Below are 60,948 nucleotides of genomic sequence, written 5' to 3'. Positions count from 1 at the left end.
AGTACCACCTCAGTTTGTTTGAATTATTTCCAAAAGACTTCAGCATACAAGAAAGAAATGTAGTGCTAGTTATTACACATGCACTTTTTCAGAACAGCTGCAGTAGAGACAAATGGTTTTCACGTGGCCAATACATGTTACTTCAGCACTGACAAGTCACTGTGTTTCATTTAAATTTGAAGTAATTAAGGGCAGCTAATACTGACTGAAGTGTTATATCTTTTTTTTAGATTATTATCCTTTTTGTAACGAAATAGGTTTACAGAGTAGTCGTATTATTAAAAGTCTTCATAAAGCAAATAATTGTTTTGGTCTTCATCTCAAAAATGAGTAGAGTCAACAAATTGCCGTGTGCTCTTTGTAGTAGTTGCATAGAGATTGTGCTGCTTGTATATGGTCAGAGATTGATAAAGATATGCGGTTACCTGTGAGTTACCCATGGATAGCAGTGTAAAGCACCTAGCTTGCCTTCTTACCACAAAACCTGAATGTCTTGTAATTTTTGATGGTTTTATTCCCACAGCGTCCTGTCCTATAATAACAAGAAATGCTTCTTAAACCTGTTGAAATCAATGGGACATGGATGCTGAACTGGATCCTCTAAATACCATGAGTGTTCAGTGAAAGGCACAACCCCAGGTTAGGTACTTATACAGACACCTGAAGAGCTGATCCTGACTCACAACGGGGTTTGAAACAGTCACTTCCAAGTGATTTTTTTTCAAACCTGAATATTGCTGGTGTAATAAACGTTGTAAATGCAGAAGTATAGAAAATTCGTATTTTCTGTGTGAAATCTCAAATTTTCTGGAACTCTTATGCTTAGTTTTGCATGTTATTTCTAACAAAACTTCTTGCTGACACTGCAGGAAAAGGTATTCTCTTTTCCTTTGATATTCTTCACATTTATTATGCGTTTTTCTGTTGCACCTAGGTTTGGAATAAATGAAATACATGTAGCTCGCTAATTTTTGCTTCACATATAATTTTTACTAGTGTAGCAAATTTTGGAAGAATTTCTATTGCTATTCCACATTCACACATCTGAAAGACCTGTCAATAAGCCTTATATTTTCTAACCTTTGATTTGCCGCATATACGTGTGTACATGAAAAAAAATGGTCACCAGCAGTGAAATCCAACATAAATAAAGCCCGAGACTATTCATTATTTTGTTTCATCAGTTTATCTAGGATTGTCACGTGGTGGGGAGGAACCACAGGCTGAGACAAGTCTTTGTACTTTCCCAAGTCCATCATGCTCATTCACAAACAGGTCTTGATTGTTCTGTAGGGAAGAAAAGGATGAGATGGGTATCTTTCTGAAAGTTATGATGGCATTTATTTAGCGTGCTCTTTCTGCCCTATGGCTGAACTCAAAGCCTGAAGGATCAGCCGTTTGTTGTTCTGAATGTTGTAGCTAGTCAGTTCTACCAGCTTGTCAAAGTCCTCCTCTGTGTAGGTAAAGCTGTTTAAGCTGTATGGGGAAAAAATGCTGGAAACATCCACGTTGCCCTGTGCCATCTCAGCAGGGCTGCGTTCCACACCTGACAAATAAAGAGAGGTAATCAATGGAGTATAGGTGTGGTCCCACTTCCCAGATGGGGCACGACATTGCTCCTCACTACCAGGACACCCACAATTCTCTCCCATGGGAGCCACAGTAGGAGAGGGAGGGGACCACGCTAGGCCATGGCTCCCATCCCAAAAGCACACATCCAAAGGTCTGCCAGGAGGTGGGAGGACCATATCTGTCCCACAGCTTACCAGGCTCTTTGTATTTTCTGAAGGTGTCATTCACTAGCGGGAAAAACACCACGATCGGTGCCTCTGGGGTTTCTGTGTCTTCGAAGATGTAGCACTCCTTTAGATTTTTCTTTTCTTCTTCACTCAAGTGGATTTTGGGAAATGGGATTCCCTGCTTTAGGAAGTACTTGGAGGCTTCTTCCAAAGGCTGCATTCAGACAGAAAAAAAAAAAAAAAAGAAAAAGTCAGAAATTCTGCCACCACCCCAACACTTCCGCATGCACAACATATTCATCAGAGCCCTTCACAAGGATCCCGGAGCAGCATTTGCTGTCAGTATTTCTTCTGCGCTTTGTTTCTTGCTGAGAAGCTAAGTACTAGTTATTAACAGGAAAATGGTTCAAGACACAGCCTCCAGCTTGCAGTCCTGATTGTTGTCCTACCTCCTCCTCCACATCAGCTTTATCTGCAAGATAAAGAAGACGTTCATGGCTGCAGACAAGGGTGGCCTAGCCACTTAGGACATGGAAACATGCCCCTGACGAGAAAACCCTGAAACAAGCAGAATGAACAGGGATCTGAAATGGTAGAGTTTTTACATACGGATTCAGAAAAATAGAAATATTTTGTGACTTGCTGTGAAATATTTAAAACCCCAAACTGTCCTAGATGCCTTAAGATGGTTGTGAAAAGTGATGTAGGCATGTGGGAGCAAACATCATCTTGACAGAGGTGTTAATTTAATCCCTCAAGTGTGTAAATCATTTTTGAAAACTTTTGGAAAAAAAAAAAAAAAAAAGGATTTTTGATTCTGCTTGGCAGGTGCGAAAATTTTAGTCTCCAAGATCTTCTGTCTTACCCACATCTAGTAACAGGAATTGTAGACCAGGCCATTAGCTGGTATTTGAAAGAGCAGACACGGTGCCAAAGGACAATTCTTATCCACAATTTAAAATTAAAAAAAATATATAATCCAACTACTCTTCTAAAATTACTGGACAAATTGCTTCTAATTCAACTGCATGTGGATATCTTTAGATGACTATCACAAGACAAATGAAACGAGTTCATCACTTGTGGTACTAGTTCCAGAGAAACACAAAAACACTCCTTGCAGAGTACAGCTTCAATAGCCATGTTGAGATCCCAGGAGCACACGGGTCTAGGAGATAGCATTTACGTACCAGAGGGTTAATTAAAAGAAAAGATTTAGAAAACAGATTCTACTTCTGCTTTCCTTAGGGGATTTGCCATGGCATACCAGGATCACTGAGAGACCTAGCCATCTACTAATGGGAGCTGTACACCAAGAATCCTTTTCTCCCAGGATTCTTCTACATAAATTGTTCTGACTCCTTAGGAGCTAGAGAGGGCTAAAAGACAGCAGTCATTATCAAGGAGAACAGAGCGGTCATCGCACCGATGTCTGTGATCCAGAAGAATAGTTTAAGTGTAGGACAACATCCACTTTCCTCTCCGGCCTCATGAGTGGTGGGTAGCTGATGTCGATGTATCCTGCTGTGTCTGCCAGGCACATGAACTCTGCTGTTTCTCTCAGCTGGTTGGGGAAATTATCAAGTACAGTATCTAAAAGGAAACATTTGTTACGATGAGTGATTCACTGAAGAACTAAAATGTCTGTTTGGCTAATAAGGAGGGAAAAAAATGCCTCTTGTCTCCCCATTACTTTTGTTTTCCAAGACCCTGCCACGCTACAGAAGCTCAGCCTTGACACAGAAAAGAAAGATTTGTCCAAGGTAGAATGAGAGAGCTCCTTCACTTCTCATACTGCTCTCCTTCCATCCCCGATGAGCACTAGTTGCCCTTCCCTGGAATCAGGGGTCTTCTTGAAGCTGGTTTGACAGGACAAAGTATAACTAGTTATCTTGAAATTTTTGTTTCCAAAGTGAGGAATAAAGCCTGTTCATCCTCTACCTTCTCTTCACTGATGAAAACACCAACCATCTAAGCAGACGAAAAGCAATATTCAGGGCTGTTTACCTTTCCATATACAGAAGCTTTTGCTCTGAAGATATTCATTGTGCATCTGGAACCCACTCAGGAAGTTGTAGAACTTTGAAACCATCACGCGCTCAGTTAGGACCTGCCGAATGATGCCCATGATGCCACATTCAGGGGTAATTAAGTAAGTGTCCAACTCATGGCTCCTGTCTGGTGGGGAAGCGTCATCTCCTTCTGAAGGGTAGAGGAGATGAACAAGTTGTTGTTTTGATACAGTTCTTTGCAATACTTAAAATGCAGAAAGGCATCTAATATTAGCTAGAGAAAAGAAGATCCTAATAAGACATGGCAACATACAATCAAATCCACGTCAGAATAGGAACAAGAAGAAAACCGTTCTTCAGTAAAGCATATTGCACGAAAAACAGAGTGGCAACAAACTTTCTAAAGCTGGAAAAAGTGATCTACTGCTTGACAGAAGTCCTAAGTGTGAATGTCAGGGTAGGCTGAGAATTTTGGTGAAGAAATCTGGACCAGTTTCTTTCAATGTTAGTCCAAATCAGCTTTGGAAAAAAAAAAAATATGCTGTCAGGAGATTTAGACACCCAGAAAAGAGCAGAGAAAAAAGGTTGCGCTAAATGGCACCTCATGAGACTGGGAAAGAGAGGCAATGACTTTCAATCACAAACATTTATTGAGCTCAGGGTTCTGCAACACTTCCACGGAGAAAGTGATGAAAAGCCCATTGCTAACCACATTAGAACAGAGGAAGGACAGCCAACGCCTCTAAGCAGATCACAGGTTTATGAGAAGATCGAAGAAAATTTAAATGGATTTCCACGTAATTGATATATCCAAGTCTTCAACAAGAACATGTGTAAAGTACCATCTGCCAAGGCAGACAGAGAACACAGCACTGAGATGTTTGTTACAATGTGTAGGCTCACTGGAAAGACCCTGGTAAAGATGGTCTGTTAAAAACCTTTAGTGGTTTTGTATTTGGTGTCAAATCATCCCTTGAATAAGTTCAGTCCAAGGGGGACTAATGGAAACGGGTTTCTTCTCTCATAGCAACATTAATTAGCGCTTACTGGCAACATGACACCTCAAGAAAAAAAAAAAAAAAAAAAGCTGTGCAGCATTGGCCTCAGTTTTAAGATTTAAAAAGCTTTCACAAAGATTTCACACTATTCACCTCTGAATGCAACATTCATTTAAAGATTCATAAAACAACAGGTAAAGTAGAAACAGAAATGTTAACCAACCAACATCAACGGTCCTGTGTTGAGTACACCTCAGTGAGAACCTTTCTGTAGGATCTGATGAATGCCAGGCATCCAAGAGGTTGTAGGAAAAGACATTGCTCCACAGGCCTGTGCAGTGGTATAGAACAGGGAAACTGCTTTGGAAACATTTTCGTGGAAAATATCACTTTAAAAAAGCAATCTTTCAGCTTTGCAAAGGCTGTTGGAAACCTTGGGAGGTTTCCAAACTCTCACCAGAAGCTGTATGAAGTTCTTTTGGGGCAACTCACACTCTCCTCAAAGAGGAACCTAAATAGTTTTAAACGTTGTGCCAGGCCTTCAGCCACCATAATTCATTCTCACATAGATCTATTGCCGATACACTGCAAACCAACATTTTCTGTCCTATAAGGAACTGTCGTCAGAGAGTAAAACAATACAATTTCCCATAAAATAAGAGACTAGTCTACAAAGTATGGCATATACAACCATATACTCAGTTAAAGGTTTGGAGGCTGCTCCTGAACAGCCAAGATTCAAGAGCACAATTTGGGATAGTTTGCAGACTAGTCCTCTAAAACAAGACGTCTTCACTGGTCCTTGTAAGATTTCTCTTGTCACAAGTTCTTTTGAGATTCCCCTCCCACTCCTCGTTAGTCTCATACTCACAATCCTTCCTCCACTTTTGCCCTCCCACTTAAAAGAACATTTAAAATTGTCTCCCCAGTGCAGAAATCTCCGAAAACCTCTTGGATCTTGAAAAGTATTTCTTCCTCCACAGCTCTGCGACAAGCCCTAAGAGGAACTCTGCCAGAGAAGGCAGTGCTGAGCTTTGCCTTGAAAATCCCTACCAGTGAAAGTTTTGCAAAAGGCGTGCGTCACAAAGGATGCAATACTTTGAATTGCACAGTACAATAATTATTCATTCCATAAATTAGTAACAGAAATACAATTCCCTTTTAAACCTGGCTTGTTTGCAGAGTGCGACAAGATCAAAGGTCTCCCACTTCACAGCAAGTCCCCATAAGAATGGGACTCGCTTGAGAAATGTTCGAAATTCATAGTTAAGAAATCAGGTAGGGGCGTTCTGGCTCTACACTAAGCTGGCAACCAGAGTTCATCCACAGATAATTACTGGACGGGTTCCACCAATACAACCTCATCTCCCTGCCACTTGAGAAGCCTCTGTCCAGGCCCGCTGTGAGAAGGCAACTCCTCTCATTTCTCCTGCCCTCACCTGGTGCCTTCTCAATTCTTCCAGCTCCCGAAGCCCCAGGAGTTACATGTTGCCCATGCATCTCAATATCTTCCAGAGACTGTTGTCCTCCAAGAACTTGGACATAATTACATGGCACTGTTTGTCTAACCTCTTGCACAGAATTTTCACTGTACCTGTATTTGCTGAAGGAAGAACTATGAGGAGAGATTGTATCTTTTACTAGGCTGACAGAGTTGAAAATAGCAGACAAGATTTCATGCACCCTAGCCTTTCTTCTGAAAACCTGAGGGTCTCATATCACCATAAACTCATCCAACCTTTCCAGCTCTAGCCATTGCTGTTATAAAAGGCCTTACCTCTCCCTGCAAATGACACCTTGCTTTTATCCTTACACTATCACACTGTAACTGATAGTACATCTTAATCGCAACCCAAGAGGGCATTACATGTTGTATCACTAGATGGCAACATTTCTTTAACTCTCCACTTTATCCTTTCTAAAGATACATCCACAGCTGTGGGGTCACTAGCCTAATTCAGGTGCTAGGGTTGAGAACACAGAGCTCAGCCTAGACCGGATGTGTTGGCTGTGCTTGCTACCTGGCCACCTCGCGTATGAACACACTACACCACCGTCATTGCAAAACTGCGACAACGGAGGCACGACATCCTCAGAAGGCAGCTACGTAGTCCCACTGAGCTCTGTAATCTGGTTGTCAGCACCAGAAAGCTTATTAGAAGAATAGAAGAAAATGGAAAGTATGAGGCGATCTCTTCTCCAGTGTACTCTCCAGCATCTCAAGGTTCTGGATTTCGTACTTCCAGTGCTGGTGGCTGCATCTGTACTACTGTGTTTCAGAGCCACCAGTGGAACTGCCTTCCACGAATTTTCCTCCTCTTTTCAGACCTATTTATTGTCCTGGATCCTGTGTTATCTCCTGAGGTTTTTTTTTTCCCTCAGATACCTCTTTTCTTAACTCATGACATCACTAAAAGCTCCAAGCGTAGCCATTAAAGCTCTGAGATATAGTGTCTGTGTGGTTAAGCACAACTTCCTGTTCCTCATACCCAAGTTATTTTCTCACAATTGAACCAATACGTTTCTGGACTCCTCCTGCATCGCACATCAATGTGCACAACTTCTCTGCACACCAGATAAGAAATACCGTATGGTGTCGCTGATTGTGTGGGGTTTTCCAGTTCATAAGTAAACCCTTTCTTACTGGCATCCTTGGTGTGCTGTTGTGTGTTGTACTTGCTTACATGTAACACATCTGTTGCTCAGGGTTTAAGAGCAGATTGGACTCTTCCGCAGACAACTTCATCACAGAGAACCGGCATACAAAGGGGTGTGGCAAAGAGTTCTAGCATTATGCAAAATTAAAATAAGAATTGCATAAAGACTGCAAAGCTGTCTTTCATGCATTACTGGCAGCTACCCACTTTGCTGAAATAAGGATGACAAAACTCACTGATTCAATCATGCTAGCAAAATTACAAAGGATTTAGAATACTATTAAACTTGCAAAAATATCACTAACTGTTCAGAAAACTATTCAGAATTGTCATCTTTTATAAAAAAACTCAGCAACAAAATTACTTTTTATTATAAAATCATGCCATCCATAGACAAATTTGGAGTTAAGATTCCAGTTTCAAAATACAAATGTTTTCCACATGGAACTCTGCTGCTGATCAGTTCAAAACAAGCCTAGCCTCTTTAAGCAGCCCTGAAACTTCAGGCATGAGAGTCATCAGTCAAGACAAAAGCAACAGTGACTACTGTTGTTTGACATTCCCTCTAAGTACTTTTTAGCCCGTCTCCAGTATCTGAGGGATACAGCCAGAGGTGCGGAAAACATGTTGTATGCTTTGCTTCAGTCCTGCATGTTTCAGGACACTGGCTGCAATACGCAAGGTCTGTATTATATTAAAAATAAAGTATAATTTATAAAGTACAATGCAATTCAAATTTTCACAACGGAGCACATCACCTTTCATGAAACAGATGCGGGATTCAGGGAGCTTCTTCATCAGGCGACCCATGAAGAACTTGCTGCCAAAATCCTCTGCACGAATGAAGGCGCCGTATTTTAAGAACCCGACCTCATAAGGAGTGAACTCCACCCACTCTGCAGAGGCACAAAATGAACTTTTAAATCTCAATCCTGTCCCTACCTCCTTGCAAGAAGGGCTCTGAAATGGCAAGGAAGCAGCTGCAGGACAAACCCTATCAGCAGGGTGATCACAGACTGGCCTTCCTCGGGGTAACGAGTTACAGTCAACTGTTTTCACCCGCTCGGTAACATTTCCTGCGCTTGTTCATTCAGAACAGTCCAATGAGCCTCTCCAGATAGGACATAAGCGAAGTTTATACCAAAAGGGATCAGCCTAAATTACCTCACATGTGGGGCTAAGTCTGTGACTTATGAGTACTTTGGCTGTCCTTAAGCACCTCGCCCAGATTTCTCATGCCCCATAGAAGATAGGTTTCTCCCAGAGCCTAGGCGCAAAGCCTGGAAATGACAGAGGAAGTTAAGGAGGAAAAGGAACTGTTTATGAATGCTATGGTTCTGCAGTGCGAGGGGTTGCAGGATGTGTGGTAACTGATAATGCAGATCATTTGAACAACGACCAAGTCCAGATACAGCTCAGTTTTGCCATCACCTTTGAATTCTGGAAGGCTGTAGTCTTCTTTGATGTTGAGGACCATGTAGATAGGTAAGGGATTCAGACCCTGACTCAATGCCTGTCGCTCATCTGAGAGTTTGTGGTTGTTTTTCTGTGGATTGGGAGAAACAAAGAGCCAAACCAAGGGACCTTGGCACAGTGTATGCACTTGCAAGATTACAGCAAAATAAATGCGGTTTTCATCTTCATTTTCTTATTCTTGCCACTTGTGTCCAGACTTTTTTTTAACAGGAAGTGGTCTAAACATTTACACATAAGCTTATTTAATTACAGGTAAGCTGTGGGACACTTTGTAGTACAACGGTCTCTCGTTCGTCCTGGTAAAAGCATCCATTTTACGCAGATTATTTAAGTTTTCACAGGGAGGAACAGAGCAAAGGAAACCCAGAGCAAGACTCGAATGCTTATACTGGTACAAAGAGACATAGGTTTTCTGCTCTACAGAATACCCTTAGGGCTGCTAATTATGTGCGGAGGGATATGTGGGGACAAATGCCCTCTGTTAGTCAGCAGAAATTGTCTGCTGGATAATGCTGGCATGCTCTCAGGCTACTATTTGTCCCTGGATGTTCATTTCCATACAATAAAATTCAGTAGCTGTTCAGCAAAACACCGACACTCTACCCCATCGCTTAATGCTTTTTCCAGCAGAAGCCCCCAAAAATCAATGCTAGATATCTGGTATCCCTCTTGCTTCCGCAGTTTTAGCTCCTTGTCATAGTACTTCAAGCTTTCCAAGGAAAAGCAGCTTAGCTTGCACTTGGTCATATGTCTGCGAACTTCACCAATCGGTCTGGATAGATCCTTGTGTGACCAGTCAGCACTCTGATACAAATGTGACAAGGCCCTGAGGAAAAGAAAGGAAGCGTGTTGTCATATGCTCAAGACTTTCACTTTTTAGACTTGGATTTAAGGACCACATCAAATTATCTACCTGAGGTTCATTAAAATCATCTTTTGGGCTCAGTTTACTGTTGGAGAGAAAAGATTTTTTTTTTTTGATTTAGAGGACCCGCCCACAAATCACTAGAGAAACCTGAGGATTTGCAAAAAGCCGGCCATGCTATGTAGGTTTATGCGCAAGGGTCACTCACTAGGAAAGATCCTAGAGGTGAAACAAAGGGTCAAGGAAAATGGTGTTCCTCGTAAGCAGTGCCTAGGCCATATGCTGCCTCAGACAGTGTGTTCCTAATGCAGCGATAAAAAAGCTTGAGACTGACGTAGTACACCTTGCTCTACCAAAATGAAGAGAGTAAATCTCTCACACAGCAGGATATAGAGGTGACAAATGATGTCTTCCTTCAGGATCTCCCTACCATGTTGAACCAGATGACCCAGTGATGTATGAAACAGCATCTAAGAGATCCAGCTTCTGAAGACCCAATAGGTTGCCCAACAGAGATGTCAGTGCCCTGGTGCCACCTCCTGTTGTCATGACTGCTACAACTGGTACCTGTTTAAATATCGACACAGCAATGGTAAGCAACAACTTAGTTTACTAGCACATGTGATCAAAGCAGAGTGGATTGCAACGTTTCCGTCCCACAAGAAATTCCAACATTTCCCCAAGCAGGGCAGAAAAAAGATGAAAACCTGGTGTTTTCATCTTTATATGAAAATCTATATATATTATTATAAAATATATATATTATCTATATATATATCTATATATACTATTACAAAATAATAATAATGACAGATTTGGTAATTAGATAATTTTGACTTTTTTTGAGCAAAATGAATCAATTTTGGTTCTAAATTGGTTTATGCTGATTTACCAAAACAGCTGAAAACTTGCTGTTTCAAGGCATGTCAATATTAGGCTGCATTTTCCTTAGCATAACATCATCTCATGAGAGCTCTATTTTGAGAACAAGCAGACATCATCCTCTCTTGTAAGTATAATGACTAGATTACGTTTCCTAAAAACTACGTAGAATATATAATTGCACTGATGAACCACAAAGCCTAATTGCATGGAACTCTAAACTGTGTTACAGGAAATTCCTCCAAGAGACCCACTGAGAGAACAGGAGCCAAATGATATTTCCCATACACATTTCCAGGCAATTGCTTCAAGGAAATAATCAGCAGTGACATGATTCAAATCAAACATTTCAGGTCAAAGCAAAGTATTCTGATTTGGGTTCACCTGACTATGATAAAACATTCTTTTACTGGAAAATCTGAAATCAGCAGTTAGAAGTACTTCCCCTAAAAAATTCTCATACTTAAGAAATTGTTTTGGTTTTGTTTTGGTTTTTTTTTTGCACTGAAACTAGTGTGCTAATGAGAAACAATATACTGATGTGATCAGTTTGTGAGCAGGGACATCATTCATAACATCCAAAGCCGTTCTGTCATACAATGTTTAATTTGTCTTTGGTCCAGCTGTGCTAGACAAAGGGAAAAATACAGGTTAAAAAAAAAAACAAACAACCCCTCTCAAAATGAAAACTTCTTAATTGCCGAAGTGCCTGATCACAGATGATGTTCCTTCCCTAAAGCACCAACTATCCCCATGCCAGCATGGACATGAACAAATGCAAACCCTGACTCAGTCAGACAGATAAGAGGAAAAATGTTGAATTCCTTTTTGCTGTTAAGAGTGACAGTACAGCTGAGACGATGAGCACCAGACGAGAGAGTCTGTGATAAGAAACATTCTCATCAGTCAGTGTTATGTATCGCTTTAACTGTTCAGTTTTCTTCCTCCAAAATCTGATAATACAAAATACCTTATGGGGGTCTTGGTAACTGAATGGTCAGCTAAGGGACTATGACTATCCAGGTCTATAATTCACAGATGCAAAAGAAATAAGGCAGGGGAAAAAATGCTGATTTGTGGCATTCTGTTTTCTGAGCAAATGTGTAGCAAGTGGGTTTGATACTACCCACGCTCTCGCATCGTTTCATCTAAACATTTCTTGATGCTTTACACGGGCCACCGAATAAATCAGGGCTGGTTGCGGAACAATATACAAATGGCTACAAGCATAACACCTTCCTGGACACAGCACAGTCCAGTCCCTATGGTGCTCTCCATACCTCATGGTCTTGTAGGTCTCGCTTTAAATGAAGTGCTTTTTTCAGAGCAGAAGCCACAAATTTCCTCCGTTTCTGTAGGAATTTTTTCTCCTCCAAACACAGATCGAACTCCAAGCGAACATCTAAGTTTCTTGACCTCAAACAAAGCCCAGAGACAAATAGGATGTGCATGACCACTTAGAATTAAGGTTTGGACCTATGCTTATAAGTTGCAAACTCTACTATTAGGCTTGGAAAAACCTGCTACTGTGGCCCTACACAAGCACATCACAGCTGGTATAGACAAGGTAGAGAAAAGGCCAAGAAAGTTAAAAAGTTTTGTAAAAATCTTACAGGGAAAAAAAGGACAAAGAAATATTGTTTATTGCTGCACTGATTTTCAAGAAGTGTCTAACATAAATACTGCAATCCATATACAGATACTATAAACAGTGCGATATTTAGGATTTGTTGCCTGAAGACCTCCAGGTTTTATAAATCAAATACTCTGGATTCTTCGCAAGTAAGGAAAGTGGAGTATCAACACACATTTTTTTTAAAGTTATAGCTCCATGGATTTTGCAGCCAGAAAAGATTATTCTCCCCATCCAAACTGAACCTCCTGCATAGTAGCATAACAGGAAATTTCACCCAGCACGTTGACAACGTTCACTTTCTGGACATGGGTGACTAATGTGGGATAAATAGGGGTAAATATAATCATTGACTAAATACTTTCTTCCTTAGTTACAGGAAAAGGTAAGAAAGCAAAAAAGATGGACAGCATTTTTTTTTTTTTTACAACCACAAACCCAAAGACAGAATTTCTTACCAACTATTTGATGTCACATGTAAATTGATTGTTTCATCCTAGAAAAAAAAAAACCACAATATAAGGGCTGGAGATGATTTTGTTTGTCCTTTCTTTTCCTTTCAGTCGGCTTTGAAGACCTTCACTTTTTCTAAGAGCCATGTTGGAGCCACAAAGCCATAACAATCAGAAAATCCATCTAACTTTTAAAACTCCTCCAAGACCACTATGTTTTCTTTCGGTTGTTTTATACTGAAGATACAAAGAGCAGTATACAGTAAAAAACCAGCACCAGCTCTACCAGTGTGGCCCGTTACATTTTCTCTGACCTGCATTAGTCCCCCAGCTGGTCACAGAAATTCCCCCTGTCAAATGTTTGGCAGTGCTTTTTGGTTCCGCTCGGGTCATATGAAAATGTACAGGCTCATAACACTCTCTGTTAGGAATGTAAGGGCACAAGCAGTTATATATCTAAACTCCTACCTCACACTGATCTAAATAACTCATGCCCATTGATCTTCTGCGCATAACTTCACATTTATTCTAAAAGTTGGTATAAATCACCTTTGCTACTGCTACTTTCTCCTTGAAGGGAAGTGAATCCAGAGGAATAGTAAGGGATGCATGGCAGTCTTTTTTATCTTCACCTGAGGTACACTGAAAAATAAATTATAATGTAGAAAAATATTTAGTGTATACACCACAAAAAAGCCCTGTCATCAGCTTATTTTTTTCAGATGGGGGGGCACTGTCAAGCAGTTTCCAAGTTGACTTCTAATATTTAGTGATTAGGGGGTATAGTGCTCTTTCAGAGCAGAAGATCGCAAAAGACGTTTTCTTTTAATGACAAGTAGGAATTCTTTCCATTTGCCTCAGGCAAGTATGAAAAAAATCATTCATTTACTGTGCTTACTCAAGCTAATGATCACACACCGAATGGAAATGAGGCTTCTTGTCTGTTAGAGCCACGTGCAGCTCTGACAGGCTGTACTTGATGTAATGGAAGTCCAGGGGCTCTGCAGGTTGCCAGGAAGAGCCCACTGACAGGATCTGGGTCTCTTCATAGGATCCCTTCACTGAAAACAAGAAGTCTTTTTCTAAAAAAAAAAAAAAGATGAAAAGCATACAAAGACGTTAATGACTATGATCTCAGCAAGAGAACATTAAATGGTCATTCGGAAGTTGTCATTTTCATATACAAAACATTCAACAATACTTAAAAGCTCCCAGACTCTATTTATCAACCAGTATAGGAAGAAGAAGGAGAGGGAAAAAAAAAAAAAAAAAAAAAAAAAAAAAAAAGCTTCTAGAACAGCAGTAGACTTGTTATCACTGTAATCATTCACGCTAATTTCAAAGTCCAGTTTTTATAGTTAGTTAGCAAAGGTACACAACAATTGCTGGATCTACGATCCTAACAATCCAGTTCCTGTGTTCAAATTGCAAGAACAAAGTAGGAAAATTACCGGAGAAGAAAATGACAAAAAAATGATAAATTTTCAGTTTACCATAAAATAATATTTATTGTTTTCAGTTTAAAGTCTAACCTGAAGGTTCTTTCTTCATCCGTCGATTGTCCACCAGGACTTCCAAGCAGGAAATTTCACGAGACTGGAGCAGGAATGGACAATGAGAGAATTAAGTGTACAAAACATGCCATAGCTGAGTGACTTCGCTGCTACCTGTCTCTGGTCACCTGGGTCCCTGGGATCTGTAAAACTGTCCACCTGTGTTTGTTAGGCCGATAAGATGAAGCCCTTGGCACTCTGAAGATGTGCCAGGTTTCAGCTGAAAGAAAAACAGCCGTGGTGCTGCGGTCCCTCCATGGGGACAGGGCTGGGAAGGGAGGGGAAATAACAAGGGAGGGAATAAGAGTGTGCTGAGGCCTCCTGAGGGTAGCCTGATGGGTCTGGCCAAACCACAGGGCTGCCCTTGAAGTCCTGCTTTGGTGAAGTTGGACAGCCAAGTGCTACCTCCTCTAAAGAGTGATTTAGGGGCAGTCGAGAAAGTAACTGCCCTGTCATCCTATGCAGGTAGGGAAAATAGGATGGCTGTGAGAGGGTCCCAAGAGAAGTCCCCAGAAGGAATGGCATAGAGCCACTAAGTCAAGGAAAGAGCCCTTCGGGCTTCATCAAGAGGCTTACTATTAGCTGGTGGTGGTGGGCAGGCCTCTGGGTATCCCTGAAGTCTATGTTCACTCCTTTCCTAATACATCCTCCCACAGCAAGCAGCACAACAGGATGGCTGCCAGTCTCCAAGCCCCCTATCTCCCTCGCCTTCAGCCCTGCCTGCAGGGAGGTGTTGGGGCACCTGCCAGATTCACCACTGCCATCAGTAGCACGAAAACACACGTAGAAGCAAAAATAGTTTAAAATTACCACAAATACACCGTTAGTGACAAGCTTTTCAGGAGGGACTGGTCTGAAACAGAGGGGGGGAAAAAAAAAGTGTAATCAGCACTAATATGACCTAAATACGTCCTTAAATGAACACCAAGGAATAACACTTTCCGTAAAGGTTGCCTTGTCCAGTGTAGTCTCAAATAGGTCACTGATTTTTAATTTTGGAAGATGCCTGCAATGTGTCTTCCTTATTTTTTTTTAATGCTAATGGTATACAATAGTAGTAACAAGCACAGTGGCTGCAGTTCTTATTATTCTTCTCTGTCTTCAACGATAAAATAGTATCCAGGATGATTCTTGGTAGATAAGGAATACAGTGTTTTAGCCAATATGCAACTAACTTGGGAAACTCCAGTTTTACTCACATGCTCTCTGATGCAAACTCAACCTCCAGTGTCTCTTGTGTCTGTAAAAGATTAATTCATTATAAGCCTTTGAATTCGGTTTCTTTCTTCACTAGCTACCGTTGTGATTACTCTGGCTCTTGAAAGAGCTCTTAAAATCAAATTTCCCTCCTGCTCTAGGGTATGCTCAGATTGGTGAAAGTGACTGAACTGGATTTTGGAAAGTATTCTCCCTCTTTTGTTGACGATCAGTTCCCAGGCTGACTGCACTTGTCCGTTCAGTGGTGAGGCAGAGCAAAATGGTCACATAGACAAGCCCCACTCCTAAACCTGCAGTAACTGTTGGCTTAAAACTTTCTAAAGCCTTGTTTTTTCCTGGGTGTAATGGGTCTGCCTGAGATGCAGCCCTCACCGTGCTGTGCAGTGGTAGCTAGATAACACACCAGTGTTTTGGCTACTGCTGAGCCGGGCTCACACAGCACCAAGGCTGCTTCCCCAACATTTCCCCAGTAGGCTGGGGGTGGGTAAAAACTTGGGAGGGGATATAGCCAGGACAGCTGACCCAGACTGTCCAAAGGGATATTCCATACCACACGACGTCTGCTCAGCAATATAAGCTGGGGAAAACAGAAAGGGGGGGGACACACACACATTCGTTTCGCGTTTGTCGTCCAGAGCAACCGCTACGCTTACCGGAGCCCTACTTCCCATCAAGTGGCTGGACATCGCCTGCTGATGGGAAGTAGAGAATAAGATCTTTTGCTTTGCTTTTGCTTCCGCACGCAGCTTTTTCTTCATTAAACTGTGTTTATCTGACCCAAGTGCCTGTTGTTATATTTTTGTCTCCCCGTCCAGCTGAGGGGGTGAGAGTGATAGAGCGGCTTTGGGGGGGTACCTGACATCTGGCCAGGGCCAAACCACCACACTGGGTAACATTATCAGAAGATTGATACTGTTGAATAGCAGAAGGCATTTTCAAGTCTTCTGATTGAAAGGACTCTTATAACATGGACAATACATTGACCAGTCACCACACGAGTTAATATAGACTGCCTGCCAACATCACCATAGAACTGAATACTGGTACATATCCTATAAAAACAAAGTCAGTGAAAGAGCAAATCTATAAAAGTATCTAGATCGGACACCCAAATTCCATGTTGAAATCATCAAGTTTAGTCACACTGAAATAATGAGACAGTTACAGTAATTGGCCAGCAACAGGTTTTAGCACCTCAGCATGGATCTTTGTGTTATATTTAGGCAGGCATAAAAGAATTACAGGGCAGGGTATCAGTTTTTAAATGAACACTCCAACAGCTGTGCCAAAGTATGCCCAAACTCACAAGTACTGGTCCCAGGAAAAGACATTCTAACAGATACATTTCGTGCAACAGTGCTGAAGTATTTTTGTCTCAAAAAAACCCTATTTGGAAAACAGAGTCAAGAAAGAAAAAAAACCCACCAAACTCTGGTGTCAGAAAACCCCCTGCTAGGGGGTTTGAGGAGCTAGTAAAAACCTTCAGGATTATGCCCAAGGTAGGAAAGTAAACTTCGTCTGCTTTATTGAACAAGGTTTGGAAGGTATTTTTACAGGATACATGTGCAAACTAGTAGGAAATAAACCTTCCCACCTACAATTGGTTTTTAAGAAGTTATGTAGGAGGTAATACCAAAAAATGTATTTCCTTCCTATGCCTAAGGCAGTTTTATTGCTCACCTTTGGATTTAGCTGAAAAGTCAAGCAAACAATTTCTCCAAGCTGGATTTTAGCAACATCAAAGAGGACAGTGAAGAGGAGATCGTCTTTAGTGATGGTGTTTTCATCATAGACTTTCAGCTCAAGAATATTCTGTGAACAGAGGTACAGGATTAGGAACATCTCTATTTTGAGATCTTGCGGAGGAACAAGATGATGCGTTCAGCGTGTTAAGGAAGACAGAGAAAGGATGGAGGGAGGTGAGAGAGCATGCACAACACTTTCATCCACACAGAGCTGAAGAAAGATACTCTGAACCTAACATAGTTGGGTTTGTTTTCCCCTGCCGAGTAATTTAAATGACAAAGGCTAGTAGAAACATTGAATATGTAGCTCCCATATTAGAAAATATGTTTGACCTCTAATTTGGTTTGAGGTTACCACTTTTGCCTGAGTTGTCAGGACTTGCTGGCTAAGGGGTATCTCTGACTGCACCACTGGGATGCTATGTGGGAAGTAGCCAGGGCTTTCTGGGCAGTTCACCGTTTCTATCTGCTCCTGACAGAGGATACGAGGGCAGCATCTCTGGGAGCCAAGAGCTGAGCAGAGTCGACCCTCGGCAGTGCTGCATGTCATCAACTCCAGGCAGGGTGGCTCTCCTGGAGCCAGGAGAATGCTACCCACAGCACCAACCCGGGAAGTCCTTCCTCATCGACTCTGCTTTGTCAAACCTTCATCGAAACAGACGCCTTTCAGTAAACACTCCCATTCCTGATGGGAACCAGCCCAACATACCCAAGCAAGTTTTTCTCTTCCACAGTGACAGTGTATATTATATATTTTGCTGAGCTCTGGCTCCCATGATTTGGGAAGATGGATACCTCAATGATACATAAGATCAGCTGAGGAGAAAATAACCAGACCAGCAGACTCTGGCTCTGCTCAGATGGCAATGAGCTGAGCAGTATGCAGAGAAACCTGTGAGAGCCTTAACCTAGTCTGTTGAGCCCAGACAGCAGTGAGACAGCGGTGGCAGACATGCCAGAGCACTTTGGTTGTCCCAGATACCCGGGGCACATTTCATGCAGCCCACACTGAAGCCACAGTGACCACCACCGTGCTGCTGTTGCCACATAGTGAAAATTATTTGGGCTAGTGTCATGTGCCTTGTCTCCTGCTGCAAACTTACTGCAAAGTAAGTGTAAGGTCCTCCCAAATACTACTCTGTGAGGGACTAGTTGAAGCAGCTTCCTGTGGCCAAGAGATTGTTTTCATCTCTTACTTGTGGTATTGCAGTTCTGAAAGACCTGTCAGCCACAAACCGTTGCAAGGAGCAGGTGTTCCGGTGCAAGAGTGGCCGAATAGTGGGGGTTTGTTCCCGTGCTGCAATGTTTGTCACTTGGCTTTTGCCTCACTGATAAACCTGCAGGGGTCAGTGAAATTGTGCCTCACTCAAATTTTGAACGAAGTCAGAATTTTTTTAGGTCCGGTGCAGGGAAAGCGCTGGATGTAGGCCACAGATGCGCAGACGTATTAATGCCGAAAGCCATACCAGAGCACCAGTACAGCCTAACACTGTGGAAAAAAGCCCAAGAAGTTGTATCATGGGCAACTTGTGCAGACAAAGGCAAGAGGGATTTTTTTTTTCCACTGGAGATCCTGTGGTGTAGCAATACTTTGAGCTATTCTGAACGCTCTTTGGAGGAGTTTATCAACGCTCAAGAGAGCCAGGGGACCAGCCTGCTGATCTGGCACCAGGTAGAAGTGTTCTTGTCCTGCTCTGCCACCAACACTAGGAAACGAAGGGTGTGAGGTTAAAGCAGAGTTTGATTGCCCCAGGTGTGAAGTAAGCTTGGCTTACTTGGCCTGTCGTTGATCTTTGTGGATTTCTGGGCTCTGATGTTGATGCTGAGTTTTGGAGGGAGTGGGTGGTGGGACTTGCAAATATTAAGCGCTAACGTTTATCTTCATCATAAAAGCTCAGCTGGTAATCTTTTGCAAACTTTAGCTTTTTGTTGTTGTTGTCGCAGGTCATTCCAAAGGAATAGTAAAAAAAGTACAGCACTGTGATGCTTCCACTGCTTAGCTCGTACATTTCTTTTACGCTGTTCAAATTACTCTGAAATTCTCACCTTTACTCTTGAAAAGGAAGAAGAGAAAGTGAAAAGTGACAGAACATTCTATGAATAGTTGTGAAATACCTTGGCTATCTTTTATGCTATGCCATAATTCATGCTATAGCCTAACTCTCAGCCTTGTAGCCCCTCACACGTATTTATTTTTATGGTGCCCTACAAACCAATCACACAATGATATCTCTGCCCCCCCCAAAGAAAAACAAATGCACTCTGCATCTTACTTTTACTTGTCTCTGTATCCTGAAACAAAATGTTTCATTCCACACCGGATCTTTGCAGTTCTTGATGGTTTTGGTCCGGACAGTCTCAGAGGAAGCAGTGGGCAAGGACAGGCTTACATAGCAATCAGTTTGGCTAACTGTATTTGAAAAGGTATATTGTAATTAACAAATTACCATAAATACATTAGAGCACAGCCTTAACATCACTGTATAGACAGCAAGCTGCAAAAAGGAGAGATTATTTCTGTTACTTTTCTTACAGGTCCTTATTCAATAGCACTCACTACTACAGCTTCTCTCCTGCAGGTGGGAGCTCTGGTTGTTAACAGAGAGTCAAAGAAGCTACTGCATTAAGTACAACTGGTAAGAAAAAAATATGCAGAGCTAGTGTTATTTAACAAAACCCATTATTTGTATGTCCCCTCTTTGTTGCAAATCAACAGATTTCTGTAACGGAGAAGCAAAAGATTTAAAGTTTAAGACAACCTTCTTAAAGGGTAAAATACTTATTTAATTCTTTGAGCATTTGGACACGGGGCTAACTTTGTCCTTTTCTCTTGAGAGTGGAACAGAAGTGCTAAAGAGAGTCTGGGTATGAAGGATCTTTGCTCTCTGCTCTGTTGCCTCCACGTAGCTGTAGCCTATGTAATTAGCCAACAGTCTCACCCAACATGTGATCACAGCGCTTCACCATCAATAAAAATGCAAAAAGGAGCAATGCACTTTCATCTTACTGATTTAAACTCTGAGCCTTGACAGGGAAGAAACAGTAACAGGTGAGATTTGGGTTTCATAACAGACAGTTTGGTACTGCGGGATGCATGCTGAGAGGCAGCTTGACCAAGTGGGTAAACTGCTGGAAAAGGTCTCATGACGTGCTGGCTCCGGTCTCGGGTCTACTCGGGTCTGCTCCAGGCTGCTAAGTGACTCTGGGCAATTGCTTCCATTAAAATTTATCTTGCTTCTCTGTCTGCATTTCCCCATCAATAAAACAGTGATAAAGATCCTTTCCTCTTTTGTAATCTGCTTTGACATCCCATGATTAAAAACATTATGCAAAAAATAACTACTGTTGGTCGTATTTCCACATGACCCACAAGAAGAGAGTGCCTTATCAGTAATTATGTTATTCTTTCTCTACCAGTCTCTTGGTTCTCATTCCACACTTCATTTAAACTTGTGGTGTAACCCGTGTGGCAATGAATAGCTGTTGCTTAAAGCAATCTGTGCAATCAGGTCATGTATAATTTATCTGCCACATCTTCTGATCTTGTCTGAACATGAAACATCTCCAAGTTTTTCCAGCATGCATTTGATAGTTTCTCCGTTACTGTCCATAGCAAGGAAGAAATTACTTCAGCATCGCAAATGCAGATGTCTATAATTTTTGCAAGTAATATTAGGATATTTTTAGACTTACTACTGCAATTATAACATGCAGAATATGTGCAATGTAACTGTAGATAACAATTTATTGTTAAAGGAGGTGATAAAAACGTTTCTTTAGCTCTCTCTCCCACGATATTTTCAACAATTATTCCATTGATTTTTAACATTTGAAAAAGATAATATTGACTTCCTCCGATGACACCAGAGAAGCAGGTAAGAGTAAGAATATGTTTCTTCAGCAACCGTGTCTGTCACTAATGGACTACTGATACATGTGTAGTTTAGGGAATTTGTTCATTCTGGGATATCTCTTTGTTGTACATACTACCTATGAATCCTGATTTAGAAGACAGGCATTCAGTATTTTCAGAGTATTAAAGAAGCTCTAAACTTGCGACTTACAATCTTGTGTCTAGAGAGAGCTGTGGTGGGATCTTCGTTCAGTCCTTCACCCTCTCTGAACACAATAGACCCATAGCCAACTTAAGACGTTAGTCCAGTCTTTAGCAAGGCTGCTCATCCTTAATAAGAGCAAAACCAAAGTCCTGCAACCTGCTAATCCATATCTAATGCCAGCTTAGTTAGCAACCAGTGAGGCCTCAGTCTCAACATAGCCCAAGACAAGAATGCAGAGGCAAAGATATTTGAATCTGAAAACAAGCAATTGCAGCCAGACCACTGCAGGAAGAATAAGAAACTATGCTCCAGAACTACTATGTTGCAGGACTTACCATAACTTATATATACAGCACAAATTTAGATAAATTTTGGACCAGATCCCAAATACACAATGTTAAAAGTAAGTGCAGGTGATTATATTTAGCACTGAGATCTCTTTGCATACAGTCCCAGCCCTGGGCAGGAACAAGTGGATGCTCAGTGTCTTCTACGTTGCAGTCCTCTTCCACTGCCTTCCTCCCTCCACCATAAAAGGCTTTAACTGTTAACAGCTGTTAAAATGAAACAGGTCCAGATTGAAGAGTATTTACTTAGCCTGGCATATGAGAAAGAGCTGAAAGAATTGAGTTTGCTGCTTCAACAACAACAACAAAAAAGACTGTCAAACGACGGTTCTGTAATGTCCCAATGCTCGATACAAACAGGACAATGATCTGTGGCTCTGCCTGGTCGGAGGGAAATAAACAAAGAGGAATATTAGGGAAACTGTTCCAGCTCTAAGAGAGTTAGCTCTAATGAGAAATATTTTATAAATTTTCTAGGTAACTCGTTTCAGACGGTATTGATACCCAGATACGTATCAAAGAGGGACAAACAAGGTAAACTTGGTCCTCCTTCAGGAGAAGAGCAGCAGCCCAGGTGAGCCTACAAGGTGTCATGTGGAATTGCCGCCACGTGATGCCTATGTTTATGCTGGAAGGAAATAAACAGGGTAATCACGTATCATCAATTATATTGCATGGAAATCAACTAACCGGTTTCCCTTCCAACCCTGACTGTCTTGGAAGGAAGCGATAGGACATCCTTATGTTGTACATCAGCCCAAAAGATCAATTCCCAGATATCTGGGCACTGTCTCCAAAACAACTTCAAACCTCCTTCTTCGACGCGTATAAAGTGAGACTGTAAGTTCATCAGAAAAGTTGACGCCTTTCCTTTCCAAACACATACAAAGTCCAAGTAACAAGTCCTAAACGCATACCTAGAGCCTCTGCGTACCATCCCAATACAATCATCAAACGGAAACAATATAATGCAGAGAAGCCCACAGACAGCTGTGCTACAACTTCTCCCATCCACCCCAGCTCCTCTGTAAAGAAACAAAGGATAAATTATGTAGCCTAAGAGGCATTTTGGGTACATGTAGCTGTTCTTGCAAGATTGTCACATGCTAACAGAGGCGCAGATGTCATTAGATCACCTTTACATATGCTCTCTTTCAGCAGAGTGGAACTAGAAAACTTGTATTTCCATAGGTACATCCATTTTTAAACTTTTCATAAGCATTGCCACTGTTTCACTGTTCCTACTCTCAGAGTGTCAGCCAGTAGGAACCAAAAAGCTGTTTATATTTGGCTGAGAGGTATTATTAACAGGTCAGGCTTCCTTTGTTCAACCTTAGACTCTCTTGCAGTGGTATGTTGTGCAATCTCACACCTATCACTGGAAAATATTCTTTAGAGAGTTCCTTCCCTTCCATTTAAAAATAAACTAGCTGAAAATAAGTCTTGGCCAAACATTGACAGTGTTGATGCAGATACAGTGGGTAGTTAGAACTGCTGGGCATCTGACGAAACCATTATCAGAGGGAAACATAATGGAAACAGACTTCGAAACAGGCTGCAAGTGCCTCAGATTTCAAAGAAAAATGGGAGTGACAACAAAAGCAATACCAGAAGCAGCTGAACCAGCAAATCAACACTCACGGATTTTCTTTCTTTATAAAGTGCTCCCAAGAAAGTTATGCACGCAATAGAATAGAGTGAATAGAAGGGGGAATAGAAACAAAAATGGTTTTAATGTTTAGCTAAAACTATTTCCCCCTCCCTCACCTTAAGCATTGGCATTTCGACTCAGAAATGCCTCTGGCACGCTTTTTATGTAGTTATGGTACTTTTTCTCACATTCTTCTCCAGGATTTTTCTGAAAAAGCAGGAGCAATACATCATGGGAGATATAATCTGCAGAGAGACTGAGATTAAGCTGCAGGACTGACAGTGAACTGCAGCAGTAATTCTGTTTTGGATTTTCCAACTGAGGTTCAGAGTTTGGAAACCAAAATTTTGCTACTGAATAACTAAACTTTATGGTAGGGACACTTGCCCTAGATATCTTTTCTTTCAAGCAAACTTTGGTACTGAATGGGGAGCTACCAAAAATCTGTAGCTCAATATAATAGTGAGGACAAGGTCAGCTGACTGACATGAGGTGTTCTCCTTTCGCTGGGACTGATGTCTCAAAACCCATATTTGCAAATATGATGACTAAGGTTAAAAATGTCCCAAAGTCTCTGTCTCTCAGGAAGAAGCTAGCACTGATAATCTGTACAAATTTACTGCCTAAATATACACCTAAATAAAAACAGATACCTGTAGAGGTTCTTTGTTTTTATGGTGAGGACGGAAGAGTTATGGCTAAGCAAACGGCACAGAAATAAAACACATTGGTATAACTAAGTAACAAAAGTAGGGTGCAGTAAGTTGCTTCATTCCCTCATAGGATGGTTTACAGCAGCCAATTTGAAGGAAAGACGTTGATGCTGCTCAATAACTCCATAACATACAGGGACAACTCACTGGAAGAGAATTTTTACACCACACTGTAAATGGTTCTTCATGTGCCTGAGAATTCCGCCCAAAACCTGTAAACCTCAGCCATCGTTTTCTGAATTAAATTCTGGACCTACAGGGCATAACACGCAGGTGAAGATTACGTTTTGATTATTTCGGTTTATTTGTTAAGCAGAGCGTTCATTCAGCCTGGATTAAAAGTTTACATTGCAGCAATGGTTTATCCTGACATAAATACTATGACTCGGATGTGCTGCCAACATGCGCTTTGCTTTTGGCAGCCAAGTCTTCGCTTTTTACACATCTTTTCTACAAAGATGTCACCATTGGTTTCTCTCACATCAAAGTAAGCCACAGAAAAACATACAGCCTCCAGACCGTCTTTTATCACAAGACTACAACTAATCCTATTTTCACAGTGAAATTAAATGAACTCATATTCTGACTGGAGTCCTCCAGGACTCCCAACTGATCTAGCAGCCTGCAGCAATTTTCCTGTGAGTAAGAATGAATGAAGGCATTAAGAACAGAGATATCTGACTTACAAGGAACAGTTATACCCAAGATCCCTTTTGTCTAGTTTTTATTCTTGAACTAAAGGCAAGTCTTTAAAAGAAGTTAGTCAAGATTAGTCCTGAACAAACAGGAAGAGATTAACACCTTTGCCAGGGAGGCATTCAAAAAGATTTGCAATTTAATAGCAGAACACAATGCAAACACCAGTACTAACATTTGTGAGTGGACTTTCTCTGGCTACCACTGGAGCACTACTTTATTGGCCGCTGCTGAGGATACAATCATTCAAAATCCCTGGGAGAGAAGCCGTAGTCTCATGTGGACACTCTCACATGTCTTTTCTGAATGTGGACTATCATAGCCACGTTAAATCTAGCCTCTCTACTTTACGTTGGCCTCCCACATAACATCAAACTACATCTTGATTCTTGGTCCTTATCTACAAGGTAATCAATGTCCTAGGTTCAGCAAAAGGACTTTCTGAAGCTCCTCTCTGGAGACCATCGCTGATAAAAGTTCTCAAGCTCTGTGAATCTTGCCTGTGGGCCAGGCTTTCCTTGGCATTACTCGGACTCTTCAGACTGAACCTCCATGGGAACTATGACGTACCGCAAGCCTTATCGCATTGAACGTACAGCTCACCTCAGCAGCACTCATTTAGACATGTGTAAAAGGACACAGATGCAAAAAATGAAACAGGTCTCTGTTCTGAAGGTGCAGGAAAGAATGAATCACCGCTTACAAGTATCAGTCACACTGCTTAATGCAGAACTGGATGAACTGCAGATACTGCTGTCTTGATGAAACGAGAACTAGAATATATTCTCCAGGTTCTGTAACAGTGCATAAGAAAATCTATTTGGGCAAAAATGCATTTAAATGTATTTTCCACGATAAAATGCTGAAGACGAGACGTTGTACCTTCTTCTCATCAAAAGAATATCTCAACAATCCTGGAGCAATTCCTGCAATAAGCAAATTGATCTCCATGGTATTTATGAAGTACTTTGAATGTCCAAATTCTAACAACTAATAGTACTGTAAACACAGATCTGCTAATACTCAATTTGGCGTTACTGTTCAGTTCAAAGTCAAGCAAAGTATACTTTGGTCTTAAACTCAACACATCGTTGAGCAACAGTACACAGGATATTGAGTAAAATACAGTCCTTACCGAGGATGATTAAAATCACCAAGGTACAATAACCCTTGAGAAGATGTGGAGGACTGTAAGCATGGGAAAAGGGCAATGCTCATCTTCCTAAGCGGTGAGAAGGTATCACACAGCCCAGCCCAAGGAAATTTGTAAATACAGAAAGCCTATTGAGAAATCAACACACATACTTCATCATCATTATCTGTTGACAACTGCTGAAGTTGCTTATATATACATTTGAAAAAACCGCATGCTACTCTTGTGCTGTGTTATTTATTGGCACAGCACTTCATGAAACACATCTCAGCTCTTGCAGAAACATCCATCCAGCTCTGAGCAGAGGCTGTCACCGCCATTTAACTCTGCAAGCCAAATGGCAGAGGAGTGAAGGATCGTGAATTAGTGCATGGACGTGTCTCCTTTCAAAGCACCATGTGGTTCCACATCGCTGCCATTGTCACCTATTCATTCCAGTCCGTCTTCTCCCTTGTTATTTCCACTGTCTCTATCCTTTCAAACCTGTTTTAAAACAGGTTGTGACATTTTCAAAAATCGTGAAACATTTTAAAAGCTGTTTCAAGCACTTGTTAGGTGGAAGCCTCCAAACAAGAGGCTAATGAAGTCTGCTAGGAACACGTAGTACCATCATAAAAGGCTTTAAACATCATCCCTGTTCAATGAAGGACAATAGCTGCAATACTACCTGTGCTTTGCCTATGAGGCAGAGATAAGCCTAACGTTTACCTAAGGTTGGTTTCTCCTTTTATCAACCCTTCAGCCCGTAATGACTTCATTCTCCTAATGCCCCTGCGAGGCTCCTAGTGACCTTGTTGAAGTCCTTCTTTTAGAGATGAGGAGCTAAGGTTTTGAGGAAACTCATCTTCCTCAAGGTTACACCAAGAATCTGAAGGAAGTCATGAGGGGACATAGCACATCATAACTTTCACCACCAGAACAGCTTTCTGTTCTTGTACACAGAAGACAGCACGGCTGCAAGAAGATGCATGGTGTACTTACATACAATCACTGATACCTAGCGGTAGAGATGCAACTATTTCCACAGCTGTAAGGAGGTGTCCTGACCAAGAACTCTAAGCAAATAACATACTAATGAGCTCCTTGGATAGACGTAGCATTGTCTTTTTCAGTGGTGGCTTATGCGGCTATGAAGGCACAGAATAAGCTTTTCGTCTCCACATTTCTTACCACTACTATATAATGCGATACAACACACTTTACACTACGCTCTGTAAACTGCACTCCATCATGGCTATCAAAGACTTGAGAGAGGGGAAAAAAAACCCTGGAAATAATCTCTTAGTCTAGAGAACAGAAAATGGGCAACCTGAAGGAAAATAGGTTTTGGCGTGTGTTTAGATGGTAGCAATGAACTGAGGAAGAGCAGGGACAGACTTGGATAACATGAGTAGATGAAATCAAAAAGAAGATTGAATAGGAAGGAACAGAGGTTGTTAAGAACTGCAGCTGTGAAGTTGATTCACATAATATTCACTGAGTTTATCCATTCATTTGTTACTCGTATTATTAACTGCGGTTATGACTGTGATAACAAACATTGGTCAGAACCAGGGCTCCATTTTGACAGGTATATTAGTAGTTGTGCAACTAGATCTTGAGTTAATCGGCTTACAATTGGAGTAAGAAAAGCCTCATTTCAGGATATGAAATCACAGGGAGGCGCTTTTGGTGATTAACAGTTGCTTTTATACATGTTTGTTTCAGTTTCTTAACCAGTTAGGAAATCTTTGTTTACAGGTCTTGTTGCAACTTGGCAGCTATCCACATAGCTGCTTCTCTGTCCTTCTGCAGATTCGTGTTGCCAAGCATGTGCCCTGGGCTGCTTTCAGAATGTCTCTCCGTTAATGTAAAGGCAGCCTCCCTGAGCAGCCAACGGCATCACGAAAGTAGACGAGATGTCCTGAAAAGACATCGATCCTCTTTTTCGAAGGACTGTGTCCCAGGATTTCTCTCAACCACGGCAGAAGTCAGCGGCCATAGTCATTTTAACAGGGAAAAGTTTTCACCCTAAAGCAAACATGCCATTAGCCCTAGCCAGCCCCGGCAGCTGCCTGATGGGACTGCCCATGCTACCTGCCTGCCATCCCTCACATTGGTGCTACAGTCAGTGACAAAGGTGAAGCGAAGTACACCTGGCTTCCTGTGTGTGCCCTCTTCAATCAGTCCTTTCCACACACAACAGTTTCCTTTGGCGAACAAGGCAATGAAAGGGAATTCATTATTATGATGGTGTTGCACAGGATTTAGGGGGACACAAGGAAAACAGTAATTCTGCCTTCCAACCTTTAAAATCAGTGGGCAGTGTAATACTGGGAGTTTGCTATGAAATTACATAGCAACAAGGCCCAGATTTAACAAGTACCATATTTAATACTGTAATTAAAGACAAGCCTAAGGTTTTATCTGATGAGAATGTTGATTGAGACTAGCTTGTCATACTAAAGAAAACAAACAAGTAGCTGTAGGCCATTCGAGGAAAAACTTTCTGGAGCCTTGGACTTTGCTAAATACAAAGTAGGGCAAGTCAATATTTTTAAAGACTTTTTTTTTTTTTTTTTTTTTTTTTTTTTTTTTTTTTTTTGTCTCCTGAAGTGAACATACATGCATGGAGAAAAATGTTACTTTATATTTCACTTGCAGCCCATGAAAAAAAACAGGTTTCTTTCCCATAGGTGCCAATTTGCAGAAGATACTTATTTTCCCTCCTGCAAGACCAGTGAACTGTGCCATCAAGAAAAGGGCCGTGCTAAACCAGATTTGCCAGCTGTGTGAGGCAGCCCGCGCCCTTCTGTGACTGCAACAGCGGCCTCTGGGAAGAGCAAGCGCCGGGTGCACAGCGAAGCAGGTCCAGGCAGCCACGTTGAAAACAGGAGCTCTGGGGAATTTACACAGCATTGGTCTAGTTCTTGTCATAATTGGCACACGGCGGGGGTGAAACGCCGTGGTACTTGGCCAGCAGAGCAGTCCCTCAGGAAAGAAATTCTCCCATGGTTAAATGGTGGAAATGCAGAGCCCTGCATGACCATGGCTTCAAGGGGAGCTGTGAAGAAGTGGGTGGGGAGCCCTGAAGATAAAAATTAGTCTCTCTCTCTCGGTGAACTTGGCTGGTGGACCAGCCCTTAGCAAACAAGAGTCTTGCAACAACCAGTCTCTTCCCACATATGGGAAGCCTTCTGAAAGTCAATCTCCACTACATCAGCTGACAAGGAAAGTAAGGGAAGATCATGGGAAGTCACTGGATGGCAGAATAGATTCAAAGCCTTTCAGCAGTGAAGGCAAAACTGATTTCTGCCACTACAAGGATGAGACCTTGAAGTTCCAGCAAAGGTTTTTTGTGACATGAAAACCAGAGGCTGGACGAAGACTGCTGCTGATGCACAGTTTATGTAGGTTCCAGAGTAGACTGGAAGTGTTGCTGCATTCATAGAAAAACTCTGTTTGCCCTGGGAAGTTACCAGCTCTGAAGTGATCAAATGCTGGGAGAGCACATCATGCAGCGAGCACTTTATGTTTTTGCCCTACTGTCATACTCCTCCCCCCAAGCACCTGCCTCTGGCCACTCTCAAGCACAGGGCAGGACAGACCTTTGGTCTGATGAAGCACAGCCATTCTTGTTTCCCTGGGCACTGCAATGGGGACGCAGGAACATGGGGAGCCCAGTCACCTCTGCTTGCGACTCTTGCTTGTGAGGCTGCCAATAGCTCCCGATTTTGTCTATGCCTCAAAGCAGTCTGGTTGGATAACCAACATTCAGACTATGGGCCATTAAACACTTCTCTCCAAAAATCTCCTCATACCATCCTGTACAGTTGCAGAGAAACAGCACCATCCAGGCCATGAATCCAGATTTTTCAGGACTGGTGGATGCATTCATGATTTGTGGCAGCCACAAAGCTTCCGGTTTTAAAGCAAGAGACAGCTGCAGTCATGCAGCTGTTAATAATAAGTTTTCTGCTGCTTTTGGACTAAATATAAGGGCACAGTTGCCTTTGTGCAAGGGCTAACCCTAACTATTGTGCAGAAAAGGCCTCCTCACACCATCCTGAAAAGGGCCAAATCTTCTCAAGTGGGCATTTCTGCTGCCCATGCGAGTCAAAGACGAGAAAAAAGAAATATCTGTAGCTATTTAATTAGCAATGTAAGTATATAGACCGCCCTGAAGAATAAGACCCTAAAACTGGGCTTTGTGTTTTCCTATGACGCTGAGAAAGACTATCTGGGTTCCTGTCCAGTGCAAAGTGAGCTGGAAGATATCAAAGTAAAATCTCTTAGTGGCCTCCAAGTGTCAAGCATTTTAGGTACGGCAATAAAATGCAAACATGACTTTTTGACTCAGGATCTCTCAGCCACATACCTCATGAACTGCAGATCTCCTGGGAGAGCGGGGCAGGGAAAAGCATGACTTGGTGTTTGCCTTGCCTGGGAGTATTTATTATTGGTCAGTTCTGGGGATATACTGTCAATCTGGACGAACCTTTTGACCAGTCTGGCATCACTATTCTCACGACTTCTGACAGGGAAAATTTAGCCGAACTCAAACTTGCCTGGAAATTGCAACAGCAGTGTCTTTAGAATAATATACACTACTCAGATTGAAGTTGTCTGATAACCTGCATAATGTAGGAACAAATCCTTCTGATTCATGAGTAAGCCTTTTTCGTATCAGATTACAACACACATTAGCAGCCTAATTCTTGTTCTTAGGCTCACATCATGTGCAAATACACTCTTTTGTCTGACACAAAGGGAAAAGACCATGATTATAGATGATTGCCACAGCTATCCTTTAACAAGAAAAAACCAAGTCCTGTATTATGTGACATCTGCCAAGAGACATGGATGCTGTGGGTTGCAGGTAGCAGTCCTCCTGCACAAGGAGGACACTTTAGCTACTCAGTGACACAGCTGAAGAAAAGCAAAGCATGCTCATCTATGACAGGCAGTCTTCCACGTCTTGGTCTAATCAGACGCTGACTCCAGCAAAGATCATAGAATCCTAGAAGAGTTTTGGTTGGAAGAGACCTTCAAGATCATCGAGGCCAACCTTTGTCCTAGCTCTATCAACACCACTAAACCATGTCCCTAAGTACAACATCTACCCCTCTCTTAAACACCTCTAGGGATAGTGGCTCCAGCATCTCCCTGGGCAGGCTGTTCCAGTGCCTGGCAACCCTTTCAGTCAAGCAATTCTTCCTAATATCCAGCCTGAACCACACCTGGTGCAGCTTAAGGCCATTTCCCCTTGTTCTATCACTTGTTACTAGGGAGAGCAGACTGAACCCCACCTCAAAAATAAAGTCCCCTCATCGAGGACGTATCAGATATCAAACTGATAAGAACAGACACTACACTTGATCTTAGCCAAAAGGCCGAGAAACGATGATGGCTCTTTGCAGTTTGAATCGTTTCTGGTCCATCTTTAAGCTCTCTGGTTCTCTTAACAACTTTAGGTTTTACAGAACTATTAACTAAATCAAATAACTGTGAGTGGGAAATACAACTGATTCTTACACTAAAATATATTTTGAGCTAAATATATTTCAAATATTTAGAAATATTTGAATAAATACATGAATGACATGCCAAATATAATCCTACAAAAATATTTTTAAAAAAATAATTTTTGAGCAAAGACTAATTTTAGGAAAGTATCTGCAGAAATACAGCTATGTAAGCCTGACTAGTTATCCTTACTTTCTTCTTAAATCATTGGGCTATGTTCAGGCGCCTCTACGTACAGTGAAATGGGTAGGTTGGGAGTCTCAAAGCTGCTTTCAAAGTCTCCACTTGTCTCACTGCCCACAAATGCTCTCCAGCCTAAACCGCTCTAAAGTTGCTGTAGACTACAAAGTGAACTTTGCTGAACGTGCCAACATCTACTTCTTCCATGGCAGAGGCTTTTAACCTGTGCCTTTGGATCTCTTCCTTTGAGGACTTCTCTCATTGTTTAGGTATTAAAACCTCTCTGCACAATGTTTTCGTCAAGAATGGAAGGGCCAACAGGTACAGGTTCCCACTGCACTCTCACACCGCTTTGCCAATTCAGTTAATACTTTTTGACACAGTCTCATTTGTTGTGGTATGTATCACACCAACTGGCATGACTCCACTCTCAAAGAGCATACAGGTATGGTGCAGATAAAATCTCACTGGCTCGCTGCTGTACCACAGGTATCTTGCTCCTGATTCTGGGAGGGAAAACAAAATATGGTGCTCTGGTGCACAATAAAGAAAGGCGACTGGGACGGGGAATGGACAAGACTGCTTCTCTCAGACCCTGGCACCTAGCCCTGTTTCTTTTGGCTCTTGCCAGCAAAGACCTTCTTCCACATCCGGCTTTGGAAGCACATCTCCAGTGATATAGCTTCATACCTGCAATCAGACAGTCAAACATCTGCTCAAAATTGAGATACAGGACAAAGACTAATAAAAGATAAAGAGCTAAGATATAGCTAAGAGCTCTAGACTTCTGGAAGGTCTTCAGTCCTAAGGATGTAAAGACTGTCATTTACAATCATTCCATTCATAAAATGCTGAGAAAGAAATAAACATTCCCGATTTTAAGTCCAGAGGCAGATACTTGGCTAGCAACTCTGTAGGTTGTTATTTATATTAATGCTATCGGCTGTCAGGACAACTTAGGCATTCCCTAGGGCTGGTATCATTTATGCCAAAAAACAGGTCAGCTTAGATTAAAAAGGCAGAGAGGGAACTGAACCATCCCCACCTGAAGACGTGCTGTTTTCAAGAAAAGGCAATATTCCTGTGCTATGCTCCACAGCAGGAAAGCAAGAATTGCATACTAATCTCCATGGAGGTAAATACTCTTGCTGAATTCACTTAATATGCAAGGGTTTGTATTCACTTCCTTTCCATTGCATTCCTACCTTGTTCTTTCTATCCGAGGCAGATATTTGAGTTGACCTTCAGCTTGCTTTCTTCTACCTGAGTAATTATTGAGATTTTTTTTTTTTTTTTCCCTCTCTTCACTTCCACTTCCACCCATTCCAAGTCCCCAGAGACACTTCAACGGTACTGGTTTGCCTTGAAAGTCTGGTATTTCAAATATATTTCATTTAACATTTAACAGAAAAAAAAAAAGTTGTTTGTCAAGAAATGCTCCTTTTTTTTTTTTTAACGTAAGCAAATAGAAATTCAGAGGTGCCTGTATGTATTTCTACTGTGCACAAAAAACCACACAGGTGCAGAAGATGATACCAAATCTCCCATGTTACCCTACAGGCTCTGGCAGCCACTCTGCATCAGTGCTGACATTTTCGTTGAGAAGCAGAAATGCAGCCTGCATCCCAGTTCATCAAAAATAGCAACTGAAAATTAACAGCCAGCAAAACTGTCTCTGAAGCTTGTTAGCAGTTAAGATACGTTACAGTATACTGCTGTAGACCTTTGATATTTTCACTAATAGTAACATTCTATGAACTGAAAGATATTTTTTATACCAAAATATATTCTAAGAATAGTCCAAATTCAAATACACATCAATATTTGAAACCATGGTGACACTTCATACACAAATAGAAGTTACAGAGCTTGCTTATGATCTCTGCTTTCAGAACTGAACTACTGGGATCTGCAAGGAAAGACTGTGATACTCACACTGATCTGCCTTTCTCAGATTTCTCATTCTTATGATTTTCACAGACAGTGAGCAGCATGGGCATTCTTCACTCTGCAGAAAAATGACAAAGTTATTACCCACATTAATATTAAATTGCTCATACTTCATAAAAAATGACCTCACATAAGCGCGTGTTGCAATTTTCAAAGCTGTGCAGTAAAATTGGAAGATGAACTACTTGCACTGCTTTGGAAATTAAAACCACGTCTACGTAGAGTTAAAAAAAGAAGAAGAAATGAAAGAAATAGTCATCTGTGTAAATATGTCATTGATGGAAGAAATAACAGTGAAATTGATAACACAGTAAAATAGTTTTGAATAACATTAATTCTTGCATCACATGACAGGACATTTGAATTTAAAAGAAATCTTTATCAACAATGAAGCTTAAGTGTAACATGCTTGAGAAGTTCCTCCATTAAACACCTGTAGACAAAGGCAAAATATGTTTCATTCTCTTGAACAGTTGAAATTTCACACAGAAAGCAGATGTTTTCTTCAGATAATTTTATTTAGTGAAAATTCCAACTTTCCTTTTAAAATCTTTATCAGGAGCTTTTCCTAGAAATAGCAAAGTGCAAACAGGTGAAAGGTTGTGAAGTTATGCACAAATACCAAACTAGGACCATCTTCGTGTCCATGATAATAGCTGGTTTTAGTCAGTGACCCTCCTGTGTACAGCACTAACAGGTGGCTGCTAGCACAGCTACCTGGGCACAGCATGTGACTATACTCATAGCTGGCAGATGCTGCCCTGTGGAAGACCCAAACTTACCTAATGCTTGCATCAAACCACAGACTCAGCTCAAATCCGCAGCAAGCTCCTGTGAGGCACCTCAGACTGCTTCCCAGCCTCCACGAGGATCACCCACTGCGGCTGGCCTTCCTTCCCCCACTGCCAAAAGTGCCTCCACAGGACGGCCAATACCAGCAAAGCTGTCAGTCTTCCTGACATAAATAACTAAATACATATGTGAATTTGGACTAACAGCTCCCAAGTCCTCTTTTAGGCACCAGAATCCCAGCCACAATCTCACCTCCGCTCATCTTCAGCTTCTAATGGTCTGAATTTTTGCATTCTTACCTCACGAACACTCCAGTATGATCCCATCGTGCTCCCAGCTGCAGACAGGTGTGGATGCAACTTCACTATTAGAGGCAATAGCTGGCAGTGACGCCCAAAGTGCCTCTGCAAACTTTAAGGAGGCACCTCCTGAGGAGCAAGTGGCTTATCCTTGCCCCACCTTCCTCTTTGCCCGAGAGCATCAAGAGGGAAGGGGAGGGAATATGCTGAGTTTATTTGATAGCTAAACACCAGAGGGGTGTGTTGGGGGAAGGCTGTACACACCAAGGCTGTGCCAAGAGTTATTAGCAATTCAAGATAAGGGCATGATAACGCACAGCACTTATACATGGCTACCTATGATCTGGCAGCCTAAGCAATGCGTGGATCAGTTAAGATAGTAGCAGCTATGTGTAGGCTGGAGGACAACAGCTCGACAGAACCCCAACCAACAACCAAAAGTATTGTGGATGAAATGACTTTAAAACTTCTATTTCAACAAAATTTTATTTGTTTTCCTTTTCTTGGAGGTAGAGGGGGTTGTGCTGTTTGCCAGTAGATGTTTCCCCAATTTCATTCGTATTCTTGTCAGGTTGATATATGTTTTCCTACTTTCAGAACCCTTCCACAAACACAAAACTGAGTAAACGAAGACAAAAAGAATAAATTCTCCTCGAAATTAGGGCATACATTTATTCATCTTAAGTGCTAACATCTAGGAGTATTAAAAATGATGCAGTGTCATCAAATTGTGATATGACACCGAACTTTTCCATTTTCTGGCAGAACACTGTGCAGCAGCAGATATGCAGGTGAATAGCCCTTGCACAGGTCCAGCTACTAACAAGCCCAGATGTCTGATGTGAAATGACCACTTGAGAACTGCAGGAGGTGATACTATATACTCACAGTACATGCAACCTGTCTTCCCTTTACACACACACACACCCCCCCCCCCAGAAAACACACTGGAGAGAGTTAATTCTGGCCTTACAGCTTTTCACTGAACGAAAATTACCTTAGTCATCCATCGTTTTAGGATTAGGAATCTACCCTCGATACCTTTCCAATTATAGATGATGTGAAATGACACAAAAAAGTAAGTGTAAGGTCCTCCCAAATACTACTCTGTGAGGGACTAGTTGAAGCAGCTTCCTGTGGCCAAGAGATTGTTTTCATCTCTTACTTGTGGTATTGCAGTTCTGAAAGACCTGTCAGCCACAAACCGTTGCAAGGAGCAGGTGTTCCGGTGCAAGAGTGGCCGAATAGTGGGGGTTTGTTCCCGTGCTGCAATGTTTGTCACTTGGCTTTTGCCTCACTGATAAACCTGCAGGGGTCAGTGAAATTGTGCCTCACTCATATTTTGAACGAAGTCAGAATTTTTTTAGGTCCGGTGCAGGGAAAGCGCTGGATGTAGGCCACAGATGCGCAGACGTATTAATGCCGAAAGCCATACCAGAGCACCAGTACAGCCTAACACTGTGGAAGAAAGCCCAAGAAGTTGTATCATGGGCAACTTGTGCAGACAAAGGCAAGAGGGATTTTTTTTTTCCACTGGAGATCCTGTGGTGTAGCAATACTTTGAGCTATTCTGAACGCTCTTTGGAGGAGTTTATCAACGCTCAAGAGAGCCAGGGGACCAGCCTGCTGATCTGGCACCAGGTAGAAGTGTTCTTGTCCTGCTCTGCCACCAACACTAGGAAACGAAGGGTGTGAGGTTAAAGCAGAGTTTGATTGCCCCAGGTGTGAAGTAAGCTTGGCTTACTTGGCCTGTCGTTGATCTTTGTGGATTTCTGGGCTCTGATGTTGATGCTGAGTTTTGGAGGGAGTGGGTGGTGGGACTTGCAAATATTAAGCGCTAACGTTTATCTTCATCATAAAAGCTCAGCTGGTAATCTTTTGCAAACTTTAGCTTTTTGTTGTTGTTGTCGCAGGTCATTCCAAAGGAATAGTAAAAAAAGTACAGCACTGTGATGCTTCCACTGCTTAGCTCGTACATTTCTTTTACGCTGTTCAAATTACTCTGAAATTCTCACCTTTACTCTTGAAAAGGAAGAAGAGAAAGTGAAAAGTGACAGAACATTCTATGAATAGTTGTGAAATACCTTGGCTATCTTTTATGCTATGCCATAATTCATGCTATAGCCTAACTCTCAGCCTTGTAGCCCCTCACACGTATTTATTTTTATGGTGCCCTACAAACCAATCACACAATGATATCTCTGCCCCCCCCAAAGAAAAACAAATGCACTCTGCATCTTACTTTTACTTGTCTCTGTATCCTGAAACAAAATGTTTCATTCCACACCGGATCTTTGCAGTTCTTGATGGTTTTGGTCCGGACAGTCTCAGAGGAAGCAGTGGGCAAGGACAGGCTTACATAGCAATCAGTTTGGCTAACTGTATTTGAAAAGGTATATTGTAATTAACAAATTACCATAAATACATTAGAGCACAGCCTTAACATCACTGTATAGACAGCAAGCTGCAAAAAGGAGAGATTATTTCTGTTACTTTTCTTACAGGTCCTTATTCAATAGCACTCACTACTACAGCTTCTCTCCTGCAGGTGGGAGCTCTGGTTGTTAACAGAGAGTCAAAGAAGCTACTGCATTAAGTACAACTGGTAAGAAAAAAATATGCAGAGCTAGTGTTATTTAACAAAACCCATTATTTGTATGTCCCCTCTTTGTTGCAAATCAACAGATTTCTGTAACGGAGAAGCAAAAGATTTAAAGTTTAAGACAACCTTCTTAAAGGGTAAAATATTTAATTCTTTGAGCATTTGGACACGGGGCTAACTTTGTCCTTTTCTCTTGAGAGTGGAACAGAAGTGCTAAAGAGAGTCTGGGTATGAAGGATCTTTGCTCTCTGCTCTGTTGCCTCCACGTAGCTGTAGCCTATGTAATTAGCCAACAGTCTCACCCAACATGTGATCACAGCGCTTCACCATCAATAAAAATGCAAAAAGGAGCAATGCACTTTCATCTTACTGATTTAAACTCTGAGCCTTGACAGGGAAGAAACAGTAACAGGTGAGATTTGGGTTTCATAACAGACAGTTTGGTACTGCGGGATGCATGCTGAGAGGCAGCTTGACCAAGTGGGTAAACTGCTGGAAAAGGTCTCATGACGTGCTGGCTCCGGTCTCGGGTCTGCTCCAGGCTGCTAAGTGACTCTGGGCAATTGCTTCCATTAAAATTTATCTTGCTTCTCTGTCTGCATTTCCCCATCAATAAAACAGTGATAAAGATCCTTTCCTCTTTTGTAATCTGCTTTGACATCCCATGATTAAAAACATTATGCAAAAAATAACTACTGTTGGTCGTATTTCCACATGACCCACAAGAAGAGAGTGCCTTATCAGTAATTATGTTATTCTTTCTCTACCAGTCTCTTGGTTCTCATTCCACACTTCATTTAAACTTGTGGTGTAACCCGTGTGGCAATGAATAGCTGTTGCTTAAAGCAATCTGTGCAATCAGGTCATGTATAATTTATCTGCCACATCTTCTGATCTTGTCTGAACATGAAACATCTCCAAGTTTTTCCAGCATGCATTTGATAGTTTCTCCGTTACTGTCCATAGCAAGGAAGAAATTACTTCAGCATCGCAAATGCAGATGTCTATAATTTTTGCAAGTAATATTAGGATATTTTTAGACTTACTACTGCAATTATAACATGCAGAATATGTGCAATGTAACTGTAGATAACAATTTATTGTTAAAGGAGGTGATAAAAACGTTTCTTTAGCTCTCTCTCCCACGATATTTTCAACAATTATTCCATTGATTTTTAACATTTGAAAAAGATAATATTGACTTCCTCCGATGATACCAGAGAAGCAGGTGAGAGTAAGAATATGTTTCTTCAGCAACCGTGTCTGTCACTAATGGACTACTGATACATGTGTAGTTTAGGGAATTTGTTCATTCTGGGATATCTCTTTGTTGTACATACTACCTATGAATCCTGATTTAGAAGACAGGCATTCAGTATTTTCAGAGTATTAAAGAAGCTCTAAACTTGCGACTTACAATCTTGTGTCTAGAGAGAGCTGTGGTGGGATCTTCGTTCAGTCCTTCACCCTCTCTGAACACAATAGACCCATAGCCAACTTAAGACGTTAGTCCAGTCTTTAGCAAGGCTGCTCATCCTTAATAAGAGCAAAACCAAAGTCCTGCAACCTGCTAATCCATATCTAATGCCAGCTTAGTTAGCAACCAGTGAGGCCTCAGTCTCAACATAGCCCAAGACAAGAATGCAGAGGCAAAGATATTTGAATCTGAAAACAAGCAATTGCAGCCAGACCACTGCAGGAAGAATAAGAAACTATGCTCCAGAACTACTATGTTGCAGGACTTACCATAACTTATATATACAGCACAAATTTAGATAAATTTTGGACCAGATCCCAAATACACAATGTTAAAAGTAAGTGCAGGTGATTATATTTAGCACTGAGATCTCTTTGCATACAGTCCCAGCCCTGGGCAGGAACAAGTGGATGCTCAGTGTCTTCTACGTTGCAGTCCTCTTCCACTGCCTTCCTCCCTCCACCATAAAAGGCTTTAACTGTTAACAGCTGTTAAAATGAAACAGGTCCAGATTGAAGAGTATTTACTTAGCCTGGCATATGAGAAAGAGCTGAAAGAATTGAGTTTGCTGCTTCAACAACAACAACAAAAAAGACTGTCAAACGACGGTTCTGTAATGTCCCAATGCTCGATACAAACAGGACAATGATCTGTGGCTCTGCCTGGTCGGAGGGAAATAAACAAAGAGGAATATTAGGGAAACTGTTCCAGCTCTAAGAGAGTTAGCTCTAATGAGAAATATTTTATAAATTTTCTAGGTAACTCGTTTCAGACGGTATTGATACCCAGATACGTATCAAAGAGGGACAAACAAGGTAAACTTGGTCCTCCTTCAGGAGAAGAGCAGCAGCCCAGGTGAGCCTACAAGGTGTCATGTGGAATTGCCGCCACGTGATGCCTATGTTTATGCTGGAAGGAAATAAACAGGGTAATCACGTATCATCAATTATATTGCATGGAAATCAACTAACCGGTTTCCCTTCCAACCCTGACTGTCTTGGAAGGAAGCGATAGGACATCCTTATGTTGTACATCAGCCCAAAAGATCAATTCCCAGATATCTGGGCACTGTCTCCAAAACAACTTCAAACCTCCTTCTTCGACGCGTATAAAGTGAGACTGTAAGTTCATCAGAAAAGTTGACGCCTTTCCTTTCCAAACACATACAAAGTCCAAGTAACAAGTCCTAAACGCATACCTAGAGCCTCTGCGTACCATCCCAATACAATCATCAAACGGAAACAATATAATGCAGAGAAGCCCACAGACAGCTGTGCTACAACTTCTCCCATCCACCCCAGCTCCTCTGTAAAGAAACAAAGGATAAATTATGTAGCCTAAGAGGCATTTTGGGTACATGTAGCTGTTCTTGCAAGATTGTCACATGCTAACAGAGGCGCAGATGTCATTAGATCACCTTTACATATGCTCTCTTTCAGCAGAGTGGAACTAGAAAACTTGTATTTCCATAGGTACATCCATTTTTAAACTTTTCATAAGCATTGCCACTGTTTCACTGTTCCTACTCTCAGAGTGTCAGCCAGTAGGAACCAAAAAGCTGTTTATATTTGGCTGAGAGGTATTATTAACAGGTCAGGCTTCCTTTGTTCAACCTTAGACTCTCTTGCAGTGGTATGTTGTGCAATCTCACACCTATCACTGGAAAATATTCTTTAGAGAGTTCCTTCCCTTCCATTTAAAAATAAACTAGCTGAAAATAAGTCTTGGCCAAACATTGACAGTGTTGATGCAGATACAGTGGGTAGTTAGAACTGCTGGGCATCTGACGAAACCATTATCAGAGGGAAACATAATGGAAACAGACTTCGAAACAGGCTGCAAGTGCCTCAGATTTCAAAGAAAAATGGGAGTGACAACAAAAGCAATACCAGAAGCAGCTGAACCAGCAAATCAACACTCACGGATTTTCTTTCTTTATAAAGTGCTCCCAAGAAAGTTATGCACGCAATAGAATAGAGTGAATAGAAGGGGGAATAGAAACAAAAATGGTTTTAATGTTTAGCTAAAACTATTTCCCCCTCCCTCACCTTAAGCATTGGCATTTCGACTCAGAAATGCCTCTGGCACGCTTTTTATGTAGTTATGGTACTTTTTCTCACATTCTTCTCCAGGATTTTTCTGAAAAAGCAGGAGCAATACATCATGGGAGATATAATCTGCAGAGAGACTGAGATTAAGCTGCAGGACTGACAGTGAACTGCAGCAGTAATTCTGTTTTGGATTTTCCAACTGAGGTTCAGAGTTTGGAAACCAAAATTTTGCTACTGAATAACTAAACTTTATGGTAGGGACACTTGCCCTAGATATCTTTTCTTTCAAGCAAACTTTGGTACTGAATGGGGAGCTACCAAAAATCTGTAGCTCAATATAATAGTGAGGACAAGGTCAGCTGACTGACATGAGGTGTTCTCCTTTCGCTGGGACTGATGTCTCAAAACCCATATTTGCAAATATGATGACTAAGGTTAAAAATGTCCCAAAGTCTCTGTCTCTCAGGAAGAAGCTAGCACTGATAATCTGTACAAATTTACTGCCTAAATATACACCTAAATAAAAACAGATACCTGTAGAGGTTCTTTGTTTTTATGGTGAGGACGGAAGAGTTATGGCTAAGCAAACGGCACAGAAATAAAACACATTGGTATAACTAAGTAACAAAAGTAGGGTGCAGTAAGTTGCTTCATTCCCTCATAGGATGGTTTACAGCAGCCAATTTGAAGGAAAGACGTTGATGCTGCTCAATAACTCCATAACATACAGGGACAACTCACTGGAAGAGAATTTTTACACCACACTGTAAATGGTTCTTCATGTGCCTGAGAATTCCGCCCAAAACCTGTAAACCTCAGCCATCGTTTTCTGAATTAAATTCTGGACCTACAGGGCATAACACGCAGGTGAAGATTACGTTTTGATTATTTCGGTTTATTTGTTAAGCAGAGCGTTCATTCAGCCTGGATTAAAAGTTTACATTGCAGCAATGGTTTATCCTGACATAAATACTATGACTCGGATGTGCTGCCAACATGCGCTTTGCTTTTGGCAGCCAAGTCTTCGCTTTTTACACATCTTTTCTACAAAGATGTCACCATTGGTTTCTCTCACATCAAAGTAAGCCACAGAAAAACATACAGCCTCCAGACCGTCTTTTATCACAAGACTACAACTAATCCTATTTTCACAGTGAAATTAAATGAACTCATATTCTGACTGGAGTCCTCCAGGACTCCCAACTGATCTAGCAGCCTGCAGCAATTTTCCTGTGAGTAAGAATGAATGAAGGCATTAAGAACAGAGATATCTGACTTACAAGGAACAGTTATACCCAAGATCCCTTTTGTCTAGTTTTTATTCTTGAACTAAAGGCAAGTCTTTAAAAGAAGTTAGTCAAGATTAGTCCTGAACAAACAGGAAGAGATTAACACCTTTGCCAGGGAGGCATTCAAAAAGATTTGCAATTTAATAGCAGAACACAATGCAAACACCAGTACTAACATTTGTGAGTGGACTTTCTCTGGCTACCACTGGAGCACTACTTTATTGGCCGCTGCTGAGGATACAATCATTCAAAATCCCTGGGAGAGAAGCCGTAGTCTCATGTGGACACTCTCACATGTCTTTTCTGAATGTGGACTATCATAGCCACGTTAAATCTAGCCTCTCTACTTTACGTTGGCCTCCCACATAACATCAAACTACATCTTGATTCTTGGTCCTTATCTACAAGGTAATCAATGTCCTAGGTTCAGCAAAAGGACTTTCTGAAGCTCCTCTCTGGAGACCATCGCTGATAAAAGTTCTCAAGCTCTGTGAATCTTGCCTGTGGGCCAGGCTTTCCTTGGCATTACTCGGACTCTTCAGACTGAACCTCCATGGGAACTATGACGTACCGCAAGCCTTATCGCATTGAACGTACAGCTCACCTCAGCAGCACTCATTTAGACATGTGTAAAAGGACACAGATGCAAAAAATGAAACAGGTCTCTGTTCTGAAGGTGCAGGAAAGAATGAATCACCGCTTACAAGTATCAGTCACACTGCTTAATGCAGAACTGGATGAACTGCAGATACTGCTGTCTTGATGAAACGAGAACTAGAATATATTCTCCAGGTTCTGTAACAGTGCATAAGAAAATCTATTTGGGCAAAAATGCATTTAAATGTATTTTCCACGATAAAATGCTGAAGACGAGACGTTGTACCTTCTTCTCATCAAAAGAATATCTCAACAATCCTGGAGCAATTCCTGCAATAAGCAAATTGATCTCCATGGTATTTATGAAGTACTTTGAATGTCCAAATTCTAACAACTAATAGTACTGTAAACACAGATCTGCTAATACTCAATTTGGCGTTACTGTTCAGTTCAAAGTCAAGCAAAGTATACTTTGGTCTTAAACTCAACACATCGTTGAGCAACAGTACACAGGATATTGAGTAAAATACAGTCCTTACCGAGGATGATTAAAATCACCAAGGTACAATAACCCTTGAGAAGATGTGGAGGACTGTAAGCATGGGAAAAGGGCAATGCTCATCTTCCTAAGCGGTGAGAAGGTATCACACAGCCCAGCCCAAGGAAATTTGTAAATACAGAAAGCCTATTGAGAAATCAACACACATACTTCATCATCATTATCTGTTGACAACTGCTGAAGTTGCTTATATATACATTTGAAAAAACCGCATGCTACTCTTGTGCTGTGTTATTTATTGGCACAGCACTTCATGAAACACATCTCAGCTCTTGCAGAAACATCCATCCAGCTCTGAGCAGAGGCTGTCACCGCCATTTAACTCTGCAAGCCAAATGGCAGAGGAGTGAAGGATCGTGAATTAGTGCATGGACGTGTCTCCTTTCAAAGCACCATGTGGTTCCACATCGCTGCCATTGTCACCTATTCATTCCAGTCCGTCTTCTCCCTTGTTATTTCCACTGTCTCTATCCTTTCAAACCTGTTTTAAAACAGGTTGTGACATTTTCAAAAATCGTGAAACATTTTAAAAGCTGTTTCAAGCACTTGTTAGGTGGAAGCCTCCAAACAAGAGGCTAATGAAGTCTGCTAGGAACACGTAGTACCATCATAAAAGGCTTTAAACATCATCCCTGTTCAATGAAGGACAATAGCTGCAATACTACCTGTGCTTTGCCTATGAGGCAGAGATAAGCCTAACGTTTACCTAAGGTTGGTTTCTCCTTTTATCAACCCTTCAGCCCGTAATGACTTCATTCTCCTAATGCCCCTGCGAGGCTCCTAGTGACCTTGTTGAAGTCCTTCTTTTAGAGATGAGGAGCTAAGGTTTTGAGGAAACTCATCTTCCTCAAGGTTACACCAAGAATCTGAAGGAAGTCATGAGGGGACATAGCACATCATAACTTTCACCACCAGAACAGCTTTCTGTTCTTGTACACAGAAGACAGCACGGCTGCAAGAAGATGCATGGTGTACTTACATACAATCACTGATACCTAGCGGTAGAGATGCAACTATTTCCACAGCTGTAAGGAGGTGTCCTGACCAAGAACTCTAAGCAAATAACATACTAATGAGCTCCTTGGATAGACGTAGCATTGTCTTTTTCAGTGGTGGCTTATGCGGCTATGAAGGCACAGAATAAGCTTTTCGTCTCCACATTTCTTACCACTACTATATAATGCGATACAACACACTTTACACTACGCTCTGTAAACTGCACTCCATCATGGCTATCAAAGACTTGAGAGAGGGGAAAAAAAACCCTGGAAATAATCTCTTAGTCTAGAGAACAGAAAATGGGCAACCTGAAGGAAAATAGGTTTTGGCGTGTGTTTAGATGGTAGCAATGAACTGAGGAAGAGCAGGGACAGACTTGGATAACATGAGTAGATGAAATCAAAAAGAAGATTGAATAGGAAGGAACAGAGGTTGTTAAGAACTGCAGCTGTGAAGTTGATTCACATAATATTCACTGAGTTTATCCATTCATTTGTTACTCGTATTATTAACTGCGGTTATGACTGTGATAACAAACATTGGTCAGAACCAGGGCTCCATTTTGACAGGTATATTAGTAGTTGTGCAACTAGATCTTGAGTTAATCGGCTTACAATTGGAGTAAGAAAAGCCTCATTTCAGGATATGAAATCACAGGGAGGCGCTTTTGGTGATTAACAGTTGCTTTTATACATGTTTGTTTCAGTTTCTTAACCAGTTAGGAAATCTTTGTTTACAGGTCTTGTTGCAACTTGGCAGCTATCCACATAGCTGCTTCTCTGTCCTTCTGCAGATTCGTGTTGCCAAGCATGTGCCCTGGGCTGCTTTCAGAATGTCTCTCCGTTAATGTAAAGGCAGCCTCCCTGAGCAGCCAACGGCATCACGAAAGTAGACGAGATGTCCTGAAAAGACATCGATCCTCTTTTTCGAAGGACTGTGTCCCAGGATTTCTCTCAACCACGGCAGAAGTCAGCGGCCATAGTCATTTTAACAGGGAAAAGTTTTCACCCTAAAGCAAACATGCCATTAGCCCTAGCCAGCCCCGGCAGCTGCCTGATGGGACTGCCCATGCTACCTGCCTGCCATCCCTCACATTGGTGCTACAGTCAGTGACAAAGGTGAAGCGAAGTACACCTGGCTTCCTGTGTGTGCCCTCTTCAATCAGTCCTTTCCACACACAACAGTTTCCTTTGGAGAACAAGGCAATGAAAGGGAATTCATTATTATGATGGTGTTGCACAGGATTTAGGGGGACACAAGGAAAACAGTAATTCTGCCTTCCAACCTTTAAAATCAGTGGGCAGTGTAATACTGGGAGTTTGCTATGAAATTACATAGCAACAAGGCCCAGATTTAACAAGTACCATATTTAATACTGTAATTAAAGACAAGCCTAAGGTTTTATCTGATGAGAATGTTGATTGAGACTAGCTTGTCATACTAAAGAAAACAAACAAGTAGCTGTAGGCCATTCGAGGAAAAACTTTCTGGAGCCTTGGACTTTGCTAAATACAAAGTAGGGCAAGTCAATATTTTTAAAGACTTTTTTTTTTTTTTTTTTTTTTTTTTTTTTTTTTTTGTCTCCTGAAGTGAACATACATGCATGGAGAAAAATGTTACTTTATATTTCACTTGCAGCCCATGAAAAAAACAGGTTTCTTTCCCATAGGTGCCAATTTGCAGAAGATACTTATTTTCCCTCCTGCAAGACCAGTGAACTGTGCCATCAAGAAAAGGGCCGTGCTAAACCAGATTTGCCAGCTGTGTGAGGCAGCCCGCGCCCTTCTGTGACTGCAACAGCGGCCTCTGGGAAGAGCAAGCGCCGGGTGCACAGCGAAGCAGGTCCAGGCAGCCACGTTGAAAACAGGAGCTCTGGGGAATTTACACAGCATTGGTCTAGTTCTTGTCATAATTGGCACACGGCGGGGGTGAAACGCCGTGGTACTTGGCCAGCAGAGCAGTCCCTCAGGAAAGAAATTCTCCCATGGTTAAATGGTGGAAATGCAGAGCCCTGCATGACCATGGCTTCAAGGGGAGCTGTGAAGAAGTGGGTGGGGAGCCCTGAAGATAAAAATTAGTCTCTCTCTCTCGGTGAACTTGGCTGGTGGACCAGCCCTTAGCAAACAAGAGTCTTGCAACAACCAGTCTCTTCCCACATATGGGAAGCCTTCTGAAAGTCAATCTCCACTACATCAGCTGACAAGGAAAGTAAGGGAAGATCATGGGAAGTCACTGGATGGCAGAATAGATTCAAAGCCTTTCAGCAGTGAAGGCAAAACTGATTTCTGCCACTACAAGGATGAGACCTTGAAGTTCCAGCAAAGGTTTTTTGTGACATGAAAACCAGAGGCTGGACGAAGACTGCTGCTGATGCACAGTTTATGTAGGTTCCAGAGTAGACTGGAAGTGTTGCTGCATTCATAGAAAAACTCTGTTTGCCCTGGGAAGTTACCAGCTCTGAAGTGATCAAATGCTGGGAGAGCACATCATGCAGCGAGCACTTTATGTTTTTGCCCTACTGTCATACTCCTCCCCCCAAGCACCTGCCTCTGGCCACTCTCAAGCACAGGGCAGGACAGACCTTTGGTCTGATGAAGCACAGCCATTCTTGTTTCCCTGGGCACTGCAATGGGGACGCAGGAACATGGGGAGCCCAGTCACCTCTGCTTGCGACTCTTGCTTGTGAGGCTGCCAATAGCTCCCGATTTTGTCTATGCCTCAAAGCAGTCTGGTTGGATAACCAACATTCAGACTATGGGCCATTAAACACTTCTCTCCAAAAATCTCCTCATACCATCCTGTACAGTTGCAGAGAAACAGCACCATCCAGGCCATGAATCCAGATTTTTCAGGACTGGTGGATGCATTCATGATTTGTGGCAGCCACAAAGCTTCCGGTTTTAAAGCAAGAGACAGCTGCAGTCATGCAGCTGTTAATAATAAGTTTTCTGCTGCTTTTGGACTAAATATAAGGGCACAGTTGCCTTTGTGCAAGGGCTAACCCTAACTATTGTGCAGAAAAGGCCTCCTCACACCATCCTGAAAAGGGCCAAATCTTCTCAAGTGGGCATTTCTGCTGCCCATGCGAGTCAAAGACGAGAAAAAAGAAATATCTGTAGCTATTTAATTAGCAATGTAAGTATATAGACCGCCCTGAAGAATAAGACCCTAAAACTGGGCTTTGTGTTTTCCTATGACGCTGAGAAAGACTATCTGGGTTCCTGTCCAGTGCAAAGTGAGCTGGAAGATATCAAAGTAAAATCTCTTAGTGGCCTCCAAGTGTCAAGCATTTTAGGTACGGCAATAAAATGCAAACATGACTTTTTGACTCAGGATCTCTCAGCCACATACCTCATGAACTGCAGATCTCCTGGGAGAGCGGGGCAGGGAAAAGCATGACTTGGTGTTTGCCTTGCCTGGGAGTATTTATTATTGGTCAGTTCTGGGGATATACTGTCAATCTGGACGAACCTTTTGACCAGTCTGGCATCACTATTCTCACGACTTCTGACAGGGAAAATTTAGCCGAACTCAAACTTGCCTGGAAATTGCAACAGCAGTGTCTTTAGAATAATATACACTACTCAGATTGAAGTTGTCTGATAACCTGCATAATGTAGGAACAAATCCTTCTGATTCATGAGTAAGCCTTTTTCGTATCAGATTACAACACACATTAGCAGCCTAATTCTTGTTCTTAGGCTCACATCATGTGCAAATACACTCTTTTGTCTGACACAAAGGGAAAAGACCATGATTATAGATGATTGCCACAGCTATCCTTTAACAAGAAAAAACCAAGTCCTGTATTATGTGACATCTGCCAAGAGACATGGATGCTGTGGGTTGCAGGTAGCAGTCCTCCTGCACAAGGAGGACACTTTAGCTACTCAGTGACACAGCTGAAGAAAAGCAAAGCATGCTCATCTATGACAGGCAGTCTTCCACGTCTTGGTCTAATCAGACGCTGACTCCAGCAAAGATCATAGAATCCTAGAAGAGTTTTGGTTGGAAGAGACCTTCAAGATCATCGAGGCCAACCTTTGTCCTAGCTCTATCAACACCACTAAACCATGTCCCTAAGTACAACATCTACCCCTCTCTTAAACACCTCTAGGGATAGTGGCTCCAGCATCTCCCTGGGCAGGCTGTTCCAGTGCCTGGCAACCCTTTCAGTCAAGCAATTCTTCCTAATATCCAGCCTGAACCACACCTGGTGCAGCTTAAGGCCATTTCCCCTTGTTCTATCACTTGTTACTAGGGAGAGCAGACTGAACCCCACCTCAAAAATAAAGTCCCCTCATCGAGGACGTATCAGATATCAAACTGATAAGAACAGACACTACACTTGATCTTAGCCAAAAGGCCGAGAAACGATGATGGCTCTTTGCAGTTTGAATCGTTTCTGGTCCATCTTTAAGCTCTCTGGTTCTCTTAACAACTTTAGGTTTTACAGAACTATTAACTAAATCAAATAACTGTGAGTGGGAAATACAACTGATTCTTACACTAAAATATATTTTGAGCTAAATATATTTCAAATATTTAGAAATATTTGAATAAATACATGAATGACATGCCAAATATAATCCTACAAAAATATTTTTAAAAAAATAATTTTTGAGCAAAGACTAATTTTAGGAAAGTATCTGCAGAAATACAGCTATGTAAGCCTGACTAGTTATCCTTACTTTCTTCTTAAATCATTGGGCTATGTTCAGGCGCCTCTACGTACAGTGAAATGGGTAGGTTGGGAGTCTCAAAGCTGCTTTCAAAGTCTCCACTTGTCTCACTGCCCACAAATGCTCTCCAGCCTAAACCGCTCTAAAGTTGCTGTAGACTACAAAGTGAACTTTGCTGAACGTGCCAACATCTACTTCTTCCATGGCAGAGGCTTTTAACCTGTGCCTTTGGATCTCTTCCTTTGAGGACTTCTCTCATTGTTTAGGTATTAAAACCTCTCTGCACAATGTTTTCGTCAAGAATGGAAGGGCCAACAGGTACAGGTTCCCACTGCACTCTCACACCGCTTTGCCAATTCAGTTAATACTTTTTGACACAGTCTCATTTGTTGTGGTATGTATCACACCAACTGGCATGACTCCACTCTCAAAGAGCATACAGGTATGGTGCAGATAAAATCTCACTGGCTCGCTGCTGTACCACAGGTATCTTGCTCCTGATTCTGGGAGGGAAAACAAAATATGGTGCTCTGGTGCACAATAAAGAAAGGCGACTGGGACGGGGAATGGACAAGACTGCTTCTCTCAGACCCTGGCACCTAGCCCTGTTTCTTTTGGCTCTTGCCAGCAAAGACCTTCTTCCACATCCGGCTTTGGAAGCACATCTCCAGTGATATAGCTTCATACCTGCAATCAGACAGTCAAACATCTGCTCAAAATTGAGATACAGGACAAAGACTAATAAAAGATAAAGAGCTAAGATATAGCTAAGAGCTCTAGACTTCTGGAAGGTCTTCAGTCCTAAGGATGTAAAGACTGTCATTTACAATCATTCCATTCATAAAATGCTGAGAAAGAAATAAACATTCCCGATTTTAAGTCCAGAGGCAGATACTTGGCTAGCAACTCTGTAGGTTGTTATTTATATTAATGCTATCGGCTGTCAGGACAACTTAGGCATTCCCTAGGGCTGGTATCATTTATGCCAAAAAACAGGTCAGCTTAGATTAAAAAGGCAGAGAGGGAACTGAACCATCCCCACCTGAAGACGTGCTGTTTTCAAGAAAAGGCAATATTCCTGTGCTATGCTCCACAGCAGGAAAGCAAGAATTGCATACTAATCTCCATGGAGGTAAATACTCTTGCTGAATTCACTTAATATGCAAGGGTTTGTATTCACTTCCTTTCCATTGCATTCCTACCTTGTTCTTTCTATCCGAGGCAGATATTTGAGTTGACCTTCAGCTTGCTTTCTTCTACCTGAGTAATTATTGAGATTTTTTTTTTTTTTTTTTTTCCCTCTCTTCACTTCCACTTCCACCCATTCCAAGTCCCCAGAGACACTTCAACGGTACTGGTTTGCCTTGAAAGTCTGGTATTTCAAATATATTTCATTTAACATTTAACAGAAAAAAAAAAAGTTGTTTGTCAAGAAATGCTCCTTTTTTTTTTTTTAACGTAAGCAAATAGAAATTCAGAGGTGCCTGTATGTATTTCTACTGTGCACAAAAAACCACACAGGTGCAGAAGATGATACCAAATCTCCCATGTTACCCTACAGGCTCTGGCAGCCACTCTGCATCAGTGCTGACATTTTCGTTGAGAAGCAGAAATGCAGCCTGCATCCCAGTTCATCAAAAATAGCAACTGAAAATTAACAGCCAGCAAAACTGGCTCTGAAGCTTGTTAGCAGTTAAGATACGTTACAGTATACTGCTGTAGACCTTTGATATTTTCACTAATAGTAACATTCTATGAACTGAAAGATATTTTTTATACCAAAATATATTCTAAGAATAGTCCAAATTCAAATACACATCAATATTTGAAACCATGGTGACACTTCATACACAAATAGAAGTTACAGAGCTTGCTTATGATCTCTGCTTTCAGAACTGAACTACTGGGATCTGCAAGGAAAGACTGTGATACTCACACTGATCTGCCTTTCTCAGATTTCTCATTCTTATGATTTTCACAGACAGTGAGCAGCATGGGCATTCTTCACTCTGCAGAAAAATGACAAAGTTATTACCCACATTAATATTAAATTGCTCATACTTCATAAAAAATGACCTCACATAAGCGCGTGTTGCAATTTTCAAAGCTGTGCAGTAAAATTGGAAGATGAACTACTTGCACTGCTTTGGAAATCAAAACCACGTCTACGTAGAGTTAAAAAAAGAAGAAGAAATGAAAGAAATAGTCATCTGTGTAAATATGTCATTGATGGAAGAAATAACAGTGAAATTGATAACACAGTAAAATAGTTTTGAATAACATTAATTCTTGCATCACATGACAGGACATTTGAATTTAAAAGAAATCTTTATCAACAATGAAGCTTAAGTGTAACATGCTTGAGAAGTTCCTCCATTAAACACCTGTAGACAAAGGCAAAATATGTTTCATTCTCTTGAACAGTTGAAATTTCACACAGAAAGCAGATGTTTTCTTCAGATAATTTTATTTAGTGAAAATTCCAACTTTCCTTTTAAAATCTTTATCAGGAGCTTTTCCTAGAAATAGCAAAGTGCAAACAGGTGAAAGGTTGTGAAGTTATGCACAAATACCAAACTAGGACCATCTTCGTGTCCATGATAATAGCTGGTTTTAGTCAGTGACCCTCCTGTGTACAGCACTAACAGGTGGCTGCTAGCACAGCTACCTGGGCACAGCATGTGACTATACTCATAGCTGGCAGATGCTGCCCTGTGGAAGACCCAAACTTACCTAATGCTTGCATCAAACCACAGACTCAGCTCAAATCCGCAGCAAGCTCCTGTGAGGCACCTCAGACTGCTTCCCAGCCTCCACGAGGATCACCCACTGCGGCTGGCCTTCCTTCCCCCACTGCCAAAAGTGCCTCCACAGGACGGCCAATACCAGCAAAGCTGTCAGTCTTCCTGACATAAATAACTAAATACATATGTGAATTTGGACTAACAGCTCCCAAGTCCTCTTTTAGGCACCAGAATCCCAGCCACAATCTCACCTCCGCTCATCTTCAGCTTCTAATGGTCTGAATTTTTGCATTCTTACCTCACGAACACTCCAGTATGATCCCATCGTGCTCCCAGCTGCAGACAGGTGTGGATGCAACTTCACTATTAGAGGCAATAGCTGGCAGTGACGCCCAAAGTGCCTCTGCAAACTTTAAGGAGGCACCTCCTGAGGAGCAAGTGGCTTATCCTTGCCCCACCTTCCTCTTTGCCCGAGAGCATCAAGAGGGAAGGGGAGGGAATATGCTGAGTTTATTTGATAGCTAAACACCAGAGGGGTGTGTTGGGGGAAGGCTGTACACACCAAGGCTGTGCCAAGAGTTATTAGCAATTCAAGATAAGGGCATGATAACGCACAGCACTTATACATGGCTACCTATGATCTGGCAGCCTAAGCAATGCGTGGATCAGTTAAGATAGTAGCAGCTATGTGTAGGCTGGAGGACAACAGCTCGACAGAACCCCAACCAACAACCAAAAGTATTGTGGATGAAATGACTTTAAAACTTCTATTTCAACAAAATTTTATTTGTTTTCCTTTTCTTGGAGGTAGAGGGGGTTGTGCTGTTTGCCAGTAGATGTTTCCCCAATTTCATTCGTATTCTTGTCAGGTTGATATATGTTTTCCTACTTTCAGAACCCTTCCACAAACACAAAACTGAGTAAACGAAGACAAAAAGAATAAATTCTCCTCGAAATTAGGGCATACATTTATTTATCTTAAGTGCTAACATCTAGGAGTATTAAAAATGATGCAGTGTCATCAAATTGTGATATGACACCGAACTTTTCCATTTTCTGGCAGAACACTGTGCAGCAGCAGATATGCAGGTGAATAGCCCTTGCACAGGTCCAGCTACTAACAAGCCCAGATGTCTGATGTGAAATGACCACTTGAGAACTGCAGGAGGTGATACTATATACTCACAGTACATGCAACCTGTCTTCCCTTTACACACACACCCCCCCCCCCCCCCAGAAAACACACTGGAGAGAGTTAATTCTGGCCTTACAGCTTTTCACTGAACGAAAATTACCTTAGTCATCCATCGTTTTAGGATTAGGAATCTACCCTCGATACCTTTCCAATTATAGATGATGTGAAATGACACAAAAAAGTAAGTGTAAGGTCCTCCCAAATACTACTCTCTGAGGGACTAGTTGAAGCAGCTTCCTGTGGCCAAGAGATTGTTTTCATCTCTTACTTGTGGTATTGCAGTTCTGAAAGACCTGTCAGCCACAAACCGTTGCAAGGAGCAGGTGTTCCGGTGCAAGAGTGGCCGAATAGTGGGGGTTTGTTCCCGTGCTGCAATGTTTGTCACTTGGCTTTTGCCTCACTGATAAACCTGCAGGGGTCAGTGAAATTGTGCCTCACTCATATTTTGAACGAAGTCAGAATTTTTTTAGGTCCGGTGCAGGGAAAGCGCTGGATGTAGGCCACAGATGCGCAGACGTATTAATGCCGAAAGCCATACCAGAGCACCAGTACAGCCTAACACTGTGGAAGAAAGCCCAAGAAGTTGTATCATGGGCAACTTGTGCAGACAAAGGCAAGAGGGATTTTTTTTTTCCACTGGAGATCCTGTGGTGTAGCAATACTTTGAGCTATTCTGAACGCTCTTTGGAGGAGTTTATCAACGCTCAAGAGAGCCAGGGGACCAGCCTGCTGATCTGGCACCAGGTAGAAGTGTTCTTGTCCTGCTCTGCCACCAACACTAGGAAACGAAGGGTGTGAGGTTAAAGCAGAGTTTGATTGCCCCAGGTGTGAAGTAAGCTTGGCTTACTTGGCCTGTCGTTGATCTTTGTGGATTTCTGGGCTCTGATGTTGATGCTGAGTTTTGGAGGGAGTGGGTGGTGGGACTTGCAAATATTAAGCGCTAACGTTTATCTTCATCATAAAAGCTCAGCTGGTAATCTTTTGCAAACTTTAGCTTTTTGTTGTTGTTGTCGCAGGTCATTCCAAAGGAATAGTAAAAAAAGTACAGCACTGTGATGCTTCCACTGCTTAGCTCGTACATTTCTTTTACGCTGTTCAAATTACTCTGAAATTCTCACCTTTACTCTTGAAAAGGAAGAAGAGAAAGTGAAAAGTGACAGAACATTCTATGAATAGTTGTGAAATACCTTGGCTATCTTTTATGCTATGCCATAATTCATGCTATAGCCTAACTCTCAGCCTTGTAGCCCCTCACACGTATTTATTTTTATGGTGCCCTACAAACCAATCACACAATGATATCTCTGCCCCCCCCAAAGAAAAACAAATGCACTCTGCATCTTACTTTTACTTGTCTCTGTATCCTGAAACAAAATGTTTCATTCCACACCGGATCTTTGCAGTTCTTGATGGTTTTGGTCCGGACAGTCTCAGAGGAAGCAGTGGGCAAGGACAGGCTTACATAGCAATCAGTTTGGCTAACTGTATTTGAAAAGGTATATTGTAATTAACAAATTACCATAAATACATTAGAGCACAGCCTTAACATCACTGTATAGACAGCAAGCTGCAAAAAAGGAGAGATTATTTCTGTTACTTTTCTTACAGGTCCTTATTCAATAGCACTCACTACTACAGCTTCTCTCCTGCAGGTGGGAGCTCTGGTTGTTAACAGAGAGTCAAAGAAGCTACTGCATTAAGTACAACTGGTAAGAAAAAAATATGCAGAGCTAGTGTTATTTAACAAAACCCATTATTTGTATGTCCCCTCTTTGTTGCAAATCAACAGATTTCTGTAACGGAGAAGCAAAAGATTTAAAGTTTAAGACAACCTTCTTAAAGGGTAAAATATTTAATTCTTTGAGCATTTGGGGCTAACTTTGTCCTTTTCTCTTGAGAGTGGAACAGAAGTGCTAAAGAGAGTCTGGGTATGAAGGATCTTTGCTCTCTGCTCTGTTGCCTCCACGTAGCTGTAGCCTATGTAATTAGCCAACAGTCTCACCCAACATGTGATCACAGCGCTTCACCATCAATAAAAATGCAAAAAGGAGCAATGCACTTTCATCTTACTGATTTAAACTCTGAGCCTTGACAGGGAAGAAACAGTAACAGGTGAGATTTGGGTTTCATAACAGACAGTTTGGTACTGCGGGATGCATGCTGAGAGGCAGCTTGACCAAGTGGGTAAACTGCTGGAAAAGGTCTCATGACGTGCTGGCTCCGGTCTCGGGTCTACTCGGGTCTGCTCCAGGCTGCTAAGTGACTCTGGGCAATTGCTTCCATTAAAATTTATCTTGCTTCTCTGTCTGCATTTCCCCATCAATAAAACAGTGATAAAGATCCTTTCCTCTTTTGTAATCTGCTTTGACATCCCATGATTAAAAACATTATGCAAAAAATAACTACTGTTGGTCGTATTTCCACATGACCCACAAGAAGAGAGTGCCTTATCAGTAATTATGTTATTCTTTCTCTACCAGTCTCTTGGTTCTCATTCCACACTTCATTTAAACTTGTGGTGTAACCCGTGTGGCAATGAATAGCTGTTGCTTAAAGCAATCTGTGCAATCAGGTCATGTATAATTTATCTGCCACATCTTCTGATCTTGTCTGAACATGAAACATCTCCAAGTTTTTCCAGCATGCATTTGATAGTTTCTCCGTTACTGTCCATAGCAAGGAAGAAATTACTTCAGCATCGCAAATGCAGATGTCTATAATTTTTGCAAGTAATATTAGGATATTTTTAGACTTACTACTGCAATTATAACATGCAGAATATGTGCAATGTAACTGTAGATAACAATTTATTGTTAAAGGAGGTGATAAAAACGTTTCTTTAGCTCTCTCTCCCACGATATTTTCAACAATTATTCCATTGATTTTTAACATTTGAAAAAGATAATATTGACTTCCTCCGATGATACCAGAGAAGCAGGTGAGAGTAAGAATATGTTTCTTCAGCAACCGTGTCTGTCACTAATGGACTACTGATACATGTGTAGTTTAGGGAATTTGTTCATTCTGGGATATCTCTTTGTTGTACATACTACCTATGAATCCTGATTTAGAAGACAGGCATTCAGTATTTTCAGAGTATTAAAGAAGCTCTAAACTTGCGACTTACAATCTTGTGTCTAGAGAGAGCTGTGGTGGGATCTTCGTTCAGTCCTTCACCCTCTCTGAACACAATAGACCCATAGCCAACTTAAGACGTTAGTCCAGTCTTTAGCAAGGCTGCTCATCCTTAATAAGAGCAAAACCAAAGTCCTGCAACCTGCTAATCCATATCTAATGCCAGCTTAGTTAGCAACCAGTGAGGCCTCAGTCTCAACATAGCCCAAGACAAGAATGCAGAGGCAAAGATATTTGAATCTGAAAACAAGCAATTGCAGCCAGACCACTGCAGGAAGAATAAGAAACTATGCTCCAGAACTACTATGTTGCAGGACTTACCATAACTTATATATACAGCACAAATTTAGATAAATTTTGGACCAGATCCCAAATACACAATGTTAAAAGTAAGTGCAGGTGATTATATTTAGCACTGAGATCTCTTTGCATACAGTCCCAGCCCTGGGCAGGAACAAGTGGATGCTCAGTGTCTTCTACGTTGCAGTCCTCTTCCACTGCCTTCCTCCCTCCACCATAAAAGGCTTTAACTGTTAACAGCTGTTAAAATGAAACAGGTCCAGATTGAAGAGTATTTACTTAGCCTGGCATATGAGAAAGAGCTGAAAGAATTGAGTTTGCTGCTTCAACAACAACAACAAAAAAGACTGTCAAACGACGGTTCTGTAATGTCCCAATGCTCGATACAAACAGGACAATGATCTGTGGCTCTGCCTGGTCGGAGGGAAATAAACAAAGAGGAATATTAGGGAAACTGTTCCAGCTCTAAGAGAGTTAGCTCTAATGAGAAATATTTTATAAATTTTCTAGGTAACTCGTTTCAGACGGTATTGATACCCAGATACGTATCAAAGAGGGACAAACAAGGTAAACTTGGTCCTCCTTCAGGAGAAGAGCAGCAGCCCAGGTGAGCCTACAAGGTGTCATGTGGAATTGCCGCCACGTGATGCCTATGTTTATGCTGGAAGGAAATAAACAGGGTAATCACGTATCATCAATTATATTGCATGGAAATCAACTAACCGGTTTCCCTTCCAACCCTGACTGTCTTGGAAGGAAGCGATAGGACATCCTTATGTTGTACATCAGCCCAAAAGATCAATTCCCAGATATCTGGGCACTGTCTCCAAAACAACTTCAAACCTCCTTCTTCGACGCGTATAAAGTGAGACTGTAAGTTCATCAGAAAAGTTGACGCCTTTCCTTTCCAAACACATACAAAGTCCAAGTAACAAGTCCTAAACGCATACCTAGAGCCTCTGCGTACCATCCCAATACAATCATCAAACGGAAACAATATAATGCAGAGAAGCCCACAGACAGCTGTGCTACAACTTCTCCCATCCACCCCAGCTCCTCTGTAAAGAAACAAAGGATAAATTATGTAGCCTAAGAGGCATTTTGGGTACATGTAGCTGTTCTTGCAAGATTGTCACATGCTAACAGAGGCGCAGATGTCATTAGATCACCTTTACATATGCTCTCTTTCAGCAGAGTGGAACTAGAAAACTTGTATTTCCATAGGTACATCCATTTTTAAACTTTTCATAAGCATTGCCACTGTTTCACTGTTCCTACTCTCAGAGTGTCAGCCAGTAGGAACCAAAAAGCTGTTTATATTTGGCTGAGAGGTATTATTAACAGGTCAGGCTTCCTTTGTTCAACCTTAGACTCTCTTGCAGTGGTATGTTGTGCAATCTCACACCTATCACTGGAAAATATTTTTTAGAGAGTTCCTTCCCTTCCATTTAAAAATAAACTAGCTGAAAATAAGTCTTGGCCAAACATTGACAGTGTTGATGCAGATACAGTGGGTAGTTAGAACTGCTGGGCATCTGACGAAACCATTATCAGAGGGAAACATAATGGAAACAGACTTCGAAACAGGCTGCAAGTGCCTCAGATTTCAAAGAAAAATGGGAGTGACAACAAAAGCAATACCAGAAGCAGCTGAACCAGCAAATCAACACTCACGGATTTTCTTTCTTTATAAAGTGCTCCCAAGAAAGTTATGCACGCAATAGAATAGAGTGAATAGAAGGGGGAATAGAAACAAAAATGGTTTTAATGTTTAGCTAAAACTATTTCCCCCTCCCTCACCTTAAGCATTGGCATTTCGACTCAGAAATGCCTCTGGCACGCTTTTTATGTAGTTATGGTACTTTTTCTCACATTCTTCTCCAGGATTTTTCTGAAAAAGCAGGAGCAATACATCATGGGAGATATAATCTGCAGAGAGACTGAGATTAAGCTGCAGGACTGACAGTGAACTGCAGCAGTAATTCTGTTTTGGATTTTCCAACTGAGGTTCAGAGTTTGGAAACCAAAATTTTGCTACTGAATAACTAAACTTTATGGTAGGGACACTTGCCCTAGATATCTTTTCTTTCAAGCAAACTTTGGTACTGAATGGGGAGCTACCAAAAATCTGTAGCTCAATATAATAGTGAGGACAAGGTCAGCTGACTGACATGAGGTGTTCTCCTTTCGCTGGGACTGATGTCTCAAAACCCATATTTGCAAATATGATGACTAAGGTTAAAAATGTCCCAAAGTCTCTGTCTCTCAGGAAGAAGCTAGCACTGATAATCTGTACAAATTTACTGCCTAAATATACACCTAAATAAAAACAGATACCTGTAGAGGTTCTTTGTTTTTATGGTGAGGACGGAAGAGTTATGGCTAAGCAAACGGCACAGAAATAAAACACATTGGTATAACTAAGTAACAAAAGTAGGGTGCAGTAAGTTGCTTCATTCCCTCATAGGATGGTTTACAGCAGCCAATTTGAAGGAAAGACGTTGATGCTGCTCAATAACTCCATAACATACAGGGACAACTCACTGGAAGAGAATTTTTACACCACACTGTAAATGGTTCTTCATGTGCCTGAGAATTCCGCCCAAAACCTGTAAACCTCAGCCATCGTTTTCTGAATTAAATTCTGGACCTACAGGGCATAACACGCAGGTGAAGATTACGTTTTGATTATTTCGGTTTATTTGTTAAGCAGAGCGTTCATTCAGCCTGGATTAAAAGTTTACATTGCAGCAATGGTTTATCCTGACATAAATACTATGACTCGGATGTGCTGCCAACATGCGCTTTGCTTTTGGCAGCCAAGTCTTCGCTTTTTACACATCTTTTCTACAAAGATGTCACCATTGGTTTCTCTCACATCAAAGTAAGCCACAGAAAAACATACAGCCTCCAGACCGTCTTTTATCACAAGACTACAACTAATCCTATTTTCACAGTGAAATTAAATGAACTCATATTCTGACTGGAGTCCTCCAGGACTCCCAACTGATCTAGCAGCCTGCAGCAATTTTCCTGTGAGTAAGAATGAATGAAGGCATTAAGAACAGAGATATCTGACTTACAAGGAACAGTTATACCCAAGATCCCTTTTGTCTAGTTTTTATTCTTGAACTAAAGGCAAGTCTTTAAAAGAAGTTAGTCAAGATTAGTCCTGAACAAACAGGAAGAGATTAACACCTTTGCCAGGGAGGCATTCAAAAAGATTTGCAATTTAATAGCAGAACACAATGCAAACACCAGTACTAACATTTGTGAGTGGACTTTCTCTGGCTACCACTGGAGCACTACTTTATTGGCCGCTGCTGAGGATACAATCATTCAAAATCCCTGGGAGAGAAGCCGTAGTCTCATGTGGACACTCTCACATGTCTTTTCTGAATGTGGACTATCATAGCCACGTTAAATCTAGCCTCTCTACTTTACGTTGGCCTCCCACATAACATCAAACTACATCTTGATTCTTGGTCCTTATCTACAAGGTAATCAATGTCCTAGGTTCAGCAAAAGGACTTTCTGAAGCTCCTCTCTGGAGACCATCGCTGATAAAAGTTCTCAAGCTCTGTGAATCTTGCCTGTGGGCCAGGCTTTCCTTGGCATTACTCGGACTCTTCAGACTGAACCTCCATGGGAACTATGACGTACCGCAAGCCTTATCGCATTGAACGTACAGCTCACCTCAGCAGCACTCATTTAGACATGTGTAAAAGGACACAGATGCAAAAAATGAAACAGGTCTCTGTTCTGAAGGTGCAGGAAAGAATGAATCACCGCTTACAAGTATCAGTCACACTGCTTAATGCAGAACTGGATGAACTGCAGATACTGCTGTCTTGATGAAACGAGAACTAGAATATATTCTCCAGGTTCTGTAACAGTGCATAAGAAAATCTATTTGGGCAAAAATGCATTTAAATGTATTTTCCACGATAAAATGCTGAAGACGAGACGTTGTACCTTCTTCTCATCAAAAGAATATCTCAACAATCCTGGAGCAATTCCTGCAATAAGCAAATTGATCTCCATGGTATTTATGAACTACTTTGAATGTCCAAATTCTAACAACTAATAGTACTGTAAACACAGATCTGCTAATACTCAATTTGGCGTTACTGTTCAGTTCAAAGTCAAGCAAAGTATACTTTGGTCTTAAACTCAACACATCGTTGAGCAACAGTACACAGGATATTGAGTAAAATACAGTCCTTACCGAGGATGATTAAAATCACCAAGGTACGATAACCCTTGAGAAGATGTGGAGGACTGTAAGCATGGGAAAAGGGCAATGCTCATCTTCCTAAGCGGTGAGAAGGTATCACACAGCCCAGCCCAAGGAAATTTGTAAATACAGAAAGCCTATTGAGAAATCAACACACATACTTCATCATCATTATCTGTTGACAACTGCTGAAGTTGCTTATATATACATTTGAAAAAACCGCATGCTACTCTTGTGCTGTGTTATTTATTGGCACAGCACTTCATGAAACACATCTCAGCTCTTGCAGAAACATCCATCCAGCTCTGAGCAGAGGCTGTCACCGCCATTTAACTCTGCAAGCCAAATGGCAGAGGAATGAAGGATCGTGAATTAGTGCATGGACGTGTCTCCTTTCAAAGCACCATGTGGTTCCACATCGCTGCCATTGTCACCTATTCATTCCAGTCCGTCTTCTCCCTTGTTATTTCCACTGTCTCTATCCTTTCAAACCTGTTTTAAAACAGG

The 60,948-nt window shown here is 41.5% G+C and overlaps 1 protein-coding gene and 2 pseudogenes across 1 annotated transcript; all 3 read right to left on the bottom strand.

Annotated features, from left to right (window-relative positions):
• Positions 1-1,340: 1,340 nt before the first annotated feature.
• On the bottom strand, positions 1,341-34,601 carry LOC147415834 (cytosolic phospholipase A2 epsilon-like). Its single transcript, XM_086462428.1, has 20 exons — positions 34,575-34,601; positions 33,469-33,541; positions 19,504-19,640; positions 17,166-17,297; positions 15,467-15,507; positions 15,078-15,120; positions 14,247-14,310; positions 13,633-13,796; positions 13,264-13,356; positions 12,721-12,758; positions 11,910-12,045; positions 10,178-10,314; positions 9,486-9,708; positions 8,838-8,952; positions 8,165-8,302; positions 4,973-5,080; positions 3,747-3,938; positions 3,166-3,332; positions 1,767-1,953; positions 1,341-1,546 (listed from the first exon to the last, which is right to left on the bottom strand). The coding sequence occupies exons 1-20, from the start codon at positions 34,599-34,601 to the stop codon at positions 1,341-1,343; spliced, it is 2,421 nt and encodes an 806-aa protein (XP_086318554.1).
• Positions 31,121-31,232, bottom strand: LOC147415835 (U2 spliceosomal RNA; annotated as a pseudogene).
• Positions 34,602-48,414: 13,813 nt separating the features above from the next.
• Positions 48,415-48,526, bottom strand: LOC147415833 (U2 spliceosomal RNA; annotated as a pseudogene).
• Positions 48,527-60,948: the final 12,422 nt, after the last annotated feature.

Source organism: Leptosomus discolor, chromosome 3 (genome assembly GCF_034619465.1).
Source record: "Leptosomus discolor isolate bLepDis1 chromosome 3, bLepDis1.hap2, whole genome shotgun sequence".
Classification (NCBI taxonomy): domain Eukaryota; kingdom Metazoa; phylum Chordata; class Aves; order Leptosomiformes; family Leptosomidae; genus Leptosomus; species Leptosomus discolor.
Note: the sequence above shows the minus strand (reverse complement) of the source record. Positions and strands in the feature narration are given on the sequence as shown.

What these genes read in the sequence shown, in the direction of transcription:
- LOC147415834 (XM_086462428.1), bottom strand. Translation starts at nt 34,601, where the DNA reads ATGGGATCATACTGGAGTGTTCGTGAG. An exon ending in CATACTGGAGTGTTCGTGAG is followed by an intron (nt 33,542 to 34,574) that starts GTAAGAATGCAA and finishes ATTTTTCTGCAG; the next exon opens with AGTGAAGAATGCCCATGCTG. An exon ending in GGGTCATCTGGTTCAACATG is followed by an intron (nt 9,709 to 10,177) that starts GTAGGGAGATCC and finishes TCTTTTCCTCAG; the next exon opens with GGCCTTGTCACATTTGTATC.